At 44.2% G+C, this 70,000-nt stretch overlaps 1 protein-coding gene and 1 pseudogene across 2 annotated transcripts in view; both read left to right on the top strand.

The window, feature by feature from the left end:
- LOC311125794 overlaps positions 1-9,982 on the top strand; it is a 29,416-nt pseudogene extending 19,434 nt beyond the window's left edge. The window contains exons 2-7 of the transcript in view: positions 3,324-3,354; positions 3,511-3,612; positions 3,717-3,971; positions 4,091-4,233; positions 4,433-4,536; positions 9,807-9,982. The product of the transcript in view is annotated as an uncharacterized misc_RNA (transcript). The remainder of the gene's footprint in view (positions 1-3,323; positions 3,355-3,510; positions 3,613-3,716; positions 3,972-4,090; positions 4,234-4,432; positions 4,537-9,806) is intronic.
- Positions 9,983-25,078: 15,096 nt separating this feature from the next.
- On the top strand, positions 25,079-60,503 carry LOC311125793 (uncharacterized protein; the record flags this gene model as incomplete). The annotated part of the gene is made up of 6 exons (XM_084199827.1): positions 25,079-25,163; positions 45,696-45,755; positions 58,278-58,335; positions 58,700-59,028; positions 59,148-59,290; positions 60,403-60,503. Coding segments are annotated over 6 exons (776 nt in total), but the record flags the coding sequence as incomplete, so codon positions are not given.
- Between the last annotated feature and the right edge of the window lie 9,497 nt (positions 60,504-70,000).

Here is a 70,000-nt window from a genome sequence, read left to right as displayed (position 1 = left end):
ATAAGGTTTTTGGTCCAAATGACTGCACTATATAATAAATAGGGTGCCATTTGGGATGCATTCTAGGAGCTTCTCTTCTCTTTCTTTCAGCCCGCTCTAATGAAGAGTTAGAGGACAAGCATGGCTGGAGGGAGTTTACACCATGTTCCTCACACCAGTTCATTTCAATCCATGACACTTCAGGAGAACGGTAGAGAATCTGAATGTAGCCCCAGTGTGTACCCCAGTGTAGTCTGCTGAGGGGAGAACGGCTCATTATAATGGCTGGAATGGAGCCAATGGAATGGTATCAACCACATGGGGGACTACTAAGCTATATGGAATTGTTTTAAGAAGGTCGTACCGATAATCATTTTGCTTTTTGATTTCAAATTTTCAAGGAAGTTTGTTCTGAAGTGTCTGTCCTATATCTGAGAGATATAAGCAAGATCAGGAAACATTTGTTATTTATTTTTACATGTTCAGTGCATTCGGAAAGTATTCAGACCCCTTCACTTTACATCCTTATTCTAAAATTGATTTAATTATATATTTGTTTCATCAATCTACACACAATACCCCATAATGACAAAGCAAAAACATGTTTTTAGATATCTTTGCAAATGTATTAAAAATGAACAAAAAACAGAAATACCTTATTTACATAAGTAGTATGACCCTTTGCTATGAGACTTGAAATTGAGCTCAGGTGCATCCTGTTTCCATTGATCATCCTTGAGATGTATCTACAACTTGATAGAAGTCCACCTGTTGTAAACTCAGTTGACTGGACATGATTTGGAAAGGCACACACCTGTCTATATAAGGTCCCACAGTTGAGAGTTCATGTCAGAGCAAAGACCAAGCCGTGAGGTCGAAGGAATTGTCCGTAGAGCTCCGAGACAGGATTGTGTCGAGGCTCGGATCTGGGGAAGGGTACCAAAACATTCTACAGCATTGAAGGTCCCCAAGAACACAGTGGCCTCCATCATTCTTAAATGGAATAATTTTTGAACAACCAAGACTCTTCCTAGAGCTTGCAGCCCAGCCAAATTGAGCAATCGGGGGAGAAGGGCCTTGGTCAGGGAGGTGACCAAGAATCTGATGGTCACTCTGACAGAGCTCCAGAGTTCCTTGGTGGAGCTGGGAGAACCTGCAGCACTCCACCAATCAGGCCTTTATGGTAGAGTGGCCAGACGGAAGCTACTCCTCAGTTAAAGGCATATGACAGCGCACTTTGAGTTTGCCAAAAGGCACCTAAAGGACTCTCAGACCATGAGAAACAAGATTCTCTGGTCTGATGAAACCAAGATTGAACTATTTGGCCTGAATGCCAAGCGCCACGTCCAGAGGAAACCAGGCACCGCTCATCATCTGGCCAATACCATCCCTACGGTGAAACATTGTGGTGGAAGCATCATGCCGTAGGGATATTTTTCAGTGGCAGAGACTGGGAGACTAGTCAGGATCGAGGGAAAGATGTTAGTTATAATGTTGATGGTCATGCTGAATGGTTAAGTGATGATGTCTATTAGTTATCATGTTGATGGTCATGCTGAATGGTTAAGTGATGATGTCTAGTAGTTATCATGTTGATGGTCATGTTGAATGGTTAAGTGATGATGTCTAGTAGTTATCATGTGGATGGTCATGATGAATGGTTAAGTGATGATGTCTAGTAGTTATCATGTTGATGGTCATGCTGAATGGTTAAGTGATGATGGCTAGTAGTTATAATGTTGATGGTCATGATGAATTGTTAAGTGATAATGTCTAGTAGTTATAATGTTGATGGTCATGCTGAATGCTTAAGTGATGATGTCTAGTAGTTATAATGTTGATGGTCATGCTGAATGGTTAAGTGATGATGGCTAGTAGTTATAATGTTGATGGTCATGCTGAATGGTTAAGTGATGATGTCTAGAGCAGGAGAGAAAAAAAATACAAGATTTAGAGGAGAGTATGTACATGTAATGTAAAATGTTATTTATTTAAATAAACTTGTTAAACATGTTTTCATATTAAATTATTAACATATATCGCTATTATACTTACAAGAATAACAAATGGACATATTAATAAAACAGCAGCAATATCATTTAACGAGGTCTATCAGCCTGAATGTGATTAGATACTGATAACAGTGTGACCTGCAGTTGGACACAGACAGAGGGCTGAACAGTACTGAGAGGACACACACACACTGCATGCCACACGCAGGCACACACACATACACAAACACACACGCATATACACACTCACACACACACACACACACACACACACACACACACACACACACACACACACACACACACACACATAAAGTTCCCCTTTTTAACGTCCAATAAAGATGCAGACATATATTTCCCCCACCACTTCTGAATAACTCCTCACACTGATGTCACAAAGAGACAGCATACATAGAAAAAAAGGTCCCTATATGGCCATCGATGGCTGGTCACAGAGTACAAGCCATAACGTGACCTCCTTATGAAGGCTGGGATGTCAAAGCCTCAGTAATGCTCTAAGATCTATGTGGAAATTCAGAGGGTCCAATTTTGTATCTGCTAAAATAGATGATCACTTCAATTATATCTTGAATCATTTAAAACAGATGGGAAACAACCATGTATAGATTAGAAACTAAGGCTGGTGTAAGTCACGTGGTAGCCAGTGTTGTGTTGATTTGACAGTTTCCCCATTCACTGTGGTTGACTGATAAAGAGTTTCACTACCATAAGTCACACAGAGGCAGGACAGTCAGGGAGAAGACAGGTGCAGACGTACATTAGAGCTGAGGTTAGAAGTAGAAGTTACTGTATTTGACCACAAGTGTGTTAAGATGTCAGAGGGAGTCTATGAAAACTCTAATGGATTCATAGACTATGAGCCTGATGCAATGAATAACATGGACATTGACGACCAATTATATGGCAACGTAAAAGCGTTTGTAGTGTCGAGTTAATGTTGCTAATTATGCTGTGATGACCAAGGAGGACCCGCTGACGCTGTATTTTCATCATAAGGTTTATTCATAACAAAGGGTTACAGCGTCGATTTACAGCGTCGATTTACAGATACCTGCAGATACCCGGAGAATAATCGCCCAATCTCTAATATGATTATTCTGACCTCTTTTGTCCCAACTGTGGTATATATGCTATGTAATCTGATATGGGTGTTCCCCTACAGACCAATCCCAGGAGTCCACACACCAGACTTCCTCTGTTCTATGGTGTGTCACCATAAAACTACTCCCTCTAACACTGAATAAACCTCCTCTCAGGTTCCACTTGAAAACATTAGCAAAGTCATAATTCATCATACACTACACGTTCAAGCCCAGTCCAAGAGATGGAGTTGTTGCTTCAGGTAAGATTGCACGCACGCGCACGCACACACACACAAATTAAACACACACATTACAGGTGAGATTACCCTGTAGTACTGTAGCTTTATTTATCCCAATTATGGATTATGCAGTAAAACACATTACCAAAGTTCTTACTTGAATAATTTGTGATACAGCTAATGTTCAGTGGTGGAAGAGACCCTCTGGAGTTGCTGCAGTGTGTCTGGGGCTGCTGTGTGTTCTCCTACTGGCTGGGATCATAGGCCTGTCTGTCTACTGTAAGTTTAGTATGTTGTCACTGAGACTTAATTAGCTTACTTAATCATACTTAATCATCAATGGTGTGGTAGTTACATGTTTGATTAACTTTTCCCTTTTACAGATGGAGTCATTGGTCATCACGACTCAATAGAGAGAGACCAGCTACAGGCCAGTTACAGCTTTCTGACCAGAGAGAGAGACCAGCTACAGGCCAGTTACAACAACCTGACTGAAGAGAGAGACCAGCTACAGACCAGTTACAACAACCTGACTGAAGAGAGAGACCAGCTACAGAACAGTTACACCACCCTGACTGAAGAGAGAGACCAGCTACAGAGTGAGAGAGATTTTTTTAGCGGGAGGCTTTCCAATTGAAGTGAGTACACCTACAGTAATACATTATTATTAATCCCACACACTTTATCATGTGTCTGTATTCTTTCATTAAGTGTCCAGTGTGATAAGTTGAAGAAAATGCATGTTTTCATCTTGTAGAACAAACCTGTCCTGAAGGCTGGCAGAAGTTTGAATCCAGTTGGTACTTCCTTTCTACTGAGACTAAAGCCTGGAAGGAGAGCAGAGAGGACTGTCTGGAGAGAGGAGTAGACCTGGTGATCATAAACAGTGATAAGGAACAGGTGAGAGAGAGAGAGAGAGAGAGAGAGAGAGAGAGAGAGAGAGAGAGAGAGAGAGAGAGAGAGAGAGAGAGAGAGAGAGAGAGAGAGAGAGAGAGAGAGAGAGAGAGAGAGAGAGAGAGAGAGAGAGAGAGAGAGATGGGTGTGCAGGGGGTAGATATGATCAAACATATAGATAAATATTTATCTTTGTCAACAACAGGAGTTTGTCTTCAACCTCAGCAATGGAGTCTGGATTGGTCTGACTGAGTCTGTTACTGAGGGGACCTGGAGATGGGTGGACGGCACCCCACTGACCACCCCAAGGTAAAACACTACTGCTCTAATAACACTGACCACAGTATAAGGACTAGGACTGATTCTCTGTTATTCATACTGTAGGTCTTCCATACCCAACTGGTGGACCAACACTGACAACAGAGTAAGAGATGATAACTACTCTGACAATAAGGCTCCAATATTCAGTCCATTCAACCTTTATCTATACAGGTTATTGTCATTGATGGCAGCAGTCAACAAAGTTGAATTTAATCAGAAACATTTCTGTATATTATTTAGGATTGTGATGTTCTAACAGTGATATCTGTGTCACACCCTGGCTCTGGGGACTCTATATGTTGAGCCAGGGTGTGTAGATTCTATGTGTTTGAGTTCTGTGTTGTAGTTCTATGTGTTCTATTTCTATGTTGGCCAGTGTGGTTCTCAATCAGAGGCAACGAGTGTCAGCTGTGGCTGGTTGTCTCTGATTGGGAACCACATTTAAACTGCCAGTTTACCCACAGTAGTTGTGGGATCTTGTTCCGTTTGGTTTGTTCCGTGTTGGTTGTGTTTAACCTAGGACGTCACGTCATCGTTTATTGTTTTGTTCGTATTATCACTAAAGATAATAAAGTATGTTCTCTCATAACGCTGCGCCTTGGTCTACTCCGTTCAACGATCGTGACAGAAGATCCCACCATACCAGGACCAAGCAGCGTGTCAAGGAGCGTGGGAGCAGATAATGGACAGGCAGGGGTCCTGGACCTGGGAGGAAATCCAGGCCGGGATGGATCGCCGTCCATGGAAGGAGACGGTAGAGGCGCGACGAAGAGAGGAGCAACGGCGTCAACAGTGTCGTCGTCGGACGGACGAGAGGCAACCCCCAAAAACATTTTTGGGGGGGCACACGGCATGGGCGACGGGGCAGCAGGAGGCAGCTACAGGGCGTATTAGGAGGTTAGGTGAGGAGGCCACCAGGTTAAGGGGGCTATTGGTGCAGAGGGAGCAGGAGTTAGTGGTGCAGAGGGTGGAGCTACTGGAGGCGATAAGGGAGAAGGTGAGAGTAGAGGCACGGCGAGAGGAACTGTGTAGGCAGCTGAGGGAGCGGAGGGTTATGACGAAACCCAGTCCCGCTCCTCACACCAAGCAAGTGGTGTGCGTCACCAGTCCGGTCCGGCCTGTTCCTGCTCCCCGCACTAAGTTGATGGTGCGCGTCGCCAGCCCGGCCCGGCCTGTTCCTGCCCCTCGCACCAAGCCTACGGTGCGCGTCGCCAGCCCGGCCCGGCCTGTTCCTGCTCCCCGCAACAAGCCAATGGTGCGCGTCGCCAGCCCGGCCCGGCCTGTTCCTGCCCCTCGCACCAAGCCTACGGTGCGCGTCGCCAGCCCGGCCCGGCCTGTTCCTGCTCCCCGCACCAAGCTAATGGTGCGCGTCGCCAGCCCGGCCCGCCCTGTTCCTGCTCCCCGCACCAAGCTAATGGTGCGCGTCGCCAGCCCGGCCCGGCCTGTTCCTGCTCCCCGCACCAAGCTAATGTTGCGCGTCGCCAGCCCGGCCCGGCCTGTTCCTGCCACTCGCACCAAGCCTACGGTGTGCGTCGCCAGCCTGGCCCGGCCTGTTCCTGCCACTCGCACCAAGCCTACGGTGCGCGTCGCCAGCCCGGCCCGGCCTGTTCCTGCCACTCGCACCAAGCCTACTGTGTGCGTCGCCAGCCCGGCCCGGCCTGTTCCTGCCACTCGCACCAAGCCTACGGTGTGCATCGCCAGCCTGGCCCGGCCTGTTCCTGCCACTCGCACCAAGCCTACGGTGCGCGTCGCCAGCCCGGCCCGGCCTGTTCCTGCCACTCGCACCAAGCCAGGGGTGCGAGTCGTCAGCCCGGTGCGGCACGTTCCTGCTCCACGCACCAAGCCAGGGGTGTGAGTCGTCAGCCCGGTACGGCCCGTTCCTGCTCCACGCACCAAGCCAGGGGTGCGCATCGTCAGCCCGGTACGGCCCGTTCCTGCTCCACACACCAAGCCAGGGGTGAGCGTCGTCAGCCCGGTCCGGCCCGTTGCTGCTCCACGCACCAAGCCAGGGGTGTGCATCGTCAGCCCGGTCCGGCCCGTTCCTGCTCCACGCACCAAGCCAGGGGTGCGCATCGTCAGCCCGGTCCAGCCCGTTCCTGCTCCACGCACCAAGCTAGGGGTGCGCATCGTCAGCCCGGTCCGGCCCGTTGCTGCTCCACGCACCAAGCCAGGGGTGCGCATCGTCAGCCCGGTCCGGCCCGTTACTGCTCCACGCACCAAGGCAGGGGTGCGCGTCGTCAGTCCGGCACAACCCGTGCCTGGGTCACCGGTGCCTGGTCAGGTACCGGTCAGCTGCTCCACACCGGAGCTTAAGCAATCCGCTCCTACGATGTCCAGTCCAGCTCCAGCCAGCGGGGCCAGACCGGACCAGGGGCGCTACGGGGGGATTATTGGAGGGTGGTGGGCAAGCCCGGAGCCGGAACCGCCTCCGAGGAGGAATGCCCACCCAGCCCTCCCCTGTTTGGTTTATGTTGAGGCGCTGTCGCAGTCCGCGCCTTTGGGGGGGGGGGGGGGGGTACTGTCACACCCTGGCTCTGGGGACTCTATATGCTGAGCCAGGGTGTGTAGATTCTATGTGTTTGAGTTCTGTGTTGTAGTTCTATGTGTTCTATTTCTATGTTGGCCAGTGTGGTTCTCAATCAGAGGCAACGAGTGTCAGCTGTGGCTGGTTGTCTCTGATTAGGAACAACATTTAAACTGCCAGTTTACCCACAGTAGTTGTGGGATCTTGTTCCGTTTGGTTTGTTCTGTGTTGGTTGTGTTTAACCTAGGACGTCACGTCATCGTTTATTGTTTTGTTCGTATTATCACTAAAGATAATAAAGTATGTTCGCTCATAACGCTGCGCCTTGGTCTACTCCGTTCAACGATCGTGACAATCTGACTGTTTTTAACCCTGTAGGTATTGGTATTAACTATGATATCTGACTGTTTTTAACCCTACCCAACCTCAATATCCACTTGGAGAAGGTTGTAGTGTCATATCTATTGTATGGACATTATAATGACCCATGTTTGTAGTCCTGGACCTCCTGAACATGTTGATGTATATTTGGGAGTAAACAGAGGGTCCAAATCAGTAGAAAGGTGAAAGGAAGGGGGAGTTCTGGAAACTCCCTGAATTATCTTGGGGCTGTTACATATGATATTTAATATATGTTAACAGCTAGACTTTGTTCTCCACTTCCCCTCTATTATCTATATCTTCCTGGTATGATAGTGTCCTGTCCATCATCACAAATAGCAAGTGCCATTCCCTGGGCAGGAGGACTGTGTTGAGATATACTCTGGACAAGATGACCATGTAGAGACATGGAATGATTTATATTGTGCAGCAGAAAATGGTTTAACAATAACCACTGTAATAATCTCTCTCACACACACATGCACACAAATACGGACATAAGTATTCATATTGTTCTATTTTTTGTATTAGCATAGCCACAACTACCCATGTCATTTTGTTGATAATTGAGATAGAGCCTTAGTGTCAGAGAGACATAAAGGAGGAAGAAGAACATTAAGAGAATGAGGAAGAGAGAAAAAATAAGACAAATAATAGTTGTGTTTAGATTTAGAGGAGAGGATGTAGACATACTGTACTCTGGAAAATGACTCTTCATTATTTTATTAGAAACATGTCATATGATTTGCCATAGGCTTATGCTTCGTACAAAAAAAAAGTTGGACCAATTATTAACATATGCTTATCACATTAATAATAAGAATAACAAAGTCACATATTAATAAATAAAGATTGGATACTTAAGATAGTGTGACCTGGACACACACAGAGGGCAGAACAGTACTGAGAGGGCACACACACACGCACGCACGCACGCACGCACGCACGCACACACACACACACACACACACACACACACACACACACACACACACACACACACACACACACACACACACACACACACACACACACACACACACACACACACACACACATACACACACACACAAAAAAAACGATGCTAATGACGGTGAGAATGACTCCCAACCTTCACTGTACAAGGGACAACGTGTAGGGACAACAGTTTTTAACCCTGTAGGTACTGGTATTAACTGTTATATCTGACTGTTTCTAACCTTGTAGGTATTGGTATTAACCATGATATCTGACTGATTTTAACCCTGTAGGTACTGGTATTAACCATGATATCTGACTGTTTTTAACCCTGTAGGTACTGGTATTAACCATGATATCTGACTGTTTTTAACCCTGTAGGTACTGGTATTAACCATGTTATCTGACTGTTTTTTAACCCTGTAGGTACTGGTATTAACCATGATATCTGACTGTTTTTTAACCCTGTAGGTACTGGTATTAACCATGATATCTGACTGTTTTTAACCCTGTAGGTACTGGTATTAACCATGATATCTGACTGTTTTTAACCCTGTAGGTACTGGTATTAACCATGATATCTGACTGTTTTTAACCCTGTAGGTACTGGTATTAACCATGATATCTGACTGTTTTTTAACCCTGTAGGTACTGGTATTAACCATGATATCTGACTGTTTTTAACCCTGTAGGTACTGGTATTAACCATGATATCTGACTGTTTTTTAACCCTGTAGGTACTGGTATTAACCATGATATCTGACTGTTTTTAACCATGTAGGTACTGGAGTAATCATGATATCTGATTGTTTTTAACCCTGTAGGTACTGGTATTAACCATGATATCTGACAGTTTTTAACCCTGTAGGTACTGGTATTAACCATGATATCTGACTGTTTTTAACCCTGTAGGTACTGGTATTAACCATGATATTTGACAGTTTTTAACCCTGTAGGTACTGGTATTAACCATGATATCTGACTGTTTTTAACCCTGTAGGTACTGGTATTAACCATGATATCTGACTGTTTTTAACCCTGTAGGTACTGGTATTAACCATGATATCTGACAGTTTTTAACCCTGTAGGTACTGGTATTAACCATGATATCTGACTGTTTTTAACCCTGTAGGTACTGGTATTATCCATGATATCTGACTGTTTTTAACCCTGTAGGTACTGGTATTAACCATGATATCTGACTGTTTTTAACCCTGTAGGTACTGGTATTAACCATGATATCTGACTGTTTTTAACCCTGTAGGTACTGGTATTAACCATGATATCTGACTGTTTTTAACCCTGTAGGTACTGGTATTAACCATGATATCTGACTGTTTTTAACCCTGTAGGTACTGGTATTAACCATGATATCTGACAGTTTTTAACCCTGTAGGTACTGGTATAAACCACAGCCTGATAATGGTGGTGGCAATCCAGAATATGGTGAGGAGGACTGTGTTGAGATACGTAAAGATCAGCGTCCTCTGGAGGCCTGGAATGACAAGTCATGTGACAGGAAACACAACTGGATTTGTGAGAAAGTGGTTTAACATCACCATGACAACATACTGTAACAATACAGTAGCATACAGTGCACACACCTTCCTCTTTCATTCTCTCTCTCTCTCTCTCTCTCTCTCTCTCTCTCTCTCTCTCTCTCTCTCTCTCTCTCTTTCTCTCTCTCACACACTCTCTTTTTCTCAAACCCACACACACACACTCATGCAAACGCACCTATCGTTCTATTTCTTTGTGGTATCGTATTAATAAAATTCCTACTTAATTTCTGTTTGTAACTTCCTGTGTCACAGTAGTTATGTTTCACTCGTTATCAGGTTCAACATGAAGTTAGTACATTTTACCTTGTGCATACACATAATTTCTTATTCAAATATATCCTACAGATATTTACATGCTCAATTTAGGTCTGGTGCGAACATTCTCAACAGTACCAAGCCACAATTACATACACTGTATAGGAGTTGACTGTATCACCAGTCAATTAGTGAAGAAGAGATATCAAAGGGTATCAAAGGATGTTACTTAATAATCTTTGACAGTCAGTCTTTGTAGTCAAGTTACATATAAGCACAATATCAAATTCTCATATTTGACTGTTGTTCCTCTATATCGGTCCCAAAAGAGTGAAGTTAAGTGGATCTTTTCAGTCGTTCAACCAGCTGTCACTCAAAATCTCCTCGACCAATCATTCATTAAGAGAGAGGGCGGCAGGTAGCCTAGCGGTTAAGATTGTTTGGCCAGTAACCGAAAGGTTGCTGGTTCGAATTCCCGAGCCGACTATGTGAAAAATCTGTCTCTGCCCTTGAGCAAGGCACTTAACCCTAATTGCTCCGGTAGGTTTCTCTGGATAAGAGCGTCTGCTAAATGACTCAAATGTAAATGTAAATGTTGAGGTGAGCCCCGGCGGTTACTGTTGTCATCTGATCTTCACTTGTTAACCCTACCCACCCTCAATATCCACTTGGAGAAGGTTGTAGTGTTAAATCTATTGTATGGACTGTCACTCCCTGACTCAGGGGACTCTTATATGTTGATTCAGGGTGTGGATTTTCTATGTTGTTTTTTCTATGTTTGTGATCTAGGTGTTGTAGATCTATGTTGGCCGGTGTGGTTACCAATCAGAGGCAGCTGTCGCTCGTTGTCTCTGATTGGGGACAATACTTAAGCAGCCTATTGGCACTGTCATGTTGTGGGATCTTGTTCCGTGTTAAAGGCTTGTTTTGTGTGTAGCCTTAGGACTTCACGTTTCGTTTGGTTTATTGTTTTGTCGTGTGTTTATCAGTTAAATAAACATGTACGCATTTCACGCTGCGCCTTGGTCTGACCCGTCCTTAAACGTCCGTGACATGGACATTATAATGGCCCATGTTTGTAGTCCTGGACCTCCTGAACATATTAATGTATATTTGGGAGTAAACAGAGGGTCCAAATCAGCAGAAAGGTGAAAGGAAGGGGGAGTTCTGGAAACTCCCTGAATTTTCTTGGGGCTGTTACATATGATATTTAATATATGTTAACAGCTAGACTTTGTTCTCCACTTCCCCTCTATTATCTATATCTTCCTGGTATGATAGTGTCCTGTCCATCACCACAAATAGCAAGTCCCATTCCCTGGGTAGGAGGACTGTGTTGAGATATACTCTGGACAAGATGACCATGTAGAGACATGGAATGATTTATATTGTGCCACAGAAAATGGTTTAACAATAAGCACTGTAACAATCTCTCACACGCACACATGCACACAAATACGCACATAAGTATGCATATTGTTCAATTTTTTGTATTAGCATAGCCACAACTACCCATGTCATTTTGTTGATAATTGAGATAGAGCCTTAGTGTCAGAGAGACATAGAGGAAGAAGTAGAACATTAAGAGAATGAGGAACAGAGAAAACACAAGACAAATAATAGTTGTGTTTAGATTTAGAGGAGAGGATGTAGACATACTGTACTCTGGAAAATGACTCTTCATTATTTTATTACAAACATGTCATGTGATTTGACATAGGCTTATGCTTCGTACAAAAAAAAAGTTGGACCAATTATTAACCTATGCTTATCACATTAATAATAAGAATAACAAAGTCACATATTAATAAATAAAGGTCTACCAGCTTCCTGATTGAATGTGATTGGATACTTAAAACAGTGTGACCTGGACACAAACAGAGGGCAGAACAGTCCTGAGAGGGCACACACACACACACACACACACACACACACACAAAAACTATGCTAATGACGGTGAGAATGACTCCCAACCTTGACTGTACAAGGGACAATATGTAGGTGACCAGTGGCAACACAATGCACCATGCACCAGTGGACCTGCCTGCTACATTCCTATACACTCATGCATCTTGTCTTTCTGCTGTTGTGTCTCTTCCTTAACCACTGGTTAAGGTGTGAAGTCCTCCCTAAACCTATAACACTGCACGTTCTCAGACAGAACAGACTGTTAAGCTACAGCAGCTGTTTAAGTACACCGTAGTCATAGAGACACACATGGAAGTCTAAACCAATGGTTATTCTCCTTCCACTTGCCGCACAAACAATTTAGCTTCTGTTAATGTAATGAGGTTGGCCAATGCCCCATGCGCCAAGGCTTCAAAACTCAACTAAGTAAAATAAACTGTAACAAACTGATTATTAATGTTAAAAAACAGAATACAATGTGTCTTCCAAATGAAGGTGTCTTACTTCACAAGGGAAAGCTTTTGAATTGATATACTTGTGGAAATATATACATGAAACGCTAAATACTACATCTCCTAAATGAAAGATTGTTCTTTTAAGATTAGAGGTTAAATGTTTTGTAATGTTCGAGGCTCTGTATTTCAGGATGTACACTAATTGCAAAAACATTCAATTTCATGTTCATAAAGTCCTTTGTAACTCGCCACTGTGTGTTTCCAACCTGGTCTCAAAGCATTTCGTATTATTCTGTACGTAATTCTGAGACACTCTATTTAGTATGATATGTTACGTTTCATATGGTATGTATCAATTTGTGGTTACTAATTTGCAAAACTGACATTATTATGTGAATTTGCAAAACATATGATATGTTATGATGTCTACTAACATTAGCTGGCTGGCTAACGGTTGTTTTGATGGATGGAGGAAGTTTGACTGCAGTTGTTACTTCCTCTCTACTGAGGAGAAAACCTGGGAGGAGAGTAGACAGGACTGTGTAGACAGAGGAGCAGACCTGGTGATAATAAACAGCAGAGAGAGAGAGAGAGAGAGAGAGAGAGAGAGAGAGAGAGAGAGAGAGAGAGAGAGAGAGAGAGAGAGAGAGAGAGAGGGGGGGGGGAAGAGAGAGAGAGAGAGAGAGAGAGAGAGAGAGAGAGAGAGAGAGAGAGAGAGAGAGAGAGAGAGAGAGAGAGAGAGAGAGAGAGAGAGAGTGAGAGAGAGAGAGAGAGAGAGAGAGAGAGAGAGAGAGAGAGAGAGAGAGAGAGAGAGAGAGAGAGAGAGAGAGAGAAATTGACAGCATCTTTATATTTCTCAACAACAAACATTTGTGTGATATGGGTGTGCGGTGGGGTAGATATGATCAAACAGTGAGCTTAAAAAGTATATATTTTTTTTAATCTGTAGTACAGCACTTTGGATTTGAAATGATACAATGACTATGGGGTTAAAGTGCAGACTGTTAGCTTTCATTTTAGGTTTTTTTATCCACATCCGGTGAACCGTTTAGAAATGAAAGCCCTTTTTGTACATAGTCCCCCCATTTTAGGGGACCAAAAGTATTAGGACAAGTCAAAAGTTTAGTATTTGGTCCCATATTACTAGCACGCAATGATTAGATCATGTGACTCTACAAAATTGTTGGATGTGCAGTTTGTTTTGGTTGTGTTTCAGATTATTTTGTGCCAAATAGAAATGATAAATTAAATAATAAATTGTGTCATTTTGGAGTCACTTTTATTGGAAATAAGTATATAATATGTTTCTAAACACTTCTACATAAATGTGGATGCTACCATGATTACAGATAGTCCTGAATGAATTGTGAATAATGATGAGTAAGAAAGTTACAGACTCACAAATATCATACCCCCAAGACACGCTAACCTCTCACCATTACAATGACATGGGAGGTTAGCATTTTTGGGGTGGTATGATATTTGTGCATCTTTAACTTTAACACGTACACACACACACACGCACACACGCACACACAAACATATTTAAAGTTCCCCTTTCAAACTTCTGATTAAGATGCAGACATAGACTTCTACCAATTCCGTCCCCTTCCCCGTGGAAACGGCCAAGTGAACCGCAGCAACCTTTACCGTCCGAGCCACCAACGATCACAGCTTCACTTCCTCCTTCCCTGCCATCATCTCCATGGTGACTGGGGTCTGCGCGGCCAACGGTACGGTGAGCCTCCTGATGCCCGCCAGCACCCAGTCAGGAACGGACGCCACCCTGACCATCGAGGCCGAGGCCGCTGGAGCTGCACACTTGAACAACGCATTCCTGCGTCTCTCCGTTGTCAGCCAGATAAGGGTCTTGTTTCTAAACTCTAAAATGGCCTCCTTTTCTCATATCATCTCTCCCTCACAGCCACTGATTTGAAGGGAATTGGTTGCTGTAAGTTACCAGTTGTTATCAGCTACATCAGTTGTCTGACTAAGCTCTCTCGCTCTCTCTCTATCTATCCCCTCTCCCTCTTCCCCCCTTCTCCTCCCTCCCTCCCTTCCTCCCTCCCTCCCTCCCTCCCTCCAGGTGACAGATTTTAACACTGCAGTGCGGGCTACCTCCTCCAAGAGACCAGGGTTCCGGTCTAGAAGCACGGTTTCGATTGCTCCTACAGTTTTGTTTCGGTACTGCAGTTTAACAGACTCGGCCCAGAAAGACACAATTCCTAATAAGACACTTTAGTCATCAACTTTGTGCACAAAACATCCATTGAATTATTCAAATAATTGTCGCTGAGGCCAATTTTTCATCCAATGTCTGCCATGTTTTTAGATGACGCAATGACGTCGTCACTACTCGCGATGCTCCCTGTGTGCACTGAGTACTAGTGCGCATGTGATGTTGGGCTGTAAACCGGATGCAACCCAGATATAGACGTCCATGAATCGGCGTATGTGAACGTGATTACCTTGAAAACAACAGGCGGACATCTTGGATACAGTCTCCAGTTCTTATTATACCTCAGTGGTGTCCTCCGACTGCCTGGTAGCATGCAGCTCCTCAAACTGGCAGCTCTCTGCCGACCTCACTGACTGTGTCAACGGGAAGGGCATCGTCACCCTATGCCAGGGCAACGGGACCCTCAACACTTCTACGGCGGTGGGCCCCAGGGCCGAGAATGTAACCCGGGTGGCCTGCAGCGCCCCCTGCTGTTCAAAGAAGGTAGAACTGGTGGTAGTGGACAGGGCAGGCAACGTGGGTGTGTGTCTGGACTCAGTGAAGGACTCTATGGGGGTGGTTGTGAGCTCTACAGCACAGGGCCCGGTTTTGCTTTTGGGAAACTGGGCCCAAGTCTCTGTCACCAACACTACAGCTGTACCTGTAGTTAGTACTACATCCACCCAGGTCTCTGTCACCAACACTACAGCTGTACCTGTAGTTAGTACTACATCCACCCAGGTCTCTGTCACCAACACTACAGCTGTACCTGTAGTTAGTACTACATCCACCCAGGTCTCTGTCACCAACACTACATCTGTACCTGTAGTTAGTATTACGTCCACCCAGGTCTCTGTCACCAACACTACAGCTGTACCTGTAGTTAATACTACATCCACCCAGGTCTCTGTCACCAACACTACATCTGTACCTGTAGTTAGTACTACATCCACCCAGGTCTCTGTCACCAACACTACATCTGTACCTGTAGTCAGTACTACATCCACCCAGGTCTCTGTCACCAACACTACAGCTGTACCTGTAGTTAGTACTACATCCACCCAGGTCTCTGTCACCAACACTACAGCTGTACCTGTAGTTAGTACTACATCCACCCAGGTCTCTGTCACCAACACTACAGCTGTACCTGTAGTTAGTACTACATCCACCCAGGTCTCTGTCACCAACACTACAGCTGTACCTGTAGTTAGTACTACATCCACCCAGGTCTCTGTCACCAACACTACATCTGTACCTGTACTTAGTACTACATCCACCCAGGTCTCTGTCACCAACACCACAGCTATACCTGTAGTTAGTACTTCATCCACCCAGGTCTCTGTCACCAACACTACAGCTGTACCTGTACTTAGTACTACATCCACCCAGGTCTCTGTCACCAACACCACAGCTATACCGGTAGTTAGTACTACATCCACCCAGGTCTCTGTCACCAACACTACAGCTATACCTGTAGTTGGTACTACATCCACCCAGGTCTCTGTAACCAACACTACAGCTGTACCTGTAGTTAGTACTACATCCACCCAGGTCTCTGTCACCAACACTACATCTGTACCTGTAGTTAGTACTACATCCACCCAGGTCTCTGTCACCAACACTACATCTGTACCTGTAGTTAGTACTACATCCACCCAGGTCTCTGTCACCAACACTACAGCTGTACCTGTAGTTAGTACTACGTCCACACCAGGCCTCCCCTGCTGAAAAGGTTAACCAACCTTGCCCTGCACTCCTCAGAACCACCTTTCAAAGCCACCATTCATCCTTCCTTCACCAGCCTTCAAGGAATTGTTTTACTATCATATGGTAGTATAACGATAATGGTGTTAGGGCAGCTTTTGTAATTTAAAAGTTTCTTGTTTGAAGAGTGACTGAGTCTGATTTAATGAATAAACGGTTAGCTAGCTGCGCGGCATGGCTAGGCTGCTGGTGGCGTTAGCTCTGGCTGTGAGTTTCAGGAGTAGCTAGCCTCGTATGATATGCAGCTACGGTAATATACTAACTAACTAACTAACCACAGCTAGGAAAATAGGGTAATTAAGCATGTCCAAATGTAGCACAGTAACAGGACAAAAAAAGATGTCCACAGCCAGCCAACCCACTAGTCAGCATGGGGATGCTGTTGTTCTGACACTGTGTGGACCCGTCACCCAGAACACACATCCCACCCCTCAAGTCTCATGTCAGTATGAAAAATTTATGCACTCACTAACTGTAAGTCGCTCTGGATAAGAGCGTCTGCTAAATGACTAAAATGTAAATGTAAAATGTAGTTAGTACTACATCCACCCAGGTCTCTGTCACCAACACTACATCTGTACCTGTAGTTAGTACTACATCCACCCAGGTCTCTGTCACCAACACCACAGCTGTACCTGTAGTTAGTAATACATCCACCCAGGTCTCTGTCACCAACACTACATCTGTACCTGTAGTTAGTACTACATCCACCCAGGTCTCTGTCACCAACACTACATCTGTACCTGTAGTTAGTAATACATCCACCCAGGTCTCCGTCACCAACACTACATCTGTACCTGTAGTTAGTACTACATCCACCCAGGTCTCTGTCACCAACACTACAGCTGTACCTGTAGTTAGTACTACATCCACCCAGGTCTCTGTCACCAACACTACAGCTGTATCTGTAGTTAGTACTACATCCACCCAGGTCTCTGTCACCAACACTACATCTGTATCTGTAGTTAGTACTACATCCACCCAGGTCTCTGTCACCAACACTACAGCTGTACCTGTAGTTAGTACTACATCCACCCAGGTCTCTGTCACCAACACTACAGCTGTACCTGTAGTTAGTACTACATCCACCCAGGTCTCTGTCACCAACACTACAGCTCTACCTGTAGTTAGTACTACATCCACCCAGGTCTCTGTCACCAACACTACATATGTACCTGTAGTTAGTACTACATCCACCCAGGTCTCTGTCACCAACACTACAGCTATACCTGTAGTTAGTACTACATCCACCCAGGTCTCTGTCACCAATACTACAGCTGTACCTGTAGTTAGTACTACATCCACCCAGGTCTCTATCACCAACACTACAGCTGTACCTGTAGTTAGTACTACATCCACCCAGGTCTCTGTCACCAACACTACAGCTATAACCTGTAGTTGGTACTACATCCACCCAGGTCTCTGTCACCAACACTACAGCTGTACCTGTAGTTAGTACTACATCCACCCAGGTCTCTGTCACCAACACTACAGCTGTACCTGTACTTAGTACTACATCCACCCAGGTCTCTGTCACCAACACCACAGCTATACCTGTAGTTAGTACTTCATCCACCCAGGTCTCTGTCACCAACACTACAGCTGTACCTGTACTTAGTACTACATCCACCCAGGTCTCTGTCACCAACACCACAGCTATACCTGTAGTTAGTACTACATCCACCCAGGTCTCTGTCACCAACACTACAGCTATACCTGTAGTTGGTACTACATCCACCCAGGTCTCTGTAACCAACACTACAGCTGTACCTGTAGTTAGTACTACATCCACCCAGGTCTCTGTCACCAACACTACATCTGTACCTGTAGTTAGTACTACATCCACCCAGGTCTCTGTCACCAACACTACATCTGTACCTGTAGTTAGTACTACATCCACCCAGGTCTCTGTCACCAACACTACAGCTGTACCTGTAGTTAGTACTACGTCCACACCAGGCCTCCCCTGCTGAAAAGGTTAACCAACCTTGCCCTGCACTCCTCAGAACCACCTTTCAAAGCCACCATTCATCCTTCCTTCACCAGCCTTCAAGGAATTGTTTTACTATCATATGGTAGTATAACGATAATGGTGTTAGGGCAGCTTTTGTAATTTAAAAGTTTCTTGTTTGAAGAGTGACTGAGTCTGATTTAATGAATAAACGGTTAGCTAGCTGCGCGGCATGGCTAGGCTGCTGGTGGCGTTAGCTCTGGCTGTGAGTTTCAGGAGTAGCTAGCCTCGTATGATATGCAGCTACGGTAATATACTAACTAACTAACTAACCACAGCTAGGAAAATAGGGTAATTAAGCATGTCCAAATGTAGCACAGTAACAGGACAAAAAAAGATGTCCACAGCCAGCCAACCCACTAGTCAGCATGGGGATGCTGTTGTTCTGACACTGTGTGGACCCGTCACCCAGAACACACATCCCACCCCTCAAGTCTCATGTCAGTATGAAAAATTTATGCACTCACTAACTGTAAGTCGCTCTGGATAAGAGCGTCTGCTAAATGACTAAAATGTAAATGTAAAATGTAGTTAGTACTACATCCACCCAGGTCTCTGTCACCAACACTACATCTGTACCTGTAGTTAGTACTACATCCACCCAGGTCTCTGTCACCAACACCACAGCTGTACCTGTAGTTAGTAATACATCCACCCAGGTCTCTGTCACCAACACTACATCTGTACCTGTAGTTAGTACTACATCCACCCAGGTCTCTGTCACCAACACTACATCTGTACCTGTAGTTAGTAATACATCCACCCAGGTCTCCGTCACCAACACTACATCTGTACCTGTAGTTAGTACTACATCCACCCAGGTCTCTGTCACCAACACTACAGCTGTACCTGTAGTTAGTACTACATCCACCCAGGTCTCTGTCACCAACACTACAGCTGTATCTGTAGTTAGTACTACATCCACCCAGGTCTCTGTCACCAACACTACATCTGTATCTGTAGTTAGTACTACATCCACCCAGGTCTCTGTCACCAACACTACAGCTGTACCTGTAGTTAGTACTACATCCACCCAGGTCTCTGTCACCAACACTACAGCTGTACCTGTAGTTAGTACTACATCCACCCAGGTCTCTGTCACCAACACTACAGCTCTACCTGTAGTTAGTACTACATCCACCCAGGTCTCTGTCACCAACACTACATATGTACCTGTAGTTAGTACTACATCCACCCAGGTCTCTGTCACCAACACTACAGCTATACCTGTAGTTAGTACTACATCCACCCAGGTCTCTGTCACCAATACTACAGCTGTACCTGTAGTTAGTACTACATCCACCCAGGTCTCTATCACCAACACTACAGCTGTACCTGTAGTTAGTACTACATCCACCCAGGTCTCTGTCACCAACACTACAGCTATAACCTGTAGTTGGTACTACATCCACCCAGGTCTCTGTCACCAACACTACAGCTGTACCTGTAGTTAGTACTACATCCACCCAGGTCTCTGTCACCAACACTACAGCTGTACCTGTACTTAGTACTACATCCACCCAGGTCTCTGTCACCAACACCACAGCTATACCTGTAGTTAGTACTTCATCCACCCAGGTCTCTGTCACCAACACTACAGCTGTACCTGTACTTAGTACTACATCCACCCAGGTCTCTGTCACCAACACCACAGCTATACCTGTAGTTAGTACTACATCCACCCAGGTCTCTGTCACCAACACTACAGCTATACCTGTAGTTGGTACTACATCCACCCAGGTCTCTGTAACCAACACTACAGCTGTACCTGTAGTTAGTACTACATCCACCCAGGTCTCTGTCACCAACACTACATCTGTACCTGTAGTTAGTACTACATCCACCCAGGTCTCTGTCACCAACACTACATCTGTACCTGTAGTTAGTACTACATCCACCCAGGTCTCTGTCACCAACACTACAGCTGTACCTGTAGTTAGTACTACGTCCACACCAGGCCTCCCCTGCTGAAAAGGTTAACCAACCTTGCCCTGCACTCCTCAGAACCACCTTTCAAAGCCACCATTCATCCTTCCTTCACCAGCCTTCAAGGAATTGTTTTACTATCATATGGTAGTATAACGATAATGGTGTTAGGGCAGCTTTTGTAATTTAAAAGTTTCTTGTTTGAAGAGTGACTGAGTCTGATTTAATGAATAAACGGTTAGCTAGCTGCGCGGCATGGCTAGGCTGCTGGTGGCGTTAGCTCTGGCTGTGAGTTTCAGGAGTAGCTAGCCTCGTATGATATGCAGCTACGGTAATATACTAACTAACTAACTAACCACAGCTAGGAAAATAGGGTAATTAAGCATGTCCAAATGTAGCACAGTAACAGGACAAAAAAAGATGTCCACAGCCAGCCAACCCACTAGTCAGCATGGGGATGCTGTTGTTCTGACACTGTGTGGACCCGTCACCCAGAACACACATCCCACCCCTCAAGTCTCATGTCAGTATGAAAAATTTATGCACTCACTAACTGTAAGTCGCTCTGGATAAGAGCGTCTGCTAAATGACTAAAATGTAAATGTAAAATGTAGTTAGTACTACATCCACCCAGGTCTCTGTCACCAACACTACATCTGTACCTGTAGTTAGTACTACATCCACCCAGGTCTCTGTCACCAACACCACAGCTGTACCTGTAGTTAGTAATACATCCACCCAGGTCTCTGTCACCAACACTACATCTGTACCTGTAGTTAGTACTACATCCACCCAGGTCTCTGTCACCAACACTACATCTGTACCTGTAGTTAGTAATACATCCACCCAGGTCTCCGTCACCAACACTACATCTGTACCTGTAGTTAGTACTACATCCACCCAGGTCTCTGTCACCAACACTACAGCTGTACCTGTAGTTAGTACTACATCCACCCAGGTCTCTGTCACCAACACTACAGCTGTATCTGTAGTTAGTACTACATCCACCCAGGTCTCTGTCACCAACACTACATCTGTATCTGTAGTTAGTACTACATCCACCCAGGTCTCTGTCACCAACACTACAGCTGTACCTGTAGTTAGTACTACATCCACCCAGGTCTCTGTCACCAACACTACAGCTGTACCTGTAGTTAGTACTACATCCACCCAGGTCTCTGTCACCAACACTACAGCTCTACCTGTAGTTAGTACTACATCCACCCAGGTCTCTGTCACCAACACTACATATGTACCTGTAGTTAGTACTACATCCACCCAGGTCTCTGTCACCAACACTACAGCTATACCTGTAGTTAGTACTACATCCACCCAGGTCTCTGTCACCAATACTACAGCTGTACCTGTAGTTAGTACTACATCCACCCAGGTCTCTATCACCAACACTACAGCTGTACCTGTAGTTAGTACTACATCCACCCAGGTCTCTGTCACCAACACTACAGCTATAACCTGTAGTTGGTACTACATCCACCCAGGTCTCTGTCACCAACACTACAGCTGTACCTGTAGTTAGTACTACATCCACCCAGGTCTCTGTCACCAACACTACAGCTGTACCTGTACTTAGTACTACATCCACCCAGGTCTCTGTCACCAACACCACAGCTATACCTGTAGTTAGTACTTCATCCACCCAGGTCTCTGTCACCAACACTACAGCTGTACCTGTACTTAGTACTACATCCACCCAGGTCTCTGTCACCAACACCACAGCTAAACCTGTAGTTAGTACTACATCCACCCAGGTCTCTGTCACCAACACTACAGCTATACCTGTAGTTGGTACTACATCCACCCAGGTCTCTGTAACCAACACTACAGCTGTACCTGTAGTTAGTACTACATCCACCCAGGTCTCTGTCACCAACACTACATCTGTACCTGTAGTTAGTACTACATCCACCCAGGTCTCTGTCACCAACACTACATCTGTACCTGTAGTTAGTACTACATCCACCCAGGTCTCTGTCACCAACACTACAGCTGTACCTGTAGTTAGTACTACGTCCACACCAGGCCTCCCCTGCTGAAAAGGTTAACCAACCTTGCCCTGCACTCCTCAGAACCACCTTTCAAAGCCACCATTCATCCTTCCTTCACCAGCCTTCAAGGAATTGTTTTACTATCATATGGTAGTATAACGATAATGGTGTTAGGGCAGCTTTTGTAATTTAAAAGTTTCTTGTTTGAAGAGTGACTGAGTCTGATTTAATGAATAAACGGTTAGCTAGCTGCGCGGCATGGCTAGGCTGCTGGTGGCGTTAGCTCTGGCTGTGAGTTTCAGGAGTAGCTAGCCTCGTATGATATGCAGCTACGGTAATATACTAACTAACTAACTAACCACAGCTAGGAAAATAGGGTAATTAAGCATGTCCAAATGTAGCACAGTAACAGGACAAAAAAAGATGTCCACAGCCAGCCAACCCACTAGTCAGCATGGGGATGCTGTTGTTCTGACACTGTGTGGACCCGTCACCCAGAACACACATCCCACCCCTCAAGTCTCATGTCAGTATGAAAAATGTATGCACTCACTAACTGTAAGTCGCTCTGGATAAGAGCGTCTGCTAAATGACTAAAATGTAAATGTAAAATGTAGTTAGTACTACATCCACCCAGGTCTCTGTCACCAACACTACATCTGTACCTGTAGTTAGTACTACATCCACCCAGGTCTCTGTCACCAACACCACAGCTGTACCTGTAGTTAGTAATACATCCACCCAGGTCTCTGTCACCAACACTACATCTGTACCTGTAGTTAGTACTACATCCACCCAGGTCTCTGTCACCAACACTACATCTGTACCTGTAGTTAGTACTACATCCACCCAGGTCTCCGTCACCAACACTACATCTGTACCTGTAGTTAGTACTACCGTACATCCACCCAGGTCTCTGTCACCAACACTACAGCTGTACCTGTAGTTAGTACTACATCCACCCAGGTCTCTGTCACCAACACTACAGCTGTATCTGTAGTTAGTACTACATCCACCCAGGTCTCTGTCACCAACACTACATCTGTATCTGTAGTTAGTACTACATCCACCCAGGTCTCTGTCACCAACACTACAGCTGTACCTGTAGTTAGTACTACATCCACCCAGGTCTCTGTCACCAACACTACAGCTATACCTGTAGTTAGTACTACATCCACCCAGGTCTCTGTCACCAACACTACAGCTCTACCTGTAGTTAGTACTACATCCACCCAGGTCTCTGTCACCAACACTACATCTGTACCTGTAGTTAGTACTACATCCACCCAGGTCTCTGTCACCAACACTACAGCTATACCTGTAGTTGGTACTACATCCACCCAGGTCTCTGTCACCAACACTACATCTGTACCTGTAGTTAGTACTACATCCACCCAGGTCTCTGTCACCAACAATACATCTGTACCTGTAGTTAGTACTACATCCACCCAGGTCTCTGTCACCAACACTACATCTGTAACTGTAGTTAGTACTATGTCCACCAGAGGACCAACTTAAATTCTGTCCCTGTATCTAAGGATCTGTGTGATGCTTTCTCTCCCGCTGTGGAACAGAGTAGAGCTATAGAGTTGTATAATAGTTCATGTAGGTAGATGTCATGTGGAACAGTGGAATCAGTGCAAAGACAGTTGTGTTATTAGACGTAACCGGTATATATATGTTATGTTGTACTAAAAGACAGGGTGGAAATATGAACTTGTTGTCATAATACATGTGAAGGGTTTTTATTCTTCTTTCTAGTCTCTTCAATCTGTCAAACTGAAACTATGGAGATATTGTCACAACTTCTGCTTTTGGTGAAATGCCCCTCCTAACCAGGTTGACCGCAAGAGTTTCATTTTGACTAACTCTTCACAGTCTGCATAGATAGAAAAAATACCCGTACTGTAGATGGCCATTGGTACAGATCTAGGATCAGGTTTCTGTCCCCAATCCTAACCTTAACCATTTGTGGTGAAAATGCAAAACTGACCTAAGATCAGCGTCTAGGGGCATCTTCCCCTTAAACAACCGGTCACAGAGTGAGAGCCGTAATGTGCTCTCCATTTGAAGGTTGGGGGTGCTGTAAACTCAGTCAGGATATATGTAGTTTATATGTAAATTAAAAGGATACCAATTTATGTTAGCAGATCCAAAATTGGGACCCTGTGAATTCACACATGATCATATAGCATGGTATAGAGTCATATCATGTAGTATATTTTCACTTCAGTTGAATCATACGTTTAAAACCGATGGGCACTGTGGGAAACAAACATGTTTATATTAGAAACTAAGGCTGGTGCAAGTCACGTGGTCACGTGGTGGCCAGTGTTGTGTTAATTTGACAGTTTCCCCTTCACTGTGTTTGACAGTTTAGAAAATAGTGTCACTACAGTAAGTCACACAGACGCAGGACAGTGTAGGGAGAAGACACAGGTACAGATGTACATTAGAGCTGAGGTTAGAAGTAGAAGTTACTGTATTTAACCACAAGTGTGTTAAGATGTCAGAGGGAGTCTATGAAAACTCAGATGGATTTGAAGACGACGAGCCTGATGCAATGAAGAACACAGACATTGATGGCCAATTATATGCCAACGTAAGAGCCTTCAAGCCTAGTACAAGAGATGAAGTTGTTGCTTCAGGTAAGATCACACACACACACACACACACACACACACACACACACACACACACACACACACACACACACACACACACACACACACACACACACACACACACACACGCACACACACACACACACACACACACACATAAATTACACACACAATACATTCAACAGGTGAGTTAACCCTGTAGTATTATAATTTTACAGTGTATTTGGAAAGTGTTCAGACCCCTTGACTCTTTCCACATTTTGTTATGTTACAGAAAATGGATTAAATAATTTTTTTCCCTCATCAATCTACACACAATACCCCATAATGACAAAATGAAAACAGGTTTTTAGAAATGTTTGCAAATGTATTAAAAAATAAGTATTCAGACGCTTTGCTATTAGACTCGAAATTGAGCTCAGGTGTATCCTGTTTCCATTGATCTTCCTTGAGATGTTTCTACAACTTGATTGGAGTCCATTTGGTAAATTCAATTGATTGGACATGATTTGGAAAGGCACAAACCTGTCTATATAAGGTCCCACAGTTGGCAGTGCTGTCACGGTTTCGGCCGAGGCTGCTCCTTCTCCTGGTTCGGGCAGGCTTCGGCGGTCGTCGTCCCCGGAGTACTAGCTGCCACCGATCTATGTTTCATGTTCGTTTGGTTTGGTCTTGATGTTGTACACCTGTGTCTAGTTAGTCCTTGTTAGTGTTCTATTTAGTTCTCGTTGTGTGTGTCTGTGTTTGTGTGTGATTGCGCTTCTGTTTCGTGTTGGAGCTACATTTTCCCTCCAGTGTTTTGGAGAGGTTATTTTGCACATGTTTGTGCGCTGTTTGTTTTGTCGCCTGTGTGCGCCGTGTATTCGCCTTCGGGCTTATTGTGCTTTTGTCGTTTATGAATATTGCACTAAAGCCTTTGGACTGAGCCTCTGCGTCCTGCGCATGATTCATACACCGCACCCACCTTCAGCACCCTTTGACAGAATCACACACCATAATGGAATCAGCAGGATCGGCAGTGACGCCTGTGTCGCTCGAGGAGCATCTCCGTGGGCAAGAGGGCCAGATAAGACAACTGGAGACCGCTCTACAGGAGGTAATCAACACCTTGCACCGATGGGAGGCCAGCAGGGTACCCACACCTCCACATACCCTGCCCACCCCATCGGTCGGTCCACCAGTCCCAGGTTCGGAACCCAGGGGGATTCGGCTCTCGCTCCCGAGGGCGTATGACGGAACAGCTGCCGGGTGTCAGGGGTTCCTCCTGCAGGTGGAGCTCTACCTGGCCACTGTACACCCAGTGCCCTCGGGATACGAGAGCGTTTCCGCCCTCATCTCCTGTCTCACGGGCAAGGCGTTGGAGTGGGCTAACGCCGAGTGGAGGAGGATGGACGCCAACACCATCACCTACGCCGAGTTCTCCCGCCGCTTCAAGGCCGTGTTCGACCATCCACCTGAGGGCAAAGCGGCGGGGGAGCGTCTAGTCCATTTGAGACAGGGGAGGAGGAGCGCTCAGGTGTTCGCTCTAGAGTACCGGACTCTAGCGGCGGATGCAGGGTGGAATGAACGGGCTCTCATCGACCAGTTGGTCGATATGTCCATCCGTTTAGACACCCTGCTGGCCACCCGTGGACGTTCCGAGGGGGGTCCGTCCATTCCGCCCTCCGGCACCTCCGAGCCGAGCCCTATGGAGCTCGGGGGTGCCGGCGCTAGAGAACGGAGGAGGAAGAGCCCGAGGGGGCCTGTCTCCTGCACCAAGTGCGGTCGTGGAGGGCACACTGCGGCCAGGGGCTGGGGAGGGTTCTCCGAGGGAGAAGACAACAGGCCACGCACTGGGGGGGCCTCCCAGGTGAGTAGACGCCCCACTTACCCAGAGCTTTCTGTTGCGCACTTTTGTATACCTGTTGGTTTTCCACAGGTTGCACCTCATTCCCAGCATAAGGCGCTAGTAGATTCAGGCGCAGCTGGGAATTTTGTTGATCGAAAGTTTTGTTTAGAGTTAGGGATCCCTCTCCTACCAGTTGACAAACCTTTTCCCGCTCATGCCTTAGATAGCCGCCCGTTGGGATCGGGGTTGATCAGGGAAGTCACAGCGCCACTTAGGATGTGTGCGCAGGGGGGTCATGAAGAGACTATACAGCTGTATCTTATCGACTCTCCTGCGTACCCAGTGGTGCTGGGAATTCCCTGGTTAAGCACCCATAACCCTGCTATTTCGTGGCAACAGAGGGCTCTCGATGGGTGGTCTGCTCAGTGTGAGGGGCGATGTCTGGGTGTTTCCGTGGGGGCAACTTCGGTGGAGAGTCCAAACCAAGTGCCCGCACTGCACATTCCGCCTGAATATGGGGATTTAGCTCTTGTGTTTAGCAAAACTAGGGCGACGCAGTTGCCTCCCCATAGACAGGGGGATTGTGCGATTGATCTCCAGGCAGGAGCAGCGCTCCCACGGAGCCATGTGTATCCTTTGTCTCAAGAGGAGAGAAAAGCTATGGAGACTTACATAGCCGAATCTTTGAGACAGGGATACATTCGGCCTTCCACTTCCCCCGCCTCTTCGAGTTTCTTTTTTGTGAAAAAGAAAGATGGAGGGTTGCGCCCGTGCATTGATTACCGTGGTCTCAATCAGATTACTGTGAAATACAGTTATCCACTCCCTCTGATTGCGACCATGACGGAGTCATTGCATGGGGCGCGGTTTTTCACAAAATTGGATCTCAGGAGCGCGTATAACTTGGTGCGCATTAGGGAGGGTGATGAATGGAAAACAGCGTTTAGTACCACGTCAGGTCATTTCGAGTATCTTGTCATGCCATATGGGTTGATGAATGCTCCATCAGTCTTCCAATCCTTCGTAGATGACATTTTCCGGGATATGCAGGGACAAGGGGTGGTAGTGTACATTGATGACATTCTGGTGTACTCGTCTACCCGAGCCGAGCATATAACCCTGGTGCGTCGTGTATTGAGGAGGCTATTGGAGCACAACCTATATGTCAAGGCAGAGAAATGTCTGTTTTTCCAGGAGTCGGTCTCCTTTTTGGGTTATCGGTTGTCCGCGTCAGGGGTAAGAATGGAGGTGGATCGTGTGTCCGCTGTGCGTAATTGGCAAACCCCAACTACTGTAAAAGAGGTGCAGCAGTTTTTGGGCTTTGCGAATTACTACCGGAGGTTTATCCGGGGTTTTGGACAGGTGGCAGCTCCCATCACGTCCCTTCTGAAGGGGGGTCCGGTGCGACTGCAGTGGTCAGCCGATGCGGACAGGGCCTTTAGGAGACTGAAGGACCTGTTTACGTCGGCTCCGGTGCTGGCGCATCCGGATCCCGCATTACCCTTTCAGGTTGAGGTAGACGCGTCTGAGGCTGGTATAGGGGCCGTTCTCTCTCAACGGTCCGGCACGCCACCTAAACTCCGCCCCTGTGCTTTTTACTCAAAGAAGCTCAGCCCGGCGGAGCGTAACTATGACGTTGGGGACAGGGAGCTGTTAGCTGTAGTTCAAGCCCTTAAGGTGTGGAGGCATTGGCTTGAGGGGGCTCAACACCCTTTCCTCATTTTGACTGACCATCGGAACCTGGAGTACATCCGGGCAGCGAGGAGACTGAACCCTCGCCAGGCTCGATGGAGTATGTTTCTCACCAGGTTCGTATTTAAAATCACGTACATCCCTGGGTCCCAGAATGGTAAGGCAGATGCGCTGTCCCGGCGGTATGACACGGAGGAGAGGTCCGTTGAGCCCACTCTCATACTACCGGAGTCTTTCCTTGTGGCACCGGTGGTGTGGGAGGTCGATGCCGAAATCGAGCGAGCGTTGCGTACCGACCCCAGCCCTCCACAGTGTCCTGAGGGTCGGAAGTACGTTCCGCTCGAGATTCGGGATCGACTCATTTACTGGGCTCACACGTCACCCTCCTCTGGACATCCGGGTATCGGCCGGACAGTGCATTGCCTTAGCACTAAATACTGGTGGCCCACTTTGGCTAGGGATGTGAGGGTGTAAGTCTCCTCCTGCTCGGTGTGCGCCCAGTGTAAGGCGCCCCGACATCTGCCCAGGGGTAAGTTACAGCCCCTACCCGTTCCACAACGACCATGGTCCCACCTCTCGGTGGATTTTGTAACAGACCTTCCCCTCTCTCAGGGGAATACCACCATCCTGGTCGTTGTGGACCGGTTCTCTAAGGCCTGTCGTCTTCTCCCTATGTCGGGTCTTCCTACTGCCCTACAGACCGCTGAGGCCCTATTTACCCACGTCTTCCGGCATTACGGGGTCCCCGAGGATATAGTGTCTGATCGAGGCCCCCAGTTTACCTCCCGGGTGTGGAGAGCGTTTATGGAGCGTTTGGGGGTCTCGGTTAGCCTTACCTCTGGGTACCACCCGGAGAGTAATGGGCAGGTAGAACGTGTCAACCAGGATGTGGGTAGGTTTCTGAGGTCGTATTGCCAGGACCGGCCTGAGGAGTGGGCGCGTTACATTCCCTGGGCCGAGATGGCCCAGAACTCTCTCCGCCACTCCTCTACCAACCTAACCCCTTTCCAATGTGTATTAGGTTACCAGCCGGTTCTGGCACCGTGGCAGCAGAGCCAGATCGAGGCCCCTGCGGTGGATGATTGGATGAGGCGCTCGGAGGAGACGTGGAACGCTGCCCACGTCCACCTGCAGCGGGCCGTCCGTCGTCACAAGGCGAGCGCCGATCTCCACCGCAGTGAGGGGCCAGTGTACGCACCCGGAGATCGAGTCTGGCTCTCTACCAGAAACCTACCCCTCCGCCTGCCCTGCCGGAAGCTGGGTCGGCGGTTTGTGGGGCCCTTTAAAGTCCTGAGAAGATTGAACGAGGTGTGTTATAAGTTACATTTACCTGTTGAATATAAGAATATTAACCCCTCGTTCCATGTGTCTCTTCTCAGGCCGGTGGTAGCTGGTCCACTCCAGGACAATGAGATAGGAGAGACTCCTCCGCCCCCATTGGACATCGAGGGGGCTCCGGCGTACACCGTTCGGTCCATCTTGGACTCCAGACGCCGGATGGGGGGTCTCCAGTATCTCGTGGAGTGGGAGGGGTACGGCCCGGAGGAGCGGTTCTGGGTGCCGCGGAGGGACATCCTAGACCCATCTCTCCTGTCGGAGTTCCACCGGGACCATCCCGCGCGCCCTGCTCCGCGTCCTCCTAGTCGTCCCCGAGGCCGGGGTCGGCGCACGGCTGGAGCCGCGCGTCAAGGGGGGGGTACTGTCACGGTTTCGGCCGAGGCTGCTCCTTCTCCTGGTTCGGGCAGGCTTCGGCGGTCGTCGTCCCCGGAATACTAGCTGCCACCGATCTATGTTTCATGTTCGTTTGGTTTGGTCTTGATGTTGTACACCTGTGTCTAGTTAGTCCTCGTTAGTGTTCTATTTAGTTCTCGTTGTGTGTGTCTGTGTTTGTGTGTGATTGCGCTTCTGTTTCGTGTTGGAGCTACATTTTCCCTCCAGTGTTTTGGAGAGGTTATTTTGCACATGTTTGTGCGCTGTTTGTTTTGTCGCCTGTGTGCGCCGTGTATTCGCCTTCGGGCTTATTGTGCTTTTGTCGTTTATGAATATTGCACTAAAGCCTTTGGACTGAGCCTCTGCGTCCTGCGCATGATTCATACACCGCACCCACCTTCAGCACCCTTTGACAAGTGCATGTCACAGCAAAAACCAAGCTATGAGGTCGAAGGAATTGTCCGTAGAGCTCCGAGACAGGATTGTGTTGAGGCACAAATCTGGGGAACGGTACCAAAAAATGTCTGCAGCATTGAATGGCCCCAAGAACACAGTGGCCTCCATCATTCTTAAATGGAACAAGTTTGGAACCCCCAAGATTCTTTCTAGAGCTGGCCGCCCGGCCAAACTGATAAATCGAGGGAAAAGGGCCTTGGTCAGGGAGGTGACCAAGAACCCTGTGGTCACTCTGACAGAGCTCCAGAGTTCCTATGTGGAGATGGGAGAATCTTACAGAAGGACAACCATCTCTGCAGCACTCCACCAATCAGGCCATTATGGTAGAGTGGCCAGACAGAAACCCCTCCTCAGTAAAAGGCACATAACAGCCTGCTTGGAGTTTGCCAAAAGGCACCTAAAGGACTCTCAGACCATGAGAAACAAGATTCTCTGGTCTGTTGAAACCAAGATTGAACTCTTTGGCCTGAATGCTAAGCGTCACGTCTGAAGGAAACCTGGCACCATCCCTACGGTGAAGCTGGTGGTGGCAGCATCATGCTGTGGGGATGTTTTACAGCGGCAGGGAGACTAGTCAGGATCGAGGGAAAGATGAACGAAGCAAAGTACAGAGATATCCTTGATGAAAACCTGCTCCAGAGCGCTCAGGACCTCAGACTGGGGGAAAGGTTCACCTTCCAACAGGACAACGACCCTAAGCACACAGCCAAGACAACGCACGAGTGGCTTTGGGACAAGTCTCTGAATGACCTTGAGTGGCCGAGCCAGAGCTCAGACTTGAACCCGATTGAACATCGCTGGAGAGACCTGAAAATAGCTGTGCAGTAACCGCTCCCTGCCACTGCCAAAGGTGCTTCAACAAAGTACTGAGTAAAGGGTCTAAATACTTATGTAAACAAGGTATTACAGTTTTTCTTATTTTTCTGTTTTTTTTTGCTTTGTCATTATGGGGTATTGTGGGTAGATTGATGAGGATATTTAATCCATTTCAGAATAAGGCTGTAATGTAACAAAATGTGGAAAAAGTGAAGGGGTCTGAATACTTTAAGAGTGCACTGTATTAGTTCCAATCCTGGATGATACAGTAAAACCCGTTACCAAAGTCCTTACTTTAATAATTTGTGATTCAGTTCATGTTCAGTGGTGGAAGAGACCCTCTGGAGTTGCTGCAGTGTGTCTGGGGCTGCTGTGTGTTCTCCTACTGGCTGGGATCATAGGCCTGTCTGTCTACTGTAAGTTTAGTATGTTGTCAATGAGACTTAAGTAGCTTACTTAATCATACTTAATCATCAATGGTGTGGTAGTTACATGTTTGATTAACTTTTCCCTTTTACAGATGGAGTTATTGGTCATCACGAATCAACAGAGAGAGACCAGCTACAGGCCAGTTACAACAACCTGACTGAAGAGAGAGACCAGCTACAGACCAGTTACAACACCCTGACTGAAGAGAGAGACCAGCTACAGACCAGTTACAACACCCTGACTGAAGTGAGAGACCAGCTACAGAACAGGATTATGTTCTATGGTGAGTGCAGTTCATTCATTTCATTTAGTACATAGAAGAGGTATGTTATGTTTGTAGACTTTTTAATGCCTGCTGTTCTGTTGTGTTTATCTCAGAGAAACCTTGTCTAGCTGGTTGGTGGAAGTTTGGCACCAGCTGTTATTATCTCTCCTCCACGATGAACACAGCTGGGGGCGGTCAGCGGCAGTGCAGAACAATGGGTGGAGAGTTGGTTATTATAACCAGCAGAGAAGAACAGGTAATAGATAGTACATTAGTAATACTATAATACTACTGTTTCTTTATTATCATCTACTCTGATTATTTATTTTATTTTATTTAACCTTTATTTAACCAGGTAAGCCAGTTGAGAACAAGTTCTCATTTACAACTGCGACCTGGCCAAGATAAAGCAAAGCAGTGCGATAAAAACAACAACACAGAGTTACATATGGGGTAGAACAAAACATAAAGTCAAAAATACAACAGAAAATATATATACAGTGTGTGCAAATGTAGCAAGTTATGGAGGTAAGGCAATAAATAGGCTATAGTGCAAAATAATCACAATTAGTGGTAACACTGGAATGATAGATGTGCAAGAGATGATGTGCAAATAGAGATACTGGGGTGCAAATGAGCAAAATAAATAACAATATAGGGATGAGGTAGATGGGCGGGCTAATTTCAGATGGGCTGTGTACAGGTGCAGTGATCGGTAAGGTGCTCTGACAACTGATGCTTAAAGTTAGTGAGGGAGATAAGTGTCTCCAGCTTCAGAGATTTTTGCAATTTGTTCCAGTCATTGGCAGCAGAGAACTGGAAGGAATGGCGGCCAAAGGAGGTGTTGGCTTTGGGGATGACCAGTGAGATATACCTGCTGGAGCGCATACTACGGGTGGGTGTTGCTATGGTGACCAATGAGCTAAGATAAGGTGGGGATTTGCCTAGCAGTGATTTATAGATGGCCTGGAGCCAGTGGGTTTGGCGCCGAATATGTAGTGAGGACCAGCCAACAAGAGCGTACAGGTCACAGTGGTGGGTAGTATATGGGGCTTTGGAGACAAAACGGATGGCACTGTGATAGACTACATCCAATTTGCTGAGTAGAGTGTTGGAGGCTATTTTGTAAATGACATCGCCGAAGTCAAGAATCGGTAGGATAGTCAGTTTTACGAGGGCATGTTTGGAAGCATGAGTGAAGGAGGCTTTGTTGCGAAATAGGAAACCGATTCTAGATTTCACTTTGGATTGGAGATTCTTAATGTGAGTCTGGAAGGAGAGTTTACAGTCTAACCAGACACCTAGGTATTTGTAGTTGTCCACATACTCTAGGTCAGACCAGTTGAGAGTAGTGATTATAGTCGGGTGGGCGGGTGCCAGCAGCGTTCGACTGAAGAGCATGCATTTTGAAGAGCATGTGGTCCTCTGTAGCTCAGCTGGTAGAGCACGGCGCTTGTAACGCCAAGGTAGTGGGTTCGATCCCCGGGACCACACGTACACAAAAAAATGTATGCACGCATGACTGTAAGTCGCTTTGGATAAAAGTGTCTGCAAAATGGCATATTATTATTATTATTTAGTTTTACTAGTGTTTAAGAGCAGTTGGAGGCTACTGAAGGAGTGTTGTATGGCATTGAAGCTCGTTTGGAGGTTTGTTAACACAGTGTCCAATGAAGGGCCAGATGTATACAAAATGGTGTCGTCTGCGTAGAGGTGGATCTGAGAGTCACCAGCAGCAAGAGCGACATCATTGATATACACGGAGAAAAGAGTCGGCCCAAGATTTGAACCCTGTGACACCCCCATAGAGACTGCCATAGGTCTCTTTCAGAACATCAGCTGTCTGGATTTGTGTGAAGGAGAAGCGGGGGGGGCATGGGCAAGTTGCAGCGGAGGGTGCAGAGCTGGTGGCCGGGGTAGTGGTAGCCAGGTGGAAAGCATGGCCAGCCGTAGCAAAATGCTTGTTGAAATTCTCGATTATTGTAGATTTATCGGTGGTGATAGTGTTTCCTAGCCTCAGTGCAGTGGGCAGCTGGGAGGAAGTGCTCTTATTCTCCATGGACTTTACAGTGTCCCAAAACTTTTTGGAGTTAGTGCTACAGGACAGTGGCGGCTCCTGAAAAAATTCTCAGGGGGGGCAATTTTTCTGATGATTTAGGTGACCTACACACATTTTTAAAAAGATATGTCCAGCAACAACATGAAGACAGGGGCAGCATATAAGTCAATACCAGAAGCATTTATTGACTGATCTCAAAAGTGTTGGCTTACAAAATCAAAATAAGTTATCACAGTAAAAATAATCAAGGGTGTTCTTTCACATTCCTCAACACTGCATAAACAATATGCATTTCCATAAACAAATGAAATATCAGCTGAAAATACAGCATCTTGGTATTTGTTCAGATTGCAGGATCAACAAGAGCTTTTACCACATTTTTTGCCTCATGGTTGAATTGGAAATATGTGCACCTGAGCATAATTCACAACAAGCAAGCAGGAGCTTTTGATAGAGGCTACTGAAAACATTTATGCAAGTTATTGGTAATAAGACATTTTTATAGACTTCCATATTCTGCCCTCTTGTATAGATTTGTGAAAATGAACAGTGATAGACATTTTGCCTGAAAACAGAATTTGAAAGTAATTTCTAGAAAAGGTAAACACAGCTATCTGTATGGCTTTGTAAAAACGAACAACCATATTCTGGCCAATTGTATAGATTTGTAAATATGAACAACCATATTCTGGCCAATTGTATAGATTTGTAAAAATGAACATGAACAGATTTTTTTTTTTTTTACTTTTTTTAAAATGAAAAATAACTATTTTAAACAACATCAACTGTGAACTGATTTGGGCGTGTGTGTGTTAAAGAGACAGACAGGGAGGGACAAAGAGAGAGAGAGGCTACATTACTTGTACTGAAACTGTTCTCTTCTCTGTTTCAATACAGCAAAGCGTTCAATGACTTTCTCATTGAAATCAGGCATGCTGAGGACTAGTTCCCTCTCCATGGAAAGCATGGCCAGTGCATTCAGACGTTCCTGGCCCATTGAATTTCGCAGGAATGTCTTAACTCGTGTCAAAGTTGAGAAACATCTCTCAGCTTCAGCTGTTGTCATGGGAGTAGTTATGAGGATGTTCAACAGAGTCACAGTCTCAGAGAACGTCTCCTGGAGGTTGTAGCTCATGAGAACCTGGTACAGTGCCAGTGCACCACAGCATCCCTTGAATTCAGGATTCTCATAGATCAGAGATAGTTCTGTCTTGAGCTTTGCCTTGCTCAGCATGGGGTATGCATTCACAGTGGCATTCAGAGCCTCATCAGGAAATGAATGGCAGTACCTTTCAAACATGTCTGCTTGCAGTAAAGGTAGCACTCACAAGGTGGCCAGAGAAAGAGAACCTTTCTTTGGTGTGATCCAGGATGGTGTTGCAGACCTCTTCAGACAGCCTCTGCTTCTCCTCTTCTCTCAAAGCTGTTCTGGGTCTTTTGGCTCCTGTTGCTTCTTGCAGCTGCTGTTGAGAGGAGTCCCTGAAGGCAAACAGACCAATGTGTTTGTTGGCTTTGTACAGTACTGTTGTCTATGTGATGCACAGGTATATGCAATGTATCCATGTATAGTACAAATACTTCAGTTCCACTTAAAATGGGCAGGGATGCATAAAGTCTTTAGTGTTTAAGTTAGCCTTTGTGTCTCACATAGCCTGGATGTTCAGCACAGTATACAGTGGTGCTCATAAGCTTATGATTCCATGCTAAAGTTGACTAAAAAGAGGAATAAAAAAGAAAAGAAAATTGGTGTCCTTAAAGGTTGGATTTTCCAACTTTTTTAATTAAGTCATTAAGATCAATTTCCAAAAGATTTTTTTATTTTTTTATTCCTCTTTTTAGTCAACTTTAGAATGTGTTCATACACTTATGAGCACCACTGTACAGTACACATAGTATATAAATTAAGCTAGATTACACCACTGGCCATATATAATGAGAATAATGTAATTTCAAACACAAATGCAGTCTCCTTTCATGCATACATTTTCAAATAAAGCTCTGCTTTGAGAAAGATCGAATGATATTGTTTAATCTTACCTTATGGCCTGCACACTGCTTGTGAAGCTGTCGAGGGCACGTTTGATAAAGACAGCATCGATGTCCTTCTTCTGTAGCTTCTGGTACAGAATGTCGACGTGGGGCATGATTTTGTGAAAAAGCCGCAGGAAAAAAATAAAATCTTCATCATGTAGCATCCTCACGTAGCCAGATGCCTCTCTCACGGTGGGCTGGTCAAATGAACCCAATGAACCCGTCCGAATGGCTTCAAAACATTCTATGAGGTCGTCTCGATTCTCGTAGACAGTGTTCACGACTCTGCTTAGTAGAAACCTGTTGAATTATTAAATTTGGTCTGGGAGGTCCTAATTGTTTCGTTGCCAATTTATCTTGATTTGTTCGCCGACAAAAAGGAACTTCTTTCAAAGAGACAATCGAGTTGCACTGAAGGCTAGCCATTTTGACAGTAGTAGTGAATTGATTGATGAGGCTACCCGCTCTTTTCTTAGTTACGTTCATGGTTATGTTACGTATGACGAAAGCGCGTAAGTGCAAGCCCTCAGAAACCCATAGAGATTGTATTGAAAGCTCTGATATTTGAAAAAAATTGATTTTACATTAGAGGCTATGACAGACTTCTGGGCGATTTTCAACCTGACTGAAATCGGCCCAAAACGGGCGGGGAATTTTGAAGCACGACTTTAGCCTGATTGGACATTTAGTGGCAGATCAGACGTCTAGATTAGAACACTGATAACTACTGTTGCCGTGATATAATTGATTAGAAAAAAAAACCTTCCTTTTCCCGTTTGGCAGTGCGTCGCCCATATCGCCCTAATGAACACACCGCCCCTGCTACAGGATGCAAATTTCTGTTTGAAAAAGTTAGCCTTTACTTTCCTAACTGCTTGTGTATATTGGTTCCTAACTTCCCTGAAAAGTTGCATATCGCGGGGGCTATTTGATGCTAAGGCAGTACGCCACAGGATGTTTTTGTGCTGGTCAAGGGCAGTCAAGTCTGGGGAGAACCAGGGGCTATATCTGTTCTTAGTTCTGTATTTTTTGAATGGGGCATGTTTATTTAAAGATTGAGAGGAAATTACTTTTAAAGAACAACCAGGCATCCTCTACTGACTGAATGAGATCTATTTCCATCCAGGATACCTGGGTCAGGTCAATTAGGAAGGCCTGCTCACTGAAGTGTTTTAGGGAGCGTTTGACAGTGATGAGGGGTGGTCGTTTGACCGCGGACCCGTTACGGACGCAGGCAATAAGGCAGTGATCGCTGAGATCCTGGTTGAAGACAGCGGAGGTGTATTTAGAGGGTAAGTTAGTCAGGATGATATCTATGGGGGTACCCATGTTTACGGATTTAGGGTTGTACCTTGTAGGTTCGTTGATAATTTGTGTGAGATTGAGGGCATCTAGTTTAGATTGTAGGATGGCCGGGGTGTTAAGCATTTCCCAATTTAGGTCACCAAGCAGTACGAACTCTGAGGATAGATGGGGGGCTATCAATTCACATATGGTGTCCAGGGCACAGCTGGGGGCTGAGGGGGGTCTGTAGCAAGCGGCAACAGTGAGAGACTTATTTCTGGAAAGGTGGATTTTTAGAAGTAGAAGCTCAAACTGTTTGGGCACAGACCTGGATAGTATGATAGAGCTCTGCAGGCTATCTCTACAGTAGATTGCAACTCTACCCCCTTTGGCAGTTCTATCTAGACGGAAAATGTTATAGTTGGGAATGGAAATTTCAGAATTTTTGGTGGCCTTCCTAAGCCAGGATTCAGACACTGCTAGAACATCAGGGTTGGCGGAGTGTGCTTACGCAGTGAATAACTCAAACTTAGGGAGGATGCTTCTGATGTTAACTTGCAAAAAACCAAGCCTTTTACAGTTACAGAAGTCAAGAAATGATAGCTCCTGGGGAGTAGGAGTGATACTGGGGGCTGCAGGGCCTAGGTTAACCTCTACATCACCAGAGGAACAGAGGAGGACTAGAATAAGGATACGGCTAAAGGCTTTAAGAACTGGTCTTCTAGTGCGTTGGGTACAGAGAATAAAGGGGGCAGATTTCCGGGCGTTGTAGAAAAGATTCAGGGCATTATGTACAGAAAAGGATATGGAAGGATATGAGTACAGTTGAGGTAAACCTAAGCGCTGGGTAACAATGAAAGAGATAGCATCACTGGAGGCACCGATTGAGCCGGTCTCGGCGTGTATGGGGGGTGGAACAAAGGAACTATTTGAGGCAGTTTGAGAGGGACTTGGGGTTCTACAGTGAAATTGTATAATAAGAACTAACCCAAACAGCAATAGGCAAGGCATATTGACATGGGAGAGAGGCATAAAGCAATCACCGGTGTTATTAGAGAGAGCTAAGACAACAACTGGTAATAGCGATAAAGTTTGGGCTGAGGCTAAACAGAATAAACAGGACAGGGTATCGTGTAAAGGAACAGTCCAGCAGGCATCAGCTGTGCAGCTGAGTGATCATAAGGTCCAGTGAACAGCAATATGTGAGTCCGAGAGCAGTTCAAATTGGTGCTTCAGCACAGCTAGCAGGAAGCACAGTTGTAGTTTGCGTGTGCTAGCGGGCCGGGGCTAGCAGATGGATCTTCGTGGTCGTCGCAACGGGAAGCCTGTTGAAACCACATCAGACGATTTCGTCGGCAAACCAGTCGTGTTGGATCGGTGGGGCTCAGTGTCAACACTAGGAAGTCCCGTCCGGTTGACAGAGAGGTAGATAGCCTGGAGATGGGCCTGAGGCTAGCTCAAGGCTAACTGGTGCTTGCTATGGGGCAATGGTAATTAGCCAACAACAGGTTGCAGCTAGCTGGTTGCGATGATCCGGCGCTAGGGTCCAGTGATTCCGGCAGAAAGTCCGATATGCTCTGGGTCGATAGCACGCTGTGCAGACTGGCCGACGAATTGTCCAGGCTAGAGCTAGAGCTGGCTTGTGGATAGTGTAGGCCACGGACAATGGTGAAGACGCTAACGATGACTAATAGCAAGTATCCATTCAGTAGCAGCTAGACTAGTTTCAGCTTAAGGTTCTTGATGAAAGTTATAAAGAAATAATAGAATCCTTTCCACGTTGGGTGAGGCGGATTGCAGGAAAGTATATTTAGTTAAAGAATGAAAAGTAAAATTGAGAAATATATACAAAATAGACAAAAAAATAAGAAACTGGATATTTACACTAGGACACAGAATAAAACCACGACCGCACTGCTACGCCATCAGTATTCAACATGTGTGACCTACTGTATCACCAATGTTCACGTCAATTTATAAAATACATTTCCTGTCAGAAAATAAATGTTGCTTGAGATTATATCTATACCAATACTATAATATATTATACTACTACTATTATACTACTACTATTATACTATGATTATTATACTATGATTATTATACTACTACTATTATTTTACTACTATTATACTACGACTATTATACTACTACTATTATACTATGATTATTATACTACTACTATTATACTACTACTATTAAAGTACTACCATTATACTACTACTATTAAACTACTGCTATTATACTACTACTATTAAACTACTACTATTATACTACTACTATTAAACTACTACTATTATACTATGACTATTATACTACTACTATTATACTACTACTATTATGTATTTGATAGAAAATGTCAAAGTATTTTCTGGAGATTAAATACTGGCCATTGTTTTTCTGCCAAAATGATATCATAGATATTTATCCATGGATTGAAGAAGAATGTCTGGATTGGTACATATAAAAAAAATGGAACTTGGCAGTGGGTTGGCAGCACACCATTTACAACTACGTGAGTGAACATGTTCTGAAATACTTTTACATGCTGTTTTTTCTGTTTTCATGATTACTTTTACGGTCCGATAATCTCATCCCCAGCCAGCTCTCTATGTCTCTCTGTTTCTCTCTCTCTCTGTGTCTCTCTGTCTGTGTCTCTCTCTGTCTCTGTCTCTCTCTGTGTCTGTGTCTGTGTATGTGTATGTCTCTCTCTCTCTCTCTCCCTCTCCCTCTCCCCCTCTCTCTCTCTCTCTCTCTCTCTCTCTCTCTCTCTCTCTCTCTCTCTCTCTCTCTCGCTCGCTGTCTCTCTCTCTCTCTCTCTCTCTCTCTCTCTCTCTCTCTCTCTCTCTCTCTCTCTCTCTCTCTCCCCCTATCTCTCTGTCTCTCTCTGTCGCTCGCTCTCGCTCGCTCTCTCATTCTTTCTCTCTCTATTTTGTATTGGATGATGTTCAACTCTGATTCTCTGTGTGGTTTATAGGTATTGGATGGATGGGGAGCCTGATAACTTGAATGAGGTGGCTTGTGTTGAGATCTCACAGACAGCAACAGACCCTTTGAAGAGTTGGAAGGATGGACCATGTGTTGAACAACACTGGGTCTGTGAGAAACCGATCACACAATAAGTATTGGTTATCCCTGTGATAGGCTTAAGATGTTTTTTTCTCTCTCTCTCTCGCTCTCTCTCGCTCTCTCTCTCTCTCTCTCTCTCTCTCTCTCTCTCTCTCTCTCTCTCTCTCTCTCTCTCTCTCTCTCTCTCTCTCTCTCATAGTTACTATGTTGATGGTTGGATACAGTGCTGAATGGTGAAGTGATGTTTCCACCTAGTGCAGGGTTCTTCAATTCCGGTCCTGGAGGGCCGAAACACAATTGCACTCACCTGGTGTCCCAGGTCTGAATTAGCCCCTGATTAGAAGGAGAGGATGAAAAACAGAGGTGTTTCGGCCCTCCAGGACCGGAATTGAAGAACCCTGACCTAGTGGTTAAAGAGTCTCAGTGGTCTAAGAAACTCTATCGCAGTGCTAGCTGTGCCACTAGAGATCCTGGTTCAAATCCAGGCTCTGTCGTAGCCGGCCGCGACCGGGAGACCCATGGGGCGGCGCACAATTGGCCCAGCGTCGTCCAGGGTAGGGGAGGGAATGGCCGGCAGGGATGTAGCTCAGTTGGTAAAGCATGGCGTTTGCAACGCCAGGGTTGTGGGTTCGATTCCCATGGGGGGCCAGTATAAAAAAAATATATAATAATAATGTATGTAAGCACTCACTAACTGTAAGTCGCTCTGGATAAGAGAGTCTGCTAAATGACTAAAATGTAAGAGAGAGATTAACTCACCATAGAGGTGAAATAGTGGTTTTATAGACTTGCCTATGGGCTATTTCTCAATTCATCCTTCCTCAATTCCTCCTCACATCCTCTCTCCTTGCTTCCTTCTCAAAATGCATTGGATAATATGGTCCAAGAGGAGGGACCTTGGACATTCTCCTCTAATAGGGTTGAGAAGGAGGAGAGGAATCGATGAAAGACTAATTTAGATAGAGCCTTAGTGTCAGACAGAGCCATAGAGCAGGGTTTCCCAAACTCGGTCCTGGGACCCCCCCTGTGTGCACGTTTATTTTTTTGCCCTAGCACTACACAGCTGATTCAAATAATCAAACTGGATGATGAGTTGGTTATTTGAATCAGCTGTGTAGTGCTAGGGCAAAAACCAAAATGTACATCCAATAGTGTATTTACCTCACTTTGTGCATGGGGAAGTTGTCATGCTGAAACAGGAAAGGGCCTTCCCCAAACTGTTGCCACAAAGTTGGAAGTACAGAATCGTTTCGAATGTCATTGTATGTTGTAGTGTTAAGATTCCCCTTCACTAGCCCGGACCAAGAAAAACAGCCCCAGACCCTTATTCCTCATCCACCAAACTTTACAGTTGACACTATGCATTGGGGCAGGTAGCATTCTCCTGGCATCCGCCAAACCCAGATTCATCTGTCGGACTGCCAGATGGTGAAGCATGATTCATCAATCCAGAGAACGCGATTCCAAAGCTCCATAGTCCATTGGCGGCGAGCTTTACACCACTCCAGCCTACGCTTGACATTGACCATAGTGATCTTAGGCTTGTGTGCGGCTGCTTGGCCATGGAAGCCCATTTCATGAAGCTCCCGATGAACAGTTATTGTGCTGACGTTGCTTCTAGAGGCAGTTTGGAACTTGGTAGTGAGTGTTGCAACTGAGGACAGACGATTTTTACGCGCTATGCGATTCGGCACTCAGTGGTCCTGTGAGCTTGTGTGGCCTACCACTTCGCGGCTGAGCCGTTATTGCTCCTAGACATTTCCACTTCACAATAACAGCACTTACAGTTGACCGGGGCAACTCTAGTAGGGCAGAAATGTCACAAACTGACTTGTTGGAAAGTTGGCATCCTGTGACGGTGCCACGTTAAAAGTCACTGAGCTCTTGAGTAAGGCCATTCTACTGCCAATGTTTGTCTATGGAGATTGCATGGCTGTGTGCTCGATTTTATACACCTGTCAGCAACGGGTGTGGCTGAAATATCAAAATCCACTAATTTGAAGGGGTGTCCACATACTTTTATATATATAGTGTATGTTTAAAACAGATGTGCACGGTGGGAAACAAACATGTTTCCATTTGAAGCTAAAGTGGGGGGAGTCACGTGGTGGCCAGTGATGTGTTGATTTGACAGTTTCTCATCAGTTAAAACGCTGTCACTTACAGTAAGGGACAGGAACAGACATAGGGCAGAGGTAACGATATCACAAGAACCTGGATAGATTTAACACAGACCTGTTGACAGAAAACACAGTACGTTGTTGGAGATATCTGAGGCCATCGATGCTCAGCCAGATATGACCAAAAGGTTTGACAGAGGTGAGATGGAGGAGAGGATTGTGGATATCTACGTCAGTGCAGACACCCTGAGAGACGGTGAGACCAGCACCAAGAGAGAAGAGACAGCAGACACTGCTCCCAATAATGGACCAGGAGACCAGTCGTCAGGAAACAGCCACACAGTCTCTCTCACATGCACACACACACAGAAATGTCCATGCACACACACACATGCACGCACAAGACAAAACACGTGCTCGCGCACACATGCACACATTGTTGTTGCAGATAACAAGGCCTCAAAGAACTCAACTGCAGAGAGAGACCATCTACAGACAAGATACATGTTATTTAACATCACCATGACAACATAATGTAACACATAAAGCAGCCATCAGTGCACACAACTTCCTCCTTCATTCTCACACACGCCCACGCTGTAGGTCCTAGATTCAGTCTGCAGTGCAGAAGATCAGCGCTATAGTGGAATTGAAATTCAAAGGCAATGTTCCCACCTTTGCGGAGACTGCATTCACGGTAAACTCTGCATATGTCAGCTCAATTGAAAATGAACTTTACATTTCAATAGCGCTATAGCGCAGATCTTCTCCTCTACGGATTGAATCTAGGTCTCACTGTCAGAGTGAGCCACAGCAGAGGAAGAAGAAAATTAAGGTAATGATGACGGAGAGAGAGAACATAAAGAGAAATGTTTTTATAGTTAAGATTTAGAGGACAGTATGTATGTAAACATATTGTAATCTGTCAAATGTTTGTATTCATAGTTTCTTAGCAACATGACATGTAATTTGCCATGTAGTCTTATGATTAGTTTTTTTCTTCATTTTTTTCATGATCAATTAATAGCATCAATGTCTTTAATAAGAAGAAGAACAAATCCCCAGATGTAGTAATAAAGGAACAATGTCCTCTGAGTCTACCAGCTTCCTGATTGAATGTAATTGGATACTTTAAACAGAGTTAGACAGAGACAGAAGGCAGAAAAGTATTGAGAGGGCACACATGCACACGCACACACACGCACACACGCACGCACGCACACACACACACACACACACACACACACTCGACCCAAATTAATAAACAAACTACACAGCATCAGATTAGTTAATTTATTCAAATATGACTTGTGTTAGGGTTGACAAATCACTTACATTTCTAGGACAAAAACACAGAACAGAATGATCAAAGATGAAGAGGACGTTACACCAAACTGTCTGGTCTACAAGCCTTCATCACAAATGCACCCTGTTTCCCTCTGTAGTGCACTATATAGAGAATAGGATGCCATTTTGGATGCAACCCAAGTCTCCTTCCTATTGGTGGAACCGGGGCACAGAAGGCTTTGGTCCAAATGACTGCACTATATAATAAATAGGGTGCCATTTGGGATGCATTCTAGCAGCTTCTCTTCTCTTTCTTTCAGCCCGCTCCAATGAAGAGTTAGAGGACAAGCATGGCTGGAGGGAGGTTACACCATGTTCCTCACACCAGTTAATTTCAATCCATGACACTTCAGGAGAACGGTAGAGAATCTCAATTTAGCCCCTGTGTGTACCCCAGTGTAGTCTGCTGAGGGGAGAACGAATCATAATAATGGCTGGAATGGAGCCAATGGAATGGTATCAACCACATGGGGGACTACTAAGCTATATGGAATTGTTTTAAGAAGGTCGTACCGATAATCATTTTGCTTTTTGATTTCAAATTTTCAAGGAAGTTTGTTCTGAAGTGTCTGTCCTATATCTGAGAGATATAAGCAAGATCAGGAAATATTTATTATTTATTTTTACATGTTCAGTGCATTCGGAAAGTATTCAGACCCCTTCACTTTTTCCAAATTTTGTTAAGTTACAGCCTTATTCTAAAATTGATTACATTATATATTTGTTTCATCAATCTACACACAATACCCCATAATGACAAAGCAAAAACATGTTTTTAGATATCTTTGCAAATGTATTAAAAATGAACAAAAAACAGAAATACCTTATTTACATAAGTAGTATGACCCTTTGCTATGAGACTTGAAATTGAGCTCAGGTGCATCCTGTTTCCATTGATAATCCTTGAGATGTATCTACAACTTGATAGAAGTCCACCTGTTGTAAACTCAGTTGACTGGACATGATTTGGAAAGGCACACACCTGTCTATATAAGGTCCCACAGTTGAGAGTTCATGTCAGAGCAAAGACCAAGCCGTGAGGTCGAAGGAATTGTCCGTAGAGCTCCGAGACAGGATTGTGTCGAGGCACGGATCTGGGGAAGGGTACCAAAACATTCTACAGCATTGAAGGTCCCCAAGAACACAGTGGCCTCCATCATTCTTAAATGGAATAATGTTTGAACAACCATGACTCTTCCTAGAGCTTGCAGCCCAGCCAAATTGAGCAATCGGGGGAGAAGGGCCTTGGTCAGGGAGGTGACCAAGAATCTGATGGTCACTCTGACAGAGCTCCAGAGTTCCTTGGTGGAGATGGGAAAACCTGCAGCAAATTAAACACACACATTACAGGTGAGATTACCCTGTAGTACTGTAGCTTTATTTATCCCAATTATGGATTATGCAGTAAAACACATTACCAAAGTTCTTACTTGAATAATTTGTGATTCAGTTCATGTTCAGTGGTGGAAGAGACCCTCTGGAGTTGCTGCAGTGTGTCTGGGGCTGCTGTGTGTTCTCCTACTGGCTGGGATCATAGGCCTGTCTGTCTACTGTAAGTTTAGTATGTTGTCAAAGAGACTTCAGTAGCCTACTTAATCATACTTAATCATCAATGGTGTGGTAGTTACATGTTTGATTCACTTTACCCTTTTACAGATGGTGTCATTGGTCATCATGACTCAGCAGATAGAGACCAGCTACAGACCAGCTACAACAACCTGACTGAAGAGAGAGACCAGCTACAGACCAGCTACAACAACCTGACTGCACAGAGAGACCAGCTACAGACCAGTTATAACAACCTGACTAATGAGAGAGACCAGCTACAGACTGAGAGAGAGATTCTTAACAGGAGGCTTACCAATCTCAGTGAGTAAACCTACAGTAATACATTATTATTAATCCCACACACTTTATAGTGTGTCTGTATTCTTTCATTAAGTGTTTAGTGTGATAAGTTGAAGGAAATTCATGTTTCCATCTTGTAGAACAAACCTGTATTGAAGGCTGGCAGAAGTTTGAATCCATTTGGTACTTCCTGTCTACCGAGACTAAAACCTGGAACGAGAGCAGAGATGACTGTATGGAAAGAGGAGCAGACCTGGTGATCATAAACAGTGATGAGGAACAGGTGAGAGAGAGAGAGAGAGAGAGAGAGAGAGAGAGAGAGAGAGAGAGAGAGAGAGAGAGAGAGAGAGAGAGAGAGAGAGAGAGAGAGAGAGAGAGAGAGAGAGAGAGAGAGAGAGAATATGGGTGACAGTGTACAGGGGGTAGATATGATCAAACATGTAAATATATACAGTACCAGTCAAGAGTTTGGACACACCTACTCATTCCATGGTTATCTTTATTTTTTACTATTTTCTGAATTGTAGTATAATAGTGAAGACATCACACTATGAAATAACACATATGGAATCATGTGGTAACCAAAAAAGTGTTAAACAAATTCAAATATATGTTATATTTGAGATTCTTCAAATAGCCACCCTTTGCCTTGATGACAGCTTTGCACACTCTTGGCATCCTCTCAGTCAGCTTCACCTGGAATGCTTTTCCAACAGTCTTGAAGGAGTTCCCACATATGCTGAGCACTTGTTGGCTGCTTTTCCTTCATTCTGCGGTCCGACTCTACCCAAACCATCTCAATTGGGTTGCGGTCTGGGGATTTTGGAGGCCAGGTCATCTTATGCAGCACTCCATCACTCTCCTTCTTGGTAAAATAGCCCTTACACAGCCTGGAGGTGTGTTGGGTCATTGTCCTGTTGATAAACAAATGATAGTCCCACTAAGCCCAAACCAGATGGGGTGGCGTATCGCTGCAGAATGCTGTGGTAGCCATGCTGGTTAAGTGTGCCTTGAATTCTAAATAAATCACAGACAGTGTCAACAGCAAAGCACCCCGCCACACCATAACACCTCCTCCTCCATGCTTTACGGTGGGAACAACACATGTGGAGATCATCCGTTCACCCACACCACGTCTCACAAAGACACAGTGGTTGGAACCAAGAATCTCGAAATTGGACTCCAGACCAAAGGACAAATTTCCACCGGTCTAATGTCCATTGCTCGTTTCTTGGCCCAAGCAGGTCTCTTAAACTTATTGGGGTCCTTTAGTAGTGGTTTCTTTGCAGCAATTCGACCATGAAGGCCTGATTCACACAGTCCCTTCTGAACAGTTGATGTTGAGATGTGTCTGTGACGCATTTATTTGGGCTGCAATTTCTGAGGCTGGTAACTCTAATTAAGTTATCCTCTGCAGCAGAGATAAATCTGGATCTTCCTTTCCTGTGGCGGTCCTCATGAGAGCCAGTTTCATCATAGCGCTTGATGGTTTTTGCGATTGCACTTGAAGAAACTTTCAAAGTTCTTGAAATGTTCTGTATTGACTGACCTTCATGTGTTAAAGTAATGATGGACTGTAGCTTCTCTTTGCTTATTTGAGCTGTTCTTGCCATAATATGGACTTGATCTTTAACCAAATAGGGCTATCTTCTGTATACCCCCCCAACATTGTCACAACACAACTGACTGGCTCGAACGCATTAAGAAGGAATGAAATTCCACAAATTAACTTTTAACAAGGCACAACCGTTAATTGAAATGCATTCCAGGTGCCTACCTCATGAAGCTGGTTGAGAGAATGCCAAGAGTGTGCAAAATTGTCATCAAGGCAAATGGTGGCTATTTGAAAAATGTCAAATATAAAATATATTTTGATTTGTTTAACACTTCTTAGTTACTACATGAGTCCATATGTCTTCACTATTGTTCTACAATGTAAACAAATAGTAAAAATGAAGAAAAAGCCTTGAATGAGTAGGTGTTCTAAAACTTTCGGCTGGTAGTGTGTATATATTTATCTTTCTCAACAACAGACATTTCTCTTCAACCTCAAGAAGAGTGTCTGGATTGGTCTGACTGACTCTGTTAATGAGGGGACCTGGAAATGGTTGGACGGCAGACTACTGTCCACAGGGTGAGAGATGATAACTAATCTGTCAATAAGACTCCATTCAACCTTTTTCTATACATGTTACTGTCAATGATGATAGCAGCCAACAAAGTTAACTTTAAGCTGAAAAATGCCTGTATATTATTTAGGATTGTGATGTTCTAACTGTGATGTCTGACTGTTTTTAACCCTGTAGGTACTGGTATTAACCATGATATCTGACTGTTTTTAACCCTGTAGGTACTGGTATGACAAACAGCCTGATAATGCAGGTCCTACTGGGGGTGAGGACTGTGTTGAGATACACAAATATTGGCGTCCTCTAAAGGCATGGAATGACATGCCATGTGACAGCAAACTCAACTGGATTTGTGAGATAAGGGTTTAACATCACCATGACAACATACTGTAACACGTACAGTGTCGTAGCAATATTTGACTAAAAAATAGTCAACTCAAAAATATCTCTCAAGAGACTGGAGCTTGTGAATCCAGAAATTAGACTTTATTATTGCGTAACAAAGCCGAGCCACTCCATGGAACGGCTGTCTCTCTTTGGCTTAGAGATCTCTTATATACACACACAAATGCACAGACATGTATACATAGCTTACAAAGCTACTCCCCTTAAGATCAATGATTAACATCTTTAGCTGCCACGCCACTATTATCTTTGAAAGTCCAATAACACATGTTGTTTATTCCAAAAGGCCATGGGCGCTTTTGCCTCTTTCCCTTATCTCATTTTATTGGTGGCATGGCTCAGACACTTTTAAAAAATAAAATACATACATTCATTAAAGCATGTTTACACATTGTATTGACTATATTCCCTATTTAGACATGCATCTGGACTTATAAAATGTCAATCATGTTGACTATATTTTATCTTTGACATTTCCCAACATTTTCCTTAATGATACATAAAATATTACCATAACAGTAGCCTACAGTGCACACAACGGATGCGAGGAGGAATTGAGGAAGGATGAATTGAGAAAGAGCCCATATGTAAGTCTGTAATACCACTAGTTCCACTCTATGGTGAGTTTAATCTGTCAGTTCAACCACTAGGTGGAATCATCACTTAACCATTCAGCACTGTATCCAACCATCAACATGAGAGAGAGAGCGAGAGAGAGAGAGAGTTACTGTGGGTTATTGTTACACCACTTTCTCACAGATCCAGTTATGATTTTTGTAATATTTGTCATAATTCCATGTCTTTACAGCGTCATCTTGTCCATAGTATCTCAACAAAGTCCTCCTGCCCAGAAAACTGACCACCATTATCAGGCTGTCCTGCCCCCCAGTACCTAAACAACACAGAGAACCAGACAGTCAGACACTGTTGTACAAACATCCTTATAGACATATGTTTTTTTCAGCTGTAAAGACACTCTCTAAGATGAGCATACCATTATCAACACGTATTATTTATTTTTTTACTCTTTCCATTACATTTTCAAATAGTAATTGGCTTCTATGATGCTTCTATAGAGTCTAAACATATATTTTTAGGAACATGATTGGAAGCTCTCTTTCTCTCTCGTTGTTTATCTGGTAGTCTAGTAATTATTATGTTGATGGTTGGATACAGTGAGAAGGAGGAGAGGAGATAGGAGGAGAGGAGATAGGAGGAGAGGAGATGGGAGAAGAGGAGATAGGGGGAGATAGGAGGAGAGGAGATGGGAGGAGAGGAGATAGGAGGAGAGGAGATAGGAGGAGAGGAGATGGGAGGAGAGGAGATGGGAGGAGAGGAGATAGGAGGAGAGGAGATGGGAAGAGAGGAGATAAGATGAGAGGAGATAGGAGGAGAGTAATCTAGGAAAGACTAATTGAGATAGAGCCTTAGTGTCAGAGAGACATAGAGGAAGAAGTAGAACATTAAGAGAATGAGGAAGAGAGAAACAATAAGACAAATAGTAGTTGTGTTTAGATTTAGAGGAGAGGATGTAGACGTACTGTACTCTGGAAAATGACTCTTCATTATTTTATTACAAACATGTCATGTGATTTGACATAGGTTGAGGCTAAGTAAAAAAAATATTTAAAAAAACGATGCTAATGACAACCTTCACTGTACAAGGGACAACGTGTAGTTGACCAATGGTAACACACTGCACCATGCACCAGTGGACCTGCCTGCTACATACCCACTCACTCATGCATGGTGTCTAATGGGGTCTCCACACGCTCCCTCTCTGTTCTCTGTCTGTGGCCCACAGCAGGTGACAGGATGTTTCAATGTTCTATCCACCAATAAGAAGGATACTTGATATGTGTCCATAATGGCACCATATTCTCTATATAGTGCACTACATAGGGAAATAGGGTGTCCTTAGGGACGCAAGCTTGTAGACCAGACAGTTGTTTGTGATGTCCTCTCCATCCCCTGTTCATTCTCTTCCGTGACATCTTTCTTTCTATTTGAATGTTTTTGGAAGGTTACTTTCATTCAGTACTGTATCCAACCATCAACATCACTGCTAAACGACCAAATAAAGAGAGAGATAGAGAGAGAGAGAGGGAGAGAGAGAGAGAGAGAGAGAGAGAGAGAGAGAGAGAGAGAGAGAGAGAGAGAGAGAGAGAGAGCGCGAGAGAGAGAGAGAGAGCGAGAGAGAGAGAGAGAGAGAGAGAGAGAGAGAGAGAGAGAGAGAGAGAGAGAGAGATGTATAGCCTACATGCAATGCTACATAGTGAACTATAAATCTTAACATTGACAATGGCTATTGAGTGATATATATGAATATACAGCGCATTCGGAAAGTATTCAAATTTTCCAAATGTTGTTCCGTTACAGCCTTATTCTAAAATGGATTTTAAAAAATGTTTTATCAAGACTCTACAGGCTGGGTGCTGTGTGTTCTACAAGTCACTCTCAACATCTCTATGAGGCTGGCTTTTTGTGAGTGAGACTGTATCCCAAATTGTAAATGTTTTACATTTTAGTAATTTAGCAGACGCTCTTATCCAGAGCGACTTACAGTTAGTGAGTGCATATATTTTCATACTGGCCCCCCATGGGAAACGAACCCACAACCCTGGCATTGCAAGCGCCACGCTCTAACAACTGAGCTACAGGCGACTATGCCCTATTTCCTAGTAGACAACGTCCATAGAGAATTGAGATCTAGGATCAACTTCCCTCCCCCAATCCTAACCTTAACCATTTAGTGGGGGAAATGCAAAACTGACCCAAGATCAGCGTCTAGGGGAAACATCACTGACTCCATATTTATTATTTTAGCCTGCTCCACTAAAGAGAGAGACCAATTAGAGGCCTGTTACAACACAACCGGCCTGGCACAAGACAGAGACCAGCCAGATACCAGTAGTGGTATCACTGACCTGTGTACAGAGAGAGACCAGCCAGATACCAGTAGTGGTATCACTGACCTGTGTACAGACAGAGACCAGCCAGATACCAGTAGTGGTATCACTGACCTGTGTACAGACAGAGACCAGCCAGATACCAGTAGTGGTATCACTGACCTGTGTACAGAGAGAGACCAGCCAGATACCAGTAGTGGTATCACTGACCTGTGTACAGACAGAGACCAGCCAGATACCAGTAGTGGTATCACTGACCTGTGTACAGACAGAGACCAGCTGCTGAAGGAGAGAGACCAGTGCCGGCAGAACAGAAACCAGCTAGAGAGTGAGAGAGACCAGTTACTGAGTGAGAGAGACCAGTTACAGAGGGAGAGAGACCAGTTACTGAGGGAGAGAGGCTAGTTACTGAGGGACAGAGACCAGTTACTTTGTGTGAGAGACCAGTTACTGAGGGACAGTGACCAGTTACTGAGGGACAGAGACCAGTTACTGAGGGACAGAGACCAGTTATTGAGGGCGAGAGACCAGTTATTGAGGGAGAGAGACCAGTTACTGAGGGAGAGAGACCAGTTACTGAGGGAGAGAGACCAGTTACTGAGGGACAGAGACCAGTTACTGAGGGACAGAGACCAGTTACTGAGGGAGAGAGACTAGTTACTGAGGGAGAGAGACCAGTTACTGAGGGAGAGAGACCAGTTACTGAGGGACAGAGACCAGTTACTGAGGGACAGAGACCAGTTACTGAGGGAGAGAGACCAGTTACTGAGGGAGAGAGACCAGTTACTGAGGGGGAGAGGGTCAGGGTCAGTGTTCTGACCAATGAGAAGGTAGAGCTGGAGAAGAGGCTCTCTGAGTGTGGAAAGTAGTCAACTCAGTCACTAGGACTGCATCCCTCTTCTCTACCCTTCCTTCTCCTGAAGTGTGCACTTGCAGTGTGCACTTAGACATCGGCTGCATTCCGATTCTCTACCCTTATCCAGAAGTGTGCATTGGATTGGTGCAAGCATGGCTGGAGGGAGTTTCCACCATATTCCTCAATCTAGTTCATTTAAATTCCTGAGGGGGAATGCAAACTTTGGGAGAAGTGTAGAGAATCAGAATTTTTCCAAAGTCCACCCCAGTCGTGGATTTGGCAACAGTTAATTCCAACGTTAGAATATGTTGTTCAATACGTGAAGCATACAGTATATTTCTCCAAGAGAGCTAAACAGTTGTTTGAAAATCAGGAAAACCTGTCCTGAAGGAAACCAGTCCCAATAATCTCTACTTTCTCCAGATGTGTGCACTTGTTCACTTCCCTTCATGATATGAATGGAAATGACTGGTATATGGTAATTCCCTGTAGTGCCCATCCCTACACCAACCAATAATTTTAGATTGCCACTAACAGTATAACCTTGCAGAGTATAACTTCCTGCTAGAGGTACCTGGAGGAGGAGCACATTAGACCAACTTCTCAACTACTTGTCAGTACAGTTAGAATCATACAGTAGTTATTACATTGAGGAGTCAGTTAGAAAGGTAAACATACAGTAGATATTACCATTAGGAGTCAGTTAAAAAAGTAATCATACAGTAGATATTACCATTAGGAGTCAGTTAGAAAGGTAATCATACTGTAGATATTACCATTAGGAGTCAGTTAGAAATGTAATCATACAGTAGATATTACCATTAGGAGTCAGTTAGAAGGGTAATCATACAATAGATATTACCATTATGAGTCAGTTAGAAAGGTAATCATACAGTAGATATTACTATTAGGAGTCAGTTAGAAAGGTAATCATTCAGTAGATATTACCATTAGGAGTCAGTTAAAAAAGTAATCATACAGTAGATATTACCATTAGGAATCAGTTAGAAAGGTAATCATACAGTAGATATTACCATTAGGAATCAGTTAGAAAGGTAATCATACAGTTAGCAATCACTGCACCTCAGGCAGATTACACACACACACACACACACACACACACACACACACACACACACACACACACACACACACACACACACATTTACACAAACACATTACTAATACACTGACAAATGCAAACTGATAGCAAGTCCCAGTGGAAGCGTTTAAAAAAATGTTTTACCTTCAATTATGCAAATAGATGTACGCTTTAAGTGTATTCAGAGATATTAAAGAGGCAATCTCCTTATCAACCTAAACAGAGCGTTGAACCCGACACTGATTTGGTAAAAGGCTCAGGAATAGGGCTGGAGAAATGTAACCACTCCTAAATTCATAGACAGATCTATGGATGCAAGAAAACGATCATCGATCAGATCAACATTATAGTTTTAACAATGTTTTAAGGCTATACAGTGGGGAAAAAAAGTATTTAGTCAGCCACCAATTGTGCAAGTTCTCCCACTTAAAAAGATGAGAGAGGCCTGTAATTTTCATCATAGGTACACGTCAACTATGACAGACAAACTGAGGAAAAAAAATCCAGAAAATCACATTGTAGGATTTTTAATGAATTTATTTGCAAATTATGGTGGAAAATAAGTATTTGGTCACCTACAAACAAGCAACATTTCTGTCTCTCACAGACCTGTAATTTCTTCTTTAAGAGGCTCCTCTGTCCTCCACACGTTACCTGTATTAATGGCACCTGTTTGAACTTGTTATCAGTATAAAAGACACCTGTCCACAACCTCAAACAGTCACACTCCAAACTCCACTATAGCCAAGACCAAAGAGCTGTCAAAGGACACCAGAAACAAAATTGTAGACCTGCACCAGGCTGGGAAGACTGAATCTGCAATAGGTAAGCAGCTTGGTTTGAAGAAATCAACTTGGGAGCAATTATTAGGAAATGGAAGACATACAAGACCACTGATAATCTCCCTCGATATGGGGCTCCACGCAAGATCTCACCCCGTGGGGTCAAAATGTTCACAAGAACGGTGAGCAAAAATCCCAGAACCACACGGGGGGACGTAGTGAATGACCTGCAGAGAGCTGGGACCAAAGTAACAAAGCCTACCATCAGTAACACATTACGCCGCCAGGGACTCAAATCCTGCAGTGCCAGACATGTCCCCCTGCTTAAGCCAGTACATGTCCAGGCCCGTCTGAAGTTTGCTAGAGTGCATTTGGATGATCCAGAAGAGGATTGGGAGAATGTCATATGGTCAGATGAAACCAAAATAGAACTTTTTGGTAAAAACTCAACTCGTCGTGTTTGGAGGACAAAGAATGCTGAGTTGCATCCAAAGAACACCATACCTACTTTGAAGCATGGGGGTGGAAACATCATGCTTTGGGGCTGTTTTTCTGCAAAGGGACCAGGACGACTGATCTGTGTAAAGGAAAGAATGAATGGGGCCATGTATCGTGAGATTTTGAGTGAAAACCTCCTTCCATCAGCAAGGGCATTGAAGATGAAACGTGGCTGGGTCTTTCAACATGACAATGATCCCAAACACACCGCCCGGGCAACGAAGGAGTGGCTTCGTAAGCCATTTCAAGGTCCTGGAGTGGCCTAGCCAGTCTCCAGATCTCAACCCCATAGAAAATCTTTGGAGGGAGTTGAAAGTCCGTGTTGCCCAGCGACAGCCCCAAAACATCACTGCTCTAGAGGAGATCTGCATGGAGGAATGGGCCAAAGTACCAGAAACAGTGTGTGAAAACCTTGTGAAGACTTACAGAAAACGTTTGACCTGTGTCATTGCCAACAAAGGGTATGTAACAAAGTATTGAGAAACTTTTGTTATTGACCAAATACTTATTTTCCACCATAATTTGAAAATAAATTCATTAAAAATCCTACAATGTGATTTTCAGGATTTTTTTTCTCATTTTGTCTGTCATAGTTGACGTGTACCTATGATGAAAATTACAGGCCTCTCTCATCTTTTTAAGTGGGAGAACTTGCACAATTGGTGGCTGACTAAATACTTTTTTTCCCCACTGTACATACAGCATTATCAATAGGAATGGAGATACTTTGACTCCAGTTTCTACTTTCTCTCCACCGAGAATAAACCTGGGCTTCCTCCATCCTTCCACCATTTTAAAGTAGTCAAAGTAGTCAACTGGGTGGGGTTTCCTATGGGGTTGTAGCCTCCATGGCGTTGCCCGTACTGTCACAGACCCTATAAGGGTACAGATATAAAGATGAGTCCTCTATCTATCTCTATGGGTCAAGGTTACAGTAATAGAAGGAAGAAACTGAGCTTGTAGAAAATAGCCAGTAGGGGGAGACAAACACTTATAAAAGTAGGTATTATACACAACATGAGGGACTTTTCTGACCAGCATCTCATTGACAAGCAGATTACAGACAAAACCTAAAACTGACCCTTATCTTAACCCTAACCTGCACCTAATTTTAACTAATTCAGAAACTGACCAGATTATATAAATGTATGATTAAATAAAACGATGTTCTTGAAGACCCATGGGGCGGCGCACAATTGGCCCAGCGTCGTCCAGGGTAGGGGAGGGAATGGCCGGCAGGGATGTAGCTCAGTTGGTAGAGCATGGCGTTTGCAACGCCAGGGTTGTGGGTTCGTTTCCCACGGGGGGCCAGTATGAAAAAAATAATAATGTATGCACTCACTAACTGTAAGTCGCTCTGGATAAGAGCGTCTGCTAAATGACTAAAATGTAAATGTATGTAAGTTTAAATGAAGCCTTTTTCTTTACAGATGTCCTGTTGTAGCTGGAGTGACCTTCTATCCATGGATGAAAAGTGGTCTGTGTTTTTAGGACAGAATGTGAATAATGACATTAAGGGTATGTCTCAATCGGCACCCTATTCCCTGTATAGTGCACTACTTTTGACCAGGGAACATCACTATTTAGGAAATAGGGGGCCATTTGGGACACAGTAAGTTTAGGGAAATTATTGCTGGAACACCTATTGTATTGTAATTTCAGTTGATTTCAGCATGCGTTGCTGTGCCAACTCATATTTATCCATACCACTGACTTCCTTTAATAACAACTTCCTGTCTGTATGTCTGTCTGTCAGTGGTTGGTGGTTCCTAACAGACCTTGGCCACGTATTCATTTGGGCACACCATAGCAAAATGTTTTACAACGGCAAATGAAAACACGTTATTCTTATTGGACAGGTACAGTTAGTCCCTCCCTGTTTCAGTTTGCTTTCTTCCATTTCGTGCCTAATGAATATGACCCAAATACTTGTGCTTGAATGAGATTGCCTGACTTAATGGAACCAATAGAATAGTCCTAAACGCTCAAAGTATTTGACAGATTTCCAATAGTTTTTAAACCCAGGTGTGGTTATTTGTTATTTTTTAAAGGATCCAGATACATACAGATTATTATACATATCTGTTATTTGTTATTTTTTAGGAAGAAGAAAGTGTCCCAACTATAACCAACCATTACATTTTTCTGTTCAAAAAATCCATGTAAATGTTGTTGTTGCTATCTTCCTCTTTTGATATTTGATATTTCCTGTGTGCTTGGGATAACCCCCACCTACAACAGGGTCAAAAGCAGTCAGCTTCGGACACAGACACAGGGCAGAGATACACTCCGAAACCAGTGGATTTGTCTTAGGTACTTTAAGGCACTGCAGCTATAGTCCAAAAACATTGTTGAAGATGTCTGATGAAATCTATGCTGAGCCAGATATGACCAAGAAGGTCAAGTTGGACAGAGGTGAGATGGAGGAGAGGATTGTGGATATCTACATCAGTGCAGACACCCTGAGAGACGGTGAGACCAGCACCAAAAGAGAAGAGACAGCAGACACTGCTCCCAATAATGGACCAGGAGACCAGTACTCAGGTAACACACACACACGAGCGCGCGCACGCACGCACACACACACACACACACACACACACACACACGCGCGCGTGCACGCACGCACACACACACACACACACACACACACACACACACACACACACACACACACACACACACAGAGCATGTCTCTTATAGGCCCCGTGTAGCTCAGTTGGTAGAGCATGGTGTTTGTAATGCCAGGGTTGTGGGTTCATTTCCCACAGGGGGCCAGTATGAAAATGTGTGCACTCACTAACTGTTAGTCGCTCTGGATAAGAGTGTCTGCTAAATGACTAAAATGTCAAAATGTCCACAGAGCCTGATAGCTCAGGGAAGATACCCTCTGGAGTTGCTGCAGTGTGTCTGGGGCTGCTGTGTGTTCTACTGGCTGGGATCATAGGCCTGTCTGTCCACTGTGAGTATAAGGCCCTCGTTCCATTCACTAGACTTGTTGCTGTGTGTTCTCCTACTGGCTGGGATCATAGGCCTGTCTGTACACTGTGAGTATAAGGCCCTCGTTCCATTCACTAGACTTGTTGCTGTGTGTTCTCCTACTGGCTGGGATCATAGGCCTGTCTGTACACTGTGAGTATAAGGCCCTCGTTACATTCACTAGACTTGTTGCTGTGTGTTCTCCTACTGGCTGGGATCATAGGCCTGTCTGTACACTGTGAGTATAAGGCCCTCGTTACATTCACTAGACTTGTTGCTGTGTGTTCTCCTACTGGCTGGGATCATAGGCCTGTCTGTACACTGTGTGTATAAGGCCCTCGTTACATTCACTAGACTTGTTGCTGTGTGTTCTCCTACTGGCTGGGATCATAGGCCTGTCTGTACACTGTGAGTATAAGGCCCTCGTTACATTCACTAGACTTGTTGCTGTGTGTTCTCCTACTGGCTGGGATCATAGGCCTGTCTGTCCACTGTGAGTATAAGGCCCTCGTTCCATTCACTAGACTTGTTGCTGTGTGTTCTCCTACTGGCTGGGATCATAGGCCTGTCTGTCCACTGTGAGTATAAGGCCCTCATTCCATTCACTAGACTTGTTGCTGTGTGTTCTTCGCAGGTCACCAGAATTTCTACTTTTCTATTTAAATTACATATTTACCTTACCTTTGGATGTGGCTTGGCAACATGACATTCTTGCTGCACAGCTCAAATTTACCGTAAATAACGTAGATGTAGTTACTATTCAACTGTGCTTTAGCAGTTCTGACGTTATGTAATTTAGTGAGCATCTTCTTCTCTTTATTGTTGTTGCAGATAACGGGGTCTCAAAGAGATTCTTAGCTTATGAAAACAAATCAACTGAAGAGAGAGGCCAGATACAGACCAGCTACAACACCCTGACTAAAGAGAGATACCATCTACAGACCAGTTACAACACCCTGACTAAAGAGAGAGACCAGCTACAGACCAGCTACAACAACCTGACTAAAGAGAGAGACCAGCTACAGACCAGCTACAACAACCTGACTAAAGAGAGAGACCAGCTACAGACCAGCTACAACAACCTGACTAAAGAGAGAGACCAGCTACAGACCAGGTACAACAACCTGACTGAAGAGAGAGACCAGCTACAGACCAGCTACAACAACCTGACTGAAGAGAGAGACCAGCTACAGACCAGTTACAACACCCTGACTGAAGAGAGAGACCAGCTACAGACTGAGAGAGAGATTCTTAACAGGAGGCTTACCAATCTCAGTGAGTAAACCTACAGTAATACATTATCATTAATCCCACACACTTTATAGTGTGTCTGTATTCTTTCATTAAGTGTTTAGTGTGATAAGTTGAAGAAAATTCATGTTTTCATCTTGTAGAACAAACTTGTCCTGAAGGATGGCAGAAGTTTGAATCCAGTTGTTACTTCCTGTCTACTGAGACTAAAACCTGGAAGGAGAGCAGAGAGGACTGTCTGGTTAGAGGAGCAGACCTGGTGATCATAAACAGCGATAAGGAACAGGTGAGAGAGAGACTAAGAGAGACAGAGAGAGGCAGAGAGAGAGAGAGAGAGAGAGAGAGAGAGAGAGAGAGAGAGAGAGAGGGAGTGAAGAAGTATATATGATGAAACTTATTTACATTTACATTTAAGTCATTTAGCAGACGCTCTTATCCACAGCGACTTACAAATTGGTGCATTCAACTTATGATAGCCAGTGGGATAACCACTTTTCTTCTTTTTTTTTTTTGGGTGGGGGGGGTAGAAGGATTACTTTATACTATTCCAGGTATTCCTTAAAGAGGTAGGATTTCAAGTGTTTCCGGAAGGTGGTCAGTGACTCCGCTGTCCTGGCGTCGTTGAGGAGCTTGTTCCACCATTCGGGTGCCAGAGCAGCGAATAGCTTAGACTGGGCTGAGCGGGAACTGTGCTTCCGTAGAGGTAGGGGAGCTAGCAGGCCAGAGGTGGATGAACGTAGTGCCCTCGTTTGGGTGTAGGGTCTGATTAGAGCCTGAAGGTAAGGAGGTGCCGTTCCCCTCACAGCTCCGTAGGCAAGCACCATGGTCTTGTAGTAGATGCGAGCCTCAACTGGAAGCCAGTGGAGTGTGCGGAGGAGCGGGGTGACATGAGATAACTTGGGAAGGTTGAACACCAGACGGGCTGCAGCGTTCTGGATCAATTGTAGGGGTTTAATGGCACAGGCAGGGAGCCCAGCCAACAGCGAGTTGCAGTAATCCAGACGGGAGATGACAAGTGCCTGGATTAGGACCTGTGCCGCTTTCTGTGTAAGGTAAGGTCGTACTCTGAGAATGTTGTAGAGCATGAACCTGCAGGATCGGGTAACCACTTTGATGTTAGCGGAGAACAACAGGGTGTTGTCCAGGGTCACGCCAAGGTTCTTTGCACTCTGGGAGGAGGACACAATGGAGTTGTCAACCGTGATGGCGAGATAATGGAGCGGGTAGTCCTTCCCCGGGAGGAAGAGCAGCTCCGTCTTGCCGAGGTTCAGCTTGAGGTGGTGATCCGACATCCACACTGATATGTCTGCCAGACATGCAGAGATGTGATTCGCCACCTGGTTATCAGAAGGGGGAAAGGAGAAAATTAATTGCATATATATTTATGTTTCTTAACAGACATTTCTCTTCAACCTCAAGAAGAGAGTCTGGATTGGTCTGACTGACTCTATTAATGAGGGGTCCTGGAAATGGGTGGACGGCACTCCACTGACCACAGGGTGAGAGATGATAACTAATCTGTCAATAAGGCTCCATTCAATATTTTTCTATACAGGTTAACAAAGTTAACTTTCAGCAGAAAAGTTTCTGCATATTATTTATGATTGTGATGATCTAACTGTGATGTCTGATGGTTTTTAACCCTGTAGATACTGGTATTAACCATGATATCTGACTGTTTTTAACCCTGTAGGTACTGGTATTATCCATGATATCTGACTGTTTTTAACCCTGTAGGTACTGGTATTAACCATTATATCTGACTGTTGTTAACCCTGTAGGTACTGGTATTAACCATGATATCTGACTGTTTTTAACCCTGTAGATACTGGTATTAACCATTATATCTGACTGTTTTTAACCCTTAAGGTACTGGTATTAACCATGATATCTGACTGTTTTTAACCCTGTAGGTACTGGTATTAACCATGATATCTGACTATTTTTAACCCTGTAGGTACTGGTGTTAACCATGATATCTGACAGTTTTTAACCTTGTAGGTATTGGTATTAACCATGATATCTGACTGTTTTTAACCCTGTAGGTATTGGTATTAACCATGATATCTGACTGTTTTTAACCCTGTAGGTATTGGTATTAACCATGATATCTGACTGTTTTTAACCCTGTAGGTACTGGTATTAACCATGATATCTGACTGTTTTTAACCCTGTAGGTACTGGTATTAACCATGATATCTGACTGTTTTTAACCCTGTAGGTACTGGTATTAACCATGATATCTGACTGTTTTTAACCCTGTAGGTACTGGTATTAACCATGATATCTGACTGTTTTTAACCCTGTAGGTACTGGTATTAAACATGATATCTGACTGTTTTTAACTCTGTAGGTACTGGTATTAACCATGATATCTGACTGTTTTTAACCCTGTAGGTACTGGTATTAACCATGATATCTGACTGTTTTTAACCCTGTAGGTACTGGTATTAACCATGATATCTGACTGTTTTTAACCCTGTAGGTACTGGTATTAACCATGATATCTGACTGTTTTTAACCCTGTAGGTACTGGTATTAACCATGATATCTGACTGTTTTTAACCCTGTAGGTACAGGTATTAACCATGATATCTGACTGTTTTTAACCCTGTAGGTACTGGTATTAACCATGATATCTGATGGTTTTTAACCCTGTAGGTACTGGTGTTAACCATGATATCTGATGGTTTTTAACCCTGTAGGTACTGGTATTAACCATGATATCTGATGGTTTTTAACCCTGTAGGTACTGGTATTAACCATGATATCTGATGGTTTTTAACCCTGTAGGTACTGGTATTAACCATGATATCTGATGGTTTTTAACCCTGTAGGTACTGGTATTAACCATGATATCTGATGGTTTTTAACCCTGTAGGTACTGGTATTAACCATGATATCTGATGGTTTTTAACCCTGTAGGTACTGGTATTAACCATGATATCTGACTGTTTTTAACCCTGTAGGTACTGGTATTAACCATGATATCTGACTGTTTTTAACCCTGTAGGTACTGGTATTAACCATGATATCTGACTGTTTTTAACCCTGTAGGTACTGGTATTAACCATGATAACTGACTGTTTTTAACCCTGTAGGTACTGGTATTAACCATGATATCTGACTGTTTCTAACCCTGTAGGTACTGGTATTAACCATGATATCTGACTGTTTTTAACCCTGTAGGTACTGGTATTAACCATGATATCTGACTGTTTTTAACCCTGTAGGTACTGGTATTAACCATGATATCTGACTGTTTTTAACCCTGTAGGTACTGGTATTAACCATGATATCTGACTGTTTTTAACCCTGTAGGTACTGGTATAAACCACAGCCTGATAATGGTGGTGGCCAAACAGAAAATGGTGAGGAGGACTGTGTTGAGATACGTGAAGATCAGAGTCTTCTGAAGGCATGAAATGACTTGTCATGTAACAGGAAACTCAACTGGATTTGTGAGAAAGTGGTTTAACATCACCATGACAACATACTGTAACACATACAGTAGCCCTCACAACTCTCTCTCGCTCTCTCCCGCTCTCTCTCTCAAACCGACACTTACAAACATGCACAGAAGTGTAGATGCACGCACATACACATGCACCTATTGTTTTATTTGTTTGTATAATATTAATAAAATTGCTAATTATTGTAGCTTCCTGTATACCAGTAGTTTTTTCCTCAGATTGTAGCTTCTTTTATACCAGTAGTTCTTTGACAAATCAACATTACATTAGTACATTTGACTTTGTGCACACTGCATGCGGTGCATTTCATCATTTCCAGTTGAAACATGTTAATCTTAGTATCTAAAGATATTTTTTTTAAACGGTGCGTCAATCTAGGTAACATAATAAAAAAATCCCCATCAAAATCTGTCAGTTTAAGATGGAGATATATGGGTTGTTTACATGGGCTGCGTCTCAATCAACCACATCCGCCGATATCACCCTTCCTCATCTGCGGTGGAAGGTGCCCGAGCTGAAGAGGTGTTGGTCAGACCATGAGACATACCAAAAATCGGTCTTCTCTCAAAAATGTCTGTAGGGTCCGAAGCGGTTTGGCCTACAAACTAACATGACCACTTTGTGGAAAGGGGAGATTCAATGTCCTACAATGTCCTAGCAGGTCCACCAGCTTCCTAATTGAATGTGATTGAAGACTTAGAGCAGTTTCACCTGCAGTTGGTCACTGATAGAGATCATAACAGTACTGAGAGGACATACACACACACAAGCACGTATGCACGCACGGAGACACGCACACACACACGAACATATTTAAAGTTCCCCTTTAAAACTTCTGATTAAAATGCAGACATAGTTTTCCACAGTTTCTGTCCCCTTCACCGTGGAAACGGCCAACAGAACCGGAGAATCGCAGATTCACTTCTTCCTTCCCTGCCAGCATCTCCATGGTGACTGGGGGCGGCGCGGCCAACGGTACGGTGAGCCTCATGACACCCGCCAGTACCCCGTCAGGAACGCATGTGAGAGACACAGAGAGAGAGAGAGAGAGAGAGAGAGAGAGAGAGAGAGAGAGAGAGAGAGAGAGAGAGAGAGAGAGAGAGATTCATACGCTTATGAATGAGGTAAATTATTAATACTCACACGTAATTCCTCACTGAATTAAACAGGGACATTGATAGTGTCTGGATTAGTCTGACTGACAGAGAGAAAGAGGGGACCTGGAAATGGGTGGACAATACATCACTGACCACAATGTGAGAGATAACAATCCGGCCGTAGGACTCTAACCAGTTCAACAACATCTGGGTATGATTAATAATGTTCTGTTTACCACAGTGTCTGACTGTCTGGTAAAAAAGAAAGTAGCTTTTTGGTCTTATTATACTGTTAGGCATAAGACTAGCAGTGTGTTAGGGTTAGGTTTACTATCAGATTTGAAGAAGATAAATGATAAAAATAGGCAGGGTTTGTGACTTTGCAATTTGGCCAGATAGTGACAACAGAGAAATAATGGTATTACAGACTTGTCTATGGGCTTTTTCTCAACTCATCAGGAGAGGAGAGAGGAGGAGAGGAGATAGGAGGAGAGGAGAGAGGAGGAGAGGAGAGAGGAGGAGAGGAGAGAGGAGGAGAAGAGATAGGAGGAGAGGAGAGAGGAGGAGAAGAGATAGGAGGAGAGGAGATAGGAGGAGAGGAGAGAGGAGGAGAGGAGAGAGGAGGAGAGGAGAGAGGAGGAGAAGAGATAGGAGGAGAGGAGATAGGAGGAGAGGAGAGAGGAGGAGAGGAGAGAGGAGGAGAGGAATCAAAGAACCACACATTTAGATGAGGAATAAGAAAACTAAGAGAATGACAGAAAGAAAATCAGAATAGTTATGTTAAGAGTGTGTAGACAGACCTCACTGGGAACACACTGGTTCAATCAACGTTGTACACACTTCATTTCAATGAAATTACGTTGAACCAATGTGGAATAGACATTGAATTGACGTCTCTGCCCAGTGGGACTTTGATCTTTGATTTTTTTTAATTAGGAACATGTGATTTGCCATAGTCTTACACAGTGATCATTTTCAATGCTCTGAAAGTAAAGTATTAAAGAAACATTGACCCAGCAGGTGTACCAGCTTCCTGATTGAATGTGATTGGATGTGACCTGAACACAACAGAGGGTAGAACAGTACTAAGAGGAAACAAACGCACCGAAGGCAGCCACATGTGCAGGCAAGTATGCAGGCACCCACACACTCATACAATCAGAGACACACAACACAGAAACACATGTTTTAACTTCCCCTTTTAAACCTCTGATAAAGACGCAGATATACATTTCCTAACTCTTCACACTGATGTCACACACATAAAATGACCCTATATGGCCATCAGTGGCTGGCTACAGAGTACAAGCCATTATGTTAATTCCTTATGAAAGATGCCACAAACAGGGCTTGCAAAGTATAACTTCCTGCTTGATGTTGATTGGACACATTCTATCAACTGTAGTGCATCACAGACAGAGATCAGAGAGGTACCTGGTGGGGAACACATCAGACCAACTATTTAACTACTTGTCAGTACAGTTAGAATCATTCAGTAGATTTTACCATGAGGAGTCAGTTAGAAAGGTAATCATACAGTAGCTATTACCATTAGGAGTCAGTTAGAAAGGTAATCATGCAGTAGATATTACCATTAGGAGTCAGTTAGAAAGGTAATCGTACAGTTAGTTCAGATGGATGACTACATCAACAACCAGGTAACTGAGGAAAATGAGAACAGAGCAACGAGGAGAGTGAAGACTGAGACCCATCACTCAGGTAACAACTATATCACACACACACACACATTGACAAAGACTAACACAACACTTGACACAAAAGCACTGAAAAATGCTGATAGCAAGTCTTAGTGGAAACATTTTTTAAATAGGATTTTACCTTTAAAAATATGTACAGTACCAGTCGAAAGTTTAGACACACCTACTCATTCAAGGGTTTTTCTTTATTTTACTATTTTTTACATTGTAGAATAAAAGTTAAGAAATCAAAGCTATTAAATAACACATATGGAATCATGTAATAACCAAAAAAGTGTTAAACAAATCAAAATATATTTTGCCTTGATGACAACTTTGCAAACGCTTGGCATTCTCTCAACCAGCTTCATGTGGTAGTCACCTGGAATGCATTTCAATTAACAGGTGTGCGTTCTTAAAAGTTAATTTTTGAAGGGCTCTTTGTTTTCATGTACAAGATATTCTTTCTCCACCTTTTGGGACCTTGTCACAAAAAAATTGATTGGCTTAAACGCATTAAGGAGGAAAGAAATTGCACAAATTAACTTTTAAGAAGGAACACCTGTTAATTGAAATGCATTCCAGGTGACTACGTCATAAAGCTGGTTGAGAGAATGCCAAGAGTGGGACTGACCATCCATGAGTTCAAAATGGTTGTTTAAACCATGTTTTGAGGCTACACAGTGTTTGTTTACAATTACAATGGAGTAAAAAAACATCATATTTTTCATGACAGTTGAACTAAGCTCATGAGGCATTTATAAATTATAATCATTAAGAATCTATGGGTATATATAAAAATATTGATGTAGCAACTGCAGATTCACCCTTTAATGTAATGATGTGCTTCTAACATGTTATACTGATACAGTAACTTCCTCTAAAGCAGCTGTGAGAAACAGTCCTCTCGTTGCTGATTATGTCACACCCTCAAGTTTGTGCACGTTTGTGTGTGCTTGCGTGTGTGGGGGCATGTTTGTGTACGTGCTTGCTTGCTTGCTTGAATACGTGAGTGTATGCATGCATTTCAATGTGTGTATGTGTAAATGTGTGTGTGTGTGTGTGTGTGTGTGTGTGTGTGTGTGTGTGTGTGTGTGTGTGTGTGTGTGTGTGTGTGTGTGTGTGTGTGTGTGTGTGTGTGTGTGTGTGTGTGTGTGTGTGTCGGGGGTGGGTATGTGTGCATGTGTGTGTTCTCACATCAGTGTGTATCTCCTCAGGACCTGAGGATTCAGGGAAAAGACTCTACAGGATGGGTGCTGTGAGCTTTGGGATGCTGTGTGTTCTACAAGTCACTCTCAACATCTCCCTGAGACTAGTCTGGGAGTGTATTGTTATCTAATCATTACACTATATCAGACTTTCACAACAAGGTCCCAAATGCAGATAACCCACTGGGTACAGATGTCAATTCAATGTCTATTCCACATTGGTTCAATATCATTTCATTGAAATGATGTCGAAACAACGTTATTTCAACCAATGGGGAGTGGTGTTATCTGTGTAATTAAGTCCCTCCTCTGTTAGACATGTTTAAGGAACTAGCAAACCACATTCAAGATATTCTGTCCACTTTTAGCAGACTGTCTAGACTCTTTGTTTTTAACGCCTGTCACTTACAGTTACAGTAAGACATTTTATTTAATCAGTAGCTACAGTGCATTCGGAAAGTGTTCAGACACCTTCCCTTTTTCCATATTTTGTTACGTTACAGCCTTATTCTAAAATTGATTAAATAAAAACATTTCCTCATCAATCAACACACAATACCCCATAATGACAAAAGTGAAAACAGGTTTCTATAACTTTTTGCAAATGTATTAAAAATAAAAACAGAAATACCTTATTTACATAAGTATTCAGACCCATTGCTATGAGACTCGAAATTGAGCTCAGGTGCATCCTGTTTCCATTGATCATCCTTGAGATGTTTCTACAACTTGATTGGAGTCCACCTGTGGTAAATTCAATTGAATGTACATTATTTGGAAAGGGACACACTTGTCTATATAAAGTCCCACAGTTGACAGTGCATGTCAGAGCAAAAACCAAGCCATGAGGTCGAAGGAATTGTCCGTAGAGCTCCGAGACAGGATTGTGTCGAGGCAAAGATATGGGGAAGGGTACCAAAAAGATTTCTACAGCATTGAAGGTCCCCAAGAACAAAGTGGCCTCCATCATTCTTAAATGGAAGAAGTTTGGAACCACCAAGACTCTTCCTAGAGCTGGCAGCCCGTCCAAACTGAGCAATAGGGCGAGAAGGGCCTTGGTCATGGAGGTGACCAAGAACCCGATGGTCACTGACAGACCTCCAGAGTTCCTCTGGGGAGATGGGAGAACCTTACAGGACAACCTTCTCTGCAGCAATCCACCAACCAGGCCTTTATGGTAGAGTGGCCAGACGGAAGCCACTCCAAAGTAAAAGGCACATGACAGCCCGCTTGGAGTTTGCCAAAAGGCACCTAAAGGATGCTCAGATCATGAGAAACAAGATTCTCTCGTCTGATGAAACCAAGATTGAACTCCTTGACCTGAATGCCAAGCGTCACGTCTGGAGGATACCAGGCACCATCCCAACGGTGAAGCATGGTGGTGGCAGCATCATGCTGTGGGGATGTTTTTCAGCAGCAGGGACTGGGAGACTAGTCAGGATCGAGGGAAAGATGAATGGAGAAAAGTACAGAGAGATCATTGATGAAAAAACCTGCTCCAGAGAGCGCTCAGGACCTCAGACTGGGTTGAAGGTTCACCTTCCAACAGAACAACAACCCTAAGCACACAGCCAAGACAATGCAGGAGTGGCTTCGGGACAAGCTAGAGCCCAGACTTGAACTCGATCAAACATCTCTGGAGAGACCTGATAATAGCTATGCAGTGACACTCCCCATCCAACCTGGCAGAGCTTGAGAGGATCTGGAGAAGAATGGGAGAAACTCCCCACATACAGGTGTGCCAAGCTTGTAGCGTCATACCCAAGAAGACTCAAGGCTGTTATCGCTGCCAAAGATACTTCAACAAAGTACTGAGTAAAGGGTCTGAATACTTATGTAAATGTGATATTTCAGTTTTAGATTTTTTATAAATATGCTAAAATTAATAAAAAAGCAAAAACTGCTTTTTCATTATGGGATATTGTGTGTAGATTTCTAAAATAGTGAAGGGGTCTAAATACTTTCCGAATGCACTATTATGTATCAATCCTTTCCAGATAACAGATGCATCAAAGACTGAAGAGAAGCATTTTTCTCTTTATAAAACCAATGCAGATGCAGAGAGAGACCAGCTACATACCAGATACAACAACCTGACTGTAGAGAGAGACCAGCTACAGACCAGATACAACAACCTGACTGTAGAGAGAGACCAGCTACAGACCAGATACAACACCCTGACTGAAGAGAGAGACAGGCTTCAGAAATTGCTTTGTGGTCAGTGAGCTGGTTATCATATTTTCCTTTATCATAATGTCAATTTGTTAATTGAGATCTAGTCCAGTGAATCATGGAAAATAAAATGTGATGTTTATTGTTCTGTATCATATTGTATCAGTGTTGTGTTGTGTTGTGTCATCAAACAGAGAAAACCTGTTGTTTTGATGGATGGAAGAAGTTTGACTGCAGTTGTTACTTCCTCTCTACTGAGGAGAAAACCTGGGAGGAGAGTAGACAGCACTGTGTAAACAGAGGAGCAGACCTGGTGATAATAAACAGCAGAGAGGAACAGGTGAGAGAGAGAGAGAGAGAGGGGGGGGGGGGCGTGTAGATATGGGTGTGCAGGGGGTAGATATGATCAAACAGTGAGCTCCAAAATTATTGGGACGGTGACAAATGTTTTGTTGTTTTGGCTCTGTACTCCAGCAGTTTGGATTTGAAGTGATACAATGACTATGAGGTTAAAGTGCAGACTGACAGCTTTCATTTTAGGGTAATTTCAACAAATATCGGGTGAACCGTTTAGAAATAAAAGTACTTTTTGTACCTAGTCCCCCCATTTCATTGAGACAAATTCACATATGTCTACTTAAGTTACAGACACATATATCACACACCCCCAAGATTCGCTAACCTCTCACCATTACAGTAACAGGAGAGGTTAACGTGTCTTGGGGGTGTGATATTTGTTCATCTTTACCTTTCTCACTCATCATTATTCACAGTTCATTCAGCACTTTCCGTAATCATTAAGTGTTTAGAAACATATTCTACTCTTATTTACAATAAAAGTGACTCCAGAATGACACAATACATTATTTACCATTAATTTCAATTAGTCACGAAATATTCTGAAACACAACCAAAACAAACAGCAAATGCATCCAACAAGTTTGTAGAGTTAGAAGCTTGATGTGGTCATTGCGTGCTAAGAATATGGACCAAATACTAAACTTTGACTACTTTAATACACATATAATTGAATTTGTCCCAATACTTTTGGTCCACTAAAATGGGGGGACTATGTAAAAAAAAGGGCTGTCATTTCTAAAGGGTTCACCCGATGTGGATGAAAATACTGAAAGCTGTCAGCCTGCACTTTAACCTCATAGTCATTTTATCATTTGCTGGAGTACAGAGCCAAAACAACCAAAAACGTGTCAATATTTTGGAGCTCACTGTATATATATTTATCTTTCTCAACAACAGGAGTTTATCTTAAATCTCAAGAAGAGAGTCTGGATTGGTCTGACTGACAGAGAGACAGAAGGGACCTGGAAATGGGTGGATGGACCAACACT

Source organism: Coregonus lavaretus (genome assembly GCF_964263955.1).
Source record: "Coregonus lavaretus genome assembly, contig: HAP1_SCAFFOLD_1501, whole genome shotgun sequence".
Taxonomy (NCBI): domain Eukaryota; kingdom Metazoa; phylum Chordata; class Actinopteri; order Salmoniformes; family Salmonidae; genus Coregonus; species Coregonus lavaretus.
This window is presented reverse-complemented; position numbering and strand designations above follow the sequence as displayed.